The sequence below is a fragment of the Somniosus microcephalus genome, chromosome 3, assembly GCF_052327205.1.
Source record: "Somniosus microcephalus isolate GS21.2 chromosome 3, FLI_Smic_1.0, whole genome shotgun sequence".
In the NCBI taxonomy this organism is placed as follows: domain Eukaryota; kingdom Metazoa; phylum Chordata; class Chondrichthyes; order Squaliformes; family Somniosidae; genus Somniosus; species Somniosus microcephalus.
In genome coordinates this window covers 68,418,486-68,490,574 of record NC_140989.1, presented here as the reverse complement: position 1 = coordinate 68,490,574, position 72,089 = coordinate 68,418,486, and the positions used below count along the sequence as shown (strand labels likewise).

The window sequence follows — 72,089 nt, the reverse complement described above, 5'->3', positions numbered from 1 at the left end:
CATATTCATTACTTAATGCAAAAAAAGAGTTTCTTCTAATCTTTAGTCTTACTTGAGGCTTGTTACTTGTAAACCTGCCCCCTCTAGTTCTATGCTCACAGTCTAAGTCAAATAGTCTACATACATCATCCATGCTTGTCAACATTTTAAAGTGAAGAACTGTCCTTTTTGCGATGTTTAATGATGTTAATCATCTTGGTGCTTAATAAAATACTTTGTAATTATCTAGAGTTGTATGGAATAGCCATATAATCATGAACTTAATGTCAAAATAACCTGTATGACAGAGAACACCTTTCATGCAGCTGGTGTGGGCATTATACAATTTATATATGATTAAACATACATGAGAAATGAAGTGCCAAACTTTTATTTAAAATATGACTGCGTATCCCTAATGTTTGTTCCATGGCGGTTTTCCCCTAGTAACCCTAGAACCTTCTCATTACTTCTGAGGAGGCAATCTCCATAGGTAAACACACCAGAGATGAAGTGAAAATGTACAGAGGCTAGAACAAAGTGACTGAATAGGTTTGAGCTCTGAGTACTGAAAGAGCCTTTCAGCTTTCAAAATACACCCATCTTTTCTGTCAGAAAATATCTGCAAGAGTAATTTCCTTTACAACTTTTAATATCAAAAATATCATAAAAGGGAAGGACACAAACGTACTCAACCATAAAACATTCTTATGGAATAAATAAAAAGATTTAATCTTGTTTTATGTTTTGATGCATAAATATTACTCAAAGGGCCAGAAAGAACACCATGTTGTTCTTTTTCATGCTGGCGCAATAACATAGTAAATGACAAGGTAAGCAAATGTTCCAACATCTACAGACTGCACTCATTAACCCTAGGGCGGTTTTTATTGGCTGTAAACTTTAAAAACATGAGCTGAGTCACCACCAGAAGATTTTCTCTGCTCATTTACAATTCAGATTTAGAATAAATCAGCAGCATGCATCGCTTGTAGGGCTCAACACAAACATGAGGGATAAAGCTATGAATACATTACAAATGGAAAATTAAAATAATTACTTTGTATTAAAGAGTTGTTTATCAGTCTCCATTTTTAAATAAACACATAGCAAATTTCTGTTAGCAAATAAATACTTAGAGTTCAGGAGGGGAGTCTTTCCATTACAGCTTAAGAGTGATCAAATAAAAAAGGTTTGAAATGCAGAATTACACCAACGTTTAAAAATAACTTGCTGCACCATTTGTAAGCTAGCACTGCACTCTTATGGACAACTAGGTATTGCAGCAACATACAATTCGATCTATCGGTGAAGATTTCCTCATCACAAAATGAGTTTAGTAATTTTGATAGAAATATACATTGTCTGCTTTTATTGCTGGGTTCCTTCACTGACAGTTCACTTATTTTTTTGTATTTATCCGTATGCAATTTGTTCACTAATGTCCTTTAGGGACCTGCTGTCCTTACCCAGTTTAGCCTCTATGTGACTCCAGTCCCACACCAACATGGTTAACTCTTAACTGCCCTCTGCTATGGCCAAGCAAGCCATTCAGTTGTATTAAACCTGGGCAACCTTGGATGGACAATAAATGGCAGCCTTGCAAGCAAAGGCCACATCCTGAGAATTAATACGAGGTGCTCGCTACAGGGGAATATTTCCATTTAAATCATATTATTCAGGAATTAATTCAAACTAACAACAAATTTCTCTTTATGGTTTGTATGTGCTGAATAAATAATTCTCACCAGTATGGTGCATTTGTTAATACTTTTTATTTAAAGGTTTAGTAGCACAGCACCAGTTAGAAGGCACATTTTTCATCTTATTTTTGTGCTTTTGAATGTAATATATCTACTCACACATACACTCACAAGTCTTGCATGTGATAGGTGATTTGTCCGTCACACTCAAGGCATCACACTTGAGTAAACGCAAATTTCTGTGTTACACTTGCATCTGATTTGCTCAAATTTCATATTCATGAAATAGCAACAAATCACTGCTTAGATGGCTGAGACTGTGTCAATGGGCAAATAGAAAGTGGAAATGAAAACCACCAACCACAAGGTGGAAAACAACTAACAACAACAACTTGTATTTATATAGCACCTTTAATGTAGTAAAACGTCCCAAGGCGCTTGACAGGAGTATTAAAAGAAAAAAAATTGCCACCGAGCCACATAAGGAGAAATTAGGGCAGGTGACCAAAAGCTTGGTCAAAGAGGTAGATGAAAAGTCCGCGCCTCAATAATACACGGACTTCAGGAGAACAGTTTAACAGGTACTTTACTGAACAGGAGGCAGCATCAGACTGAAAATACAGAAGCCTGCTAGGGCCTTTTATACAGGGGTGGTCACTGCCGGTACTGCAGTCTAAGACCAGTTATTCCCTTAAAGGTACATACACAACAATTCCTCCCCTTTTAGATAAACAGTACATAACATTCATTTAACAACTAAATAATAACTAATTACAATTACAATTTTCTCGGTACTATATACATCAACTGAAATAGTCATTTATAAGTTCAGTCTTTGAGGAGGCTTCCTGATCCTGACTGGATAGCGCCTTTCTCGAGTATCCTGTTCTGGCGGTGGAGACAATTCTGGCTCATTGTCATTGGTTGGTTCGTCAGCTTCCAATACCCCTGCTTCTGAGGTAGACGCACTCTGTACTTCGGGCTCATTACCAGGTGCACCTGCTCGTGGTATGGGTTTGGCTTGTTCCTGTGACTCAAGAATCTGGTCAGCATGGCGTCTCACGATGCTCTCTCCAACGTCCACTGTGTACATTAGTGGTCCCTGCTGTGTGCATATCGTTCCTGGCTGCCATTTTTCTGTTCAGTAGTCGCGGGCCAAGACTGGTTGCCCTATCTTGAAGCTCCTGGTTGGCTTCTCATTTATGTGCTGGAACTGCTTATCCTCAACATCTCGTCTTATGTTTGGCTTGAGCAAATCCAAGCGACATCTTAGTCTCCGGTTGAAAAACAGTACGGCTGGAGTTTGGTTGGTTACTGCATGTGTCGCATTCCGGTAAGCAAACAAGAAGTTATCCACCTTGTGTTGCAGTGGTATGTCGTCATTATACATTGCCTTGATGGCCTTTTTAAAGGTCTGAACAAACCTCTCAGCCAATCCATTTGTGGCTGGATGATATGGGGCAGATGTGTAATGTTTCGCCCCATTATTCTTCAGGAACCTCCAGAAATCCTCAGACACAAACTGTGGGCCATTGTCAGAACAAATCTGTTCTGGCAACCCATTCCTGGCGAAGATGGTCCTTAGGACTGCAATAGTTTTCTCCGTGGTGGTGGAGGATATTTTAATGACCTCTGGCCATTTTGAATGGGCGTCCACAGCGATTAGAAACATTGAGTCCATAAATGGACCAGCAAAATCAATGTGTACCCGTTGCCATGGAGATGAGGGCCACTCCCATGGATGTAGCGGGGCCTGTGGTGGAGTGATTTGGACCTTCTGGCATCCTGTGCATCTCTTGGTCATATCCTCAATTTCTTTATCGATTCCCGGCCACCACACAAATGCCCTGGCTAGGCTCTTCATTTTTACCTCTCCCAGATGACCCTTGTGAAGCTCATTGAGCACTCTATCTCTCAACTTGGGTGGAATTACCACTCGGGATCCACACATCAAGGTTCCCCGGCACACTGACAGCTGTTCTCTCCTTGGCGAGAATGCTGGCAACAGTGAGTCGCCATATGCTGGCCATCCCTGCACCGTCAAATCATAGACCCGAGAGAGTGTCGGGTCATTTCGGGTTTCCTTCTCAATACTTGCGTTTGTAACAGGTAGACATTCGACTATGGTCGCATGGAATATCTCCACAGGGTCCACTGCAGGTGCTTCTTCCGCCGTAGGCAACGGTAGGCGCGACAGCCCATCAGCGTTTCCATGTTGTTTCGTACCTTTGTACTCTATGTCATACTGATGTGCCCCTAGAAAAAGTGACCATCTTTGCAGCCGTTGCGCCGTCATCACTGGAACGCCCTTCTTTGGGTTAAAAATTGAGACCAGGGGTTGATGATCAGTCAGTAGGGTGAATTTCTGCCCGTGCAGATAGTGATTGAACTTCTTCACACCCCACACCAGGCTGAGGGCCTCCCTGTCAATCTGGACGTAGTTACGCGCGGCTGAGGTTAGCGAGCGCGATGCAAAGGCTATTGGCCTCTCTGAACCGTCACGGGATTTGTGTGACAGCACCGCTCCAATGCCGTAAGGTGACGCATCACATGCCAACCGAATCGGTAGTGTTGGGTTGTAGTGGGCCAATACTTCTTTTGAAGTGATTAGGCATTTACATTCCTGAAAGGCACACTTACACTCATCACTCCATTTCCATGTTACACCAGTTTGAAGCAGGGCATTCAGTGGGTGCAGAATTGTAGATAAATTCGGCAAGAACTTATGGTAGTAGTTCACCAACCCGAGGAACGACCTCAGTTGCGACACATTTTCCGGTGCTGGAGCCTTGACTACAGCCTCAATCTTGTCCGGCGACTTATGCAACCCTTCCTCATCAATCATGTGGCCACAATACGAGGTTTGTCTCCTGAAGAACTCGCATTTGGGACGGTTGACTCGTAGCCCATATTCCTGCAATCTCGTGAGCACCTGTTCCAGGTTGGCAAGGTGTTCATTGTCATTTTCGCCTGTAACCAGGATGTCGTCCAAATAACACTGGGTCCCCGGGATCCCTTGCAGGACTTGTTCCATTGCCCTCTGCCAAATAGCCAGGGCCGATGCTACCCCGAATACCAGTTGATTGTACTGGTAAAGGCCTTTGTGAGTGTTTATCGTGAGGTATTTCCAAATGCTTCTTCCACCTCCATTTGTAGATACGCTTGAGCCAGGTCAATCTTTGTAAAACGTTTCCCTCCAGATAGTGAGGCGAAAATATCTTCTATCCGCGGAACTGTACTGTGTGCAGGACTGGGTTCACAGTCACCTTGAAGTCCCCACAGATGCGAACCTTCCTTGGCTCCCCAGGCGTGCTGCTCAATGCTTTCTTCATTACAGGAACGATGGGTGTGGCCCACTCGCTCCAGTCCACCTTAGACAGCACCCCCGAACGCTCCAGACTCTCCAGTTCAGCTTCCACGGTTGGGCGGATCGCGTATGGCACCAGTCTGGCCTTGAAAAATTTTGGGGTTGCGTTATCCTCAATCTTTATGGTTGCCTTTACTCCTTTTAGAGTCCCAAGTCCTTGTTGGAACACCTCTTCCGCGTCAGATAGAATTTGTGACAGACGTCCAGGTGCGACGTCATCATCTTTTTTGTCAGTCACAGTTAGTGCCAGAATGGAATGCCAATCCAATTGTAGTTTTCGGATCCATTCACGTCCCAATAATGGTGGTCCTCCATCTCGTAGTATATACATGTATAGTTTCTGTGTTTCCTTTCCGTTATATTCAACTGGCACCCTTATTTTTCCTCTGGGGTAGACCTTTTGCCCCGTGTATGTCTTCAATACAATGGACGTGTCCTTTAAGGGTATGTGTGAGAATAGCCGCTCATAGTCTCGTCGATTCATGACAGTTAGGGCTGATCCTGTGTCCAATTCCATCTTTACTGGGGACCCTGTTATCATGAGGGTGACCCAAATGGTTCGGTGATCTTCCTTTGCAATCACATTGTGTAACTTTAAACAACTTAGTCTCCTGCTCCCGGAGTCCTTATCACTCTCCTGATCTTCTGAACTACTGTCTGTCAGTTTCTTTACTTTCCTGTACTGTTCCTTAGTAGTTCTTGTCGTGTTGGTTTTCTTTCCCGACCTGCAGACTCTTGCTATATGTCCCATTTTTCCGCATTGCCTGCATATTTTGTCTTTAAACCAGCAGTCCTTCTGCTCATGGGTTGTTCTGCCACAGCGATAGCACTTTTCGGCTCCATACGCCATTTCGTTAGCGCTGTATTCTTGTGGTTTCTGTTGTATTTCTGCAGCTCCCCGTGCTGCTGCTTCGTAGGATACTGCCACACTGAAAGCCTGTTCTAGCTTCAGGTCCTTTTTTGAAAGTAGTCGTTTCTGGGTTCCTTCACTCTGGAGCCCGCAGACAAACTTATCCTGTAAGGTGTCTGCCAGTCCTGCTCCGAACTGGCAGTGCTTCGATAACTTGCATAGTTCCGTAAGATAGTCAGCATTGCTCTCATCTTTGTGCTGGTTTCTTTTATGGAACTTGAATCTTTCTGCTATCAGCAGTGGTGTAGGGCTTAGGTGTTCCTGTAAGATATGAACAATCTCCTCAAAACTTTTCTCCATGGGTTTAGCTGGGGTAATTAAATTCCACAATAGGCCGTACGTACTCGCACCCATCAGATTTAATAATACCGACGCCCTCTTTCCATCGGCCACCTCATTTGCCTTGCAGTACACTTCAATTCTTTCCACATACGTGGTCCAGTCTTCTACCTCATTGTCGAAAGCAGTGATACTGCCACTTTTCGGCATCTTGGGCGATTTAAAATGGTGCCTCCCGCGCTTTTGCTTCTTCCCCAATGGAATAAAATGGTGCCTCCCGCGCTTTTGCTTCTTCCCCAACGGGATAAAATGGCGCCTCCCGCACCTTTGCTTCTTCCCCTTACTGCCACGCTGCTCCTAGTGTTCTGCGGGGTAATGGCGGCGACCCGCAGCTTCGGCGCGTCTCGCTTTCCTTCCCCCCGTTTAGTTTCTCTCCGCTGTCCTGTTCTTGAGCACCAACCGCGCCCTGTGCGCTCCACCCTCTCTCTCTTGTTTTCTTTTCCCGGCGACGCTGCGTGGCCCGTTTTGTAGAGCCGCTCAATCGAGCTTGAGCCCGCCGCAGTCCAGAAGGGTCAGCGCGTTACCTGCTACCAGCACGATTTGCTGGAACCACAGTCTCTCCCGCAATTCTCCGAACACCGATGAATTCTTTGGGCGGTTGCCCTCAGTCGACGCCCGTTGCTCAGACTACGACCTTCCAGGACCCTCCTCTCAGGCGAGATCCCCGTGAGATGTTGCCACACTGCAGGTGAGTTCGAACTTACTCGTCGCTATTATGTCCGTGTATGATTGAGACACGGACAGCAGGAGTTGAACAAAACAAGTCTTTACTGAAAGGAGTCAATCGGGAAACTGAAACTACAGAGGCTTACTAGCGCCTTTTATACAAGGGTGGTCACTGCCGGTACTGCAGTCTGAGACCAGTTATTCTCTTAAAGGTGCATACACAACAATTCCTCCCCTTTTAGATAAACAGTACATAACATTCATTTAACAACTAAATGATAACTAATTACAATCACAATTATGGTTGCTAGATACATTGGTTGAGTTTAAGCAATTATAAGTTCAGCCTTTGAGGAGGCTTCCTGATTCTGTCTGGATAACACCTCTTTGGGGTATCAGGTTCTTCTGGCAAGGTTGAGTCGGGATCAATGTTGTTGTTTGGTTCATCTGCTTCCAATATCACCGATTCTGCGGTAGCTGCAATTGGTACGTCGATTTCATTGCCAGGTGTATCAGATCGTGGTGTGGAGTTGACGTTTTCCAGTGACTCTAGAATCTGGTCAGCATGGTGTCTTAGAATGCTCTCTCCAACGTCCACGGTATACATGAGAGGTCCTTGCCGTGTACAAATCGTTCCTGGCTGCCATTTCTCAGTGCGGTAGTCCCGGGCCAAAACTGGTTGACCTATCTTAAAACTCCTGGTCGGCCTTTCATTCATATTCTGAAACTGCCTGTTCTCCACATCTCTTCGGACGTTTGGCTTAACCAAATCCAAGCGGCATCGTAGTCTTCGATTGAAGAACATCATGGCTGGAGTTTGGTTGGTAACCGCATGTGTCGCATTCCGGTAGGCAAACAAGAAGTTGTCCACCTTGTGTTGTAGGGGTATATCTTCATTACACGTTGCCTTGATAGCCTTCTTGAATGTTTGGACAAACCTCTCGGCCAATCCATTAGCGGCTGGATGATATGGGGCAGATGTGTAATGCTTAACACCATTGTTCTTTAAGAACCTCCGGAACTCTTCAGACACAAACTGTGGTCCATTGTCAGAGCAAATCTGTTCAGGCAGCCCATTCCTGGCGAATATGGTTCGTAAAACTGTGATAGTTTTTTCTGTGGTGGTTGAGGACATTTTTATTACCCCTGGTCACTTTGAATGTGCATCCACCGCAATTAAAAACATCGAGTCCATGAAGGGACCAGCAAAATCAATGTGCACCCTTTGCCATGGAGATGAGGGTCACTCCCATGGATGTAGAGGAGCTTGTGGTGGGGCGTTTTGGACATTCTGGCATCCTGCACAGCTCTTGGTCATCTCTTCGATTTCTCTATCGATTCCCGGCCACCACACAAACGCTCTGGCTAAGTTCTTCATTTTTACCCCAGCCAGATGACCCTCATGAAGCTCATTGAGCACTCTATCCGTCAACTTAAGTGGAATTACTACTCTGGATCCACACATCAAGGTTCCTCTGCACACTGACAGCTGTTCTCTTCTCGGCAAGAATGCTGGCAGCAGTGGTTCGCCATGTGCTGGCCATCCCTTCACCGTTAAATCATAGACCCGTGATAGTGTCGGGTCATTCCGTGTTTCCTTTTCTATGTTTGCATTTGTCACAGGGAGACATTCGACTATGGTCGAGTGGAATAACTCCATTGGATCCACTGCAAGGTCTTCTTCTTCCACCGTCGGCAATGGTAGGCGCGACAATCCATCAGCATTCCCATGCTGTTTAGTTCCTTTGTACTCAATGTCATATTGGTGTGCCCCTAGGAAAAGGGACCACCTCTGCAGCTGTTGCGCTGTCATTATCGGTACGCCCTTCTGAGGGTTGAAAATGGAGACAAGAGGTTGATGATCGGTTATTAGAGTAAATTTTTGACCGTGCAGGTAGTGATTGAACTTCTTCACCCCCCACACTAGGCTGAGGGCCTCTCTGTCAATCTGGGCATAGTTACGCTCGGCAGAAGTTAACGAGCGTGACGCAAAAGCTATCGGCCTCTCTAAACCATCAAGGAATTTATGTGACAGTACCGCCCCAATGCCGTAGGGAGACGCATCACACGCCAGTCTGATCGGCAGTGCTGGGTTGTAGTGAGCCAATACTTCTCTTGAAGTGAATAAGTCCTTACTCTTCTGAAAGGCCCGCTTACAGTCATTGCTCCATTTCCATGCTACTCCTGTTCGTAGTAGGGCGTTCAGTGGGTGCAGAATTGTCGACAAATTCGGCAAAAACTTATGGTAGTAATTCACCAATCCGAGGAATGACCTCAGTTGCAACACATTTTCAGGCGCTGGGGCCTTAACAACCGCTTCAATTTTGTCAGGGGACTTATGTAACCCCTCTTCATCAATCACGTGGCCACAATACGATATCTGTTTCTTAAAAAACTCGCACTTGGGGCGGTTGGCTCGTAGCCCATGTTCCCGTAGTCTAGTGAGCACCTGCTCTAGGTTGGCAAGGTGTTCACTGTCATTTTCACCTGTCACTAGGATGTCGTCCAAGTAACACTGAGTCCCCGGAATCCCTTGCAGGACTTGTTCCATCGCTCTTTGCCATATAGCCGGAGCTGATGCTACTCCGAATACCAGTCAATTATACTGGTAAAGACCTTTGTGAGTGTTTATCGTGAGATATTTCCTAGAGGATTCTTCAACTTCCATCTGCAAATATGCTTGCGCTAGGTCAATTTTTGTAAAACGTTTCCTTCCAGATAGTGAGGCGAAAATATCTTCTGGATACTGTACTGTGTGAAGGACTGGGTTCACAGTGACCTTGAAGTCCCCACAGATGCGAACCTTCCTTGGCTCCTCAGACTTATTGTTTAACGTTTTCTTCATGACAGGAACGATGGGTGTCACCCACTCGCTCCAGTCTACCTTAGATAACACGCCTGCATTCTCCAGATTCTCCAGCTCTGCCTCGACGGCTGGGCGAATTGCATATGGTACCGGTCTTGCTTTGAAAAACTTGGGAATTGCATTCTCTTCTATTTTTATCGAGGCGGTTACGCCTTTAAGAGTGCCCAGTTCTTGTTGAAATACCTCTTTGGCGTTAGCTAAGATTGTTGACAATCGTCCAGGAGTGACGTCTTCATCTTTTTTACCGTCCACCGTCATTGCATGAATGGAGTGCCCATCTAAGCTTATCTTCCTGATACATTCACGGCCCAATAACGGTGGTCCACCATTTGGCAGTATGTAGAGATACAATTTCCGTATTTTCTTGCCGTTGTATTCGACAGGCACCCTTATTTTTCCTCTGGGGTATACTTTTTGCCCCGTATACGTCGTCAAGACGATGGATGTCTCTCTCAAGGGTATGTGGGAGAATAGCCGCTCGTAGTCTCGTCGATTCATGACGGTTAGCGCTGATCCTGTATCCAATTCCATTTTAACTTGGGACCCTGCTATTGTGAGGGTGACCCAAATGGTTCGGTGATCCTCTTTTGCGATTACATTGTGAAGTTTGAGACAGCTTAGTCTCCTGTTCCCGGATTCACTATCGCTCATCTGGTCTTCGGAACTACTCTCCGTCATCTTTTGTACTTTCTTGTACGGTTCCTTAGTAGCCTTTTTGTTGTCACTGGTCTTCTTCCCAGACCTGCAAACTCGTGCAATGTGTCCCATCTTTCCGCATTGCCTGCATATTTTGTCCTTGGACCAGCAGTCCTTCTGGTCATGGTTAGTTCTGCCGCAGCGATAACATTTTGCAAATCCCCGTGTCATTTCGTGGGTGCCGTATTCCTGTGGCTTTTGTTGTATTTCCGCAGCTCCCCTGGCTGCTGCTTCGTACGATACTGCCACGCTGAAAGCCTTATCTAGCGTCAGCTCTTTCTCTGAGAGTAACTTCTTCTGTGTTCCTTCACTCAGGAGTCCACAGACAAATTTGTCCCGTAGAGTATCTGCCAGTCCTGCTCCGAACTGGCAGTGCTTTGATAGCTTGCGTAGTTCCGTAAGGTACTCAGCATTGCTCTCATCTTTATGCTGAGTTCTCCTGTGGAATTTAAATCTTTCTGCTATCAACAGCGGTGCAGGGTTTAGGTGTTCCTGTAGGACAGCAACAATTTCGTTAAAACTCTTCGCCTTCGGTTTGGCTGGAGTAATCAGGTCCCGCAATAGGCCGTACGTTCTAGCGCCCATTAACTTTAGCAATACCGATGCCTTTTTCTCATCGGCTATTTCGTTTGCCTCGCAATATACCTCGACTCTTTCCACATACGTGGTCCAGTCCTCTATTGTATTATCAAAGGCAGTGATACAGCCAGTCTTCGGCATCTTGAAAATCTAAAATGGCGCCTCCCGCGCTTTGCCTTCTTCCCCGATTTAACAAAATGGCGCCTCCCGCGCTTTGCCTTCTTCCCCGCTGATTAAGATGGTGCCTCCCGCGCTTTGCCTTCTTCCCCGCTGTTGCTAACGCTGCTTTCCGCGGTTTCCATTGCAACCTGCAGCTCCTCGCGGTTTCCTGCGCGTTTAATATTTCTTTTTTTTATTATTTTCCCGTCGTGGAACAACCCTGTGGGACTCTTGCCTCCCTCTTCTCGGGTCTGTACGCAGCCCGGCTTCGCGCCCTGTGTGCTCCACCCTCTCTCTCTCCTCTTCCAGGCAACGCTGCTCGGCCCCGTTGCAAGCCACCCGCTCGAGTTCGCGACCGCCGCAGCCCAGGAGGGATCAGTGTACTACCTGCCACCAGCCCGATTAGCTGAAGCACCGTCGACAGGAACCAGGCCCCGCTTTTGACAGCTTCTCCAGCAATCTTCAACTCCGCTAACTCAGGGGTGGATGCCCACGGTCGACGCCCATTTCTACTGCTTCTTTCTTCCTTCTGGCCTCGACCTCTGCTCACGTCGCTTCAGGAATGGATCCCAGGAGGTGGTGCAGACTGTAGGTAAGTTCGTATCTGCTCGTCGCCAGTATTATGTCCGTGTATGATTGAGACACGGACAGCAGGAGTTGAACAAAACAAGTCTTTACTGAAAGGAGTCAATCGGGAAACTCAAACTACAGAGGCTTACTAGCGCCTTTTATACAGGGGTGGTCACTGTCGGTACTGCAGTCTGAGACCAGTTATTCTCTTAAAGGTACATACACAACAGTTGCCACTGTAAAGTCCGCGCCTCAATAATACACGGACTTCGGGAGAACAGTTTAACAGGTACTTTACTGAACAGGAGGCAGCGTCAGACTGAAAATACAGAAGCCTGCTAGAGCCTTTTATACAGGGGTGGTCACTGCCGGTACTGCAGTCTAAGACCAGTTATTCCCTTAAAGGTACATACACAACAGTAGGTTTTAAGGGGTGTCTTAAAGGAGGAAAGAGAGGTAGCGAGGCGGAGAGGTTTAGGCAGGGAATTCCAGAGCTTAAGGCCTAGGCAACAGAAGGCACGGCCACCAATGGTTGAGCGATTATAATCAGGTATGCTCAAGAGGGCAGAATTAGAGGAGCGCAGATATCTCGGGGGGTTGTGGAGCTGAAGGAGATTACAGAGACAGGGAGGGGCGAGGCCATGGAGGGATTTGAAAACAAGGATGAGAATTTTAAAATCGAGGCGCTGCTTAACTGGGAACCCATGAAAATGATCAGTCAGCAAACAGCTACCAATAAAATTAGCAGAAGGGGAACCAATTAAATCACTGCAGATGCTTCTGGAAATTCTCTCAGTCACCATCATGCCTCCTTAGTAAGCTGAAGACTTAGTATTGGGATTTCTAATATAATAAGGATGTAAAAAAATCACAATAATATGATTAAAATGACCTACATTAGTGTGTGGTGTGTTTAAAATAGCTCTAAACAGCAGAGCTGCTACTCTGTCAGCTGAATGAAGGGGCTAGCCTGGCTGGCAGACTACAACTCCCAGAATAAAAGGCAAATGCTATGTTGGCCTTCGTAGCGAGAGGGTTTGAGTACAGGAACAAAGATGTCTTGCTGCAGTTGTACAGGGCCTTGGTGAGACCACATCTTGAGTATTGTGTGCAGTTTTGGTCGCCTTATCTGAGGAAGGATGTTCTTGCCATAGAAGGAGTTCAGCGAAGATTCACCAGGCTGATACCTGGGATGGCAGGGATGACGTATGAGGAGAGATTGGGTCAACTGGGCTTGTACTCGCTGGAGTTTAGAAGAATGAGAGGGGATCTCATTGAAACTTATAAAATTCTGACAGGACTGGACAGACTAGATGCAGGAAGGATGTTCCCGATGGTCGGGGAGTCCAGAACCAGGGGTCACAGTCTAAGGATAAGGGGTAGGCCATTTAGGACAGAGATGAGGAGGAATTTCTTCACCCAGAGAGTGGTGAACCTGTGGAATTCTCTACCGCAGAAGGCAGTAGAAGCCAATTCATTAAATATATTCAAGAAGGAGTTGGATATATTTCTTAAGGCTAAAGGGATCCAGTGGTATGGGGAGAAAGCAGGGACCGGGTACTGAACTTGGATGATCAGCCATGATTGCATTGAATGGCGGAGCAGGCTCAAGGGGCCGAATGGCCTACTCTTGCTCGTATCTTTTATGTTTCTATGTTTCTATACCTGAGAGCCAACTCTTATTCCTTGCTCGTTGTGTTCAATTATTGGGGGCTGTTCCTTCAGTCACTATGCCCCACCCTTTGGAACTCCTTTCTTCAGCATCTCCATCATATCACATCCCTCCCTACCTTCAAAAGTGTCTTACGGATACTTCAACCATGCTTTGGTTCCTACCTAACCCCTCTCTACCTTTTTCGCCCTCCTTCTCACTGTCTACCATTCTGCAAACAACAACAAAAGCAATTAGCATTTATATAGTGAGTCTCACTTTGGAAAGACATCCCAGGATAAGTTATAAATCACAGAATGAAATGGACACCAAGAGGAAAGAAAACAAATAGGTAGAATTTAGTTAAGGACCAGTTGAAAGCAAAATTCTTTAATAGGCTTTTGTAACTCAGGAGGGTAGAGGTAAGATTGTGGGAGGGAGCTCCAGATCACGGTGGCTGAAAGATTGAGTGGCAATGCAAGAGTGAAGAGGATGGGCAACGAGACGTGAACCTGTGTCAAGTACACATCATTTCCTATAATTCCTCTTGAAATCAAGAATTATGATTGTAGTTGTAATATGTGAATGGGTCTCACAAATGTATGGTAAAGAGGTTCTTCTGTGTAACTGGGCTGTTAATAGTGATAGTGAAGAAGCAAACATGCATGAAGTGGATCAGCGAAAGTGTTTTCATGACAATTAACAAGAGTAGCTTGGTTATAAGAGGCCAATATTTTCAACTTGGCTGTTGTGTTCCCAATCTCAGACACTATTGCTTGGTGGAGGTGCTGAGTGGCATGGAGTGGCTTCCCCAAAGATGTGAATACTTTTGTGTTTCCACGAGTGACTGATTCAGAACTCAGCACTGATTGGGGGCCTGGGAAAAGGTTGCTAACCTGGCCACCTGCTCAGCCAGAATGAATGTATAACCCACAAGAACTGGTTGGGGGGCGTGGGGTGGGGGGGGGGGGGAGCAGGGTGGGGGCAGTGGTGACAATTAGAGGTGAATAGGGATAGTTTCATCTCAATTTTTAAAAAAAGTAATAAAATCTAGAAGAGCTAAGTCTGCTTGTTCCCTTTGGCGATATGAAATTTTGGGTGGGACAGAATAAATTGTTGGGCACATCTCATAATCCACAGGTGTGGCACAGATGGCAGGCCAAACAAAGGAAGAGCAAAATATGTCAGAAAGGGATTCCTGGAGCATAGTGTGCAACCACTTGGAACATTTTACTGTAACAAACCTTGCTACAATAAATCATCTATCAATATTCTTAGAAGAGACAATCTTGTAAATTCACATAAATAAAACCATGCCTTGAATGCTATTCATTCTAAAATACAGTTATTATTCTACTGGGAGCACAGCCTCCCGTTTTATTGATATCAAACTGCTGCTAAGAGCCCTGTGGTCTGTTTGGAATTACAGCTGAGTTACCAGCATGGATGGTCTTCATATAGTATTTGGAAGAACTTCAATTAAGTTGCTCAAAGGTGTTTCATAACCTACAGGGAGTCACTGGATAAACTGCAGATACTGCTCGGGAAGAAATGTACCATCTTTTTTTTTCTTTTTGATTAAAGTAGCTTTGCTCCCAGTTTCTGATATCCCCAAGTCGCTCGCGCACTTCCACGCGGGGCTCCAGCAGTTGATGAACACGCCATTAGTAGAAGAAGTGATTTAACGCAACATCCCGCCTACAAATCTAGCTTGCAAAGTTCCACACTTAGCCCATGTTGTGTGATTTGCTGCCTGAGTGCCACAGTTTTGCTTAGTCCACAAGGCAGTAAAAGATGTTGATTTCTGCAGAACAGTATATCACTTGTTGCAACAAATCACTTTGGGTTTTCCGAGACAGAGCTTGGATTTGAAATTGAAGTCTCATTTCTCAACAAAAAAAATCAAAAAGAGAGATCAATTTACCCCAAAATGAGGAACAGATACTGAAGAAAGCAGAGGGTTTAATTCCCCCACAATCTCATGTATTAAATGTCGTTGGTTTGCTATCCTGACTAAAGTAAGCATTCATCTTCTGTCATTCCTAAAGTTTTGGCTCTGCCTGCGATGAACACACTTGAAGCAAACAACATGAAAGCCTTTTTGGTGTCTTTCATCTGATTTATTTATAATATAGGGTTTTCTCTGCGTTCTTATGCATTCTCTTGTTCTTTCCTTCTCCATCACTTACTCTATGCAACATCCCTTTTGTTAGTACAAAGGACCCCGATTGCCATTTTCGGAGTGAACTGGGTGGAGCATGCGCCGTACACCATCCGCGCAGTAACAGCAGTCCAACTGAAGAGGATCCCAGAAGGAAAGTTTTAATTTACTTAATTTAATTTATTGTGGCTGGGAGGAGCTGGAGTGCTTCCCTAAATGTCACACTGTTGCACTGGGCTGCCGGGCAACCTATCCCAGGGCACTCGATTTCCACCCACAGCTTGCCAAAGCTATGTTAATAAGGCCTATCCCTCAAAATGGCTTCCTGTCCGTACAGCCAGCTGCCCGAAATCTATATGGAGGGAAAATCGATTCCTATTTCTTTAAAGGCAAACGTGGCAGCCATTTTGTGCACATCAAGGTCCCACACACAGCAGTGAGATGAATGATCAGATTAATCTGTTGGTTTTGAGGATTAATGTTGGCTAGGACACAGGAGAACTCTCAGGTTATTTTTAAAAAGTAACCTGTGATCTTTTACATCGATCTGATCAGGTAGACTCAGTTTAGACTCAGTTTAACAGCACCTCCAACAATGTAGCATTCCCTCAGTGAGGCCTGAACCCACCACCTTCTGACTCAGATGAGAATGCTACCAACTGAACCCAGCTGAATTCAAGCATTTAAAAGCTGAAAGAAACCTAAGAAGCCATAAAGTTATCTAAAAATAATGGGAGTAATTTTGGTGATGGTGTAAAATGGGTGTGGAGCACCCTGAGAGAGGCCTAAGGAGGTTTAAACAGAGCAACAGCAGCAGAATCGGTGAGACATAAAAAAACACTGAGGGAATTTGAGAAAGTGACGTCACAGTAAACAGGGAGGAGAAGCTTTGAGAGCGTCCTGGAATAAAAGAGTAGGTAGATTAAGAAATACTTTAAAATAATCAGATAAATGAATTAATTACTCATTTCAAATCACATTAAATCCATTTACTAATAGTTAAATAAGTAAATATATGAATAAATAATCATAGTAATTAATTACATCTAAGGGGAAAAAATAAAGTAAGTAGGGAATACTAACACTAAAGGGATTTGAAATTGTATTCAATAAGAATCTGGTAACATAAATATTAAATGAATAATAAATAGATGTTAAAGGGATACCAAGATAAAACATATATATATAACATAAGAGGCATATATGTATAATATAAGTAGACTCTAAATAGAATGGAGCGGAGACCCGTTGCTTGCTATTCTTGTGCCATGTGGGCACTCCAGGTAACTTCAGAAGTGCGGCAAGTGGAGCATGTTTCAGTGAGGGAGTATGCAAAAGGACAAGGAACATTCAAGCGTAAAAATACTTAACTGGAGGAGGGCTAATTTCAATGAGTTAAAAAGGATCTGACCCAGGTGGATTGGAATCAAAAATTGGTAGGCAAAACAGTAACTGAAGCATTCAAAGAGGAGATAGTTCGGGTACAGACTAGACACATTCCCACGAGAGGGAAAGGAAGGGCTTCCAAAGCTAGAGCTCCCTGGAAGATATAGAGATTAAAATTCAACAGGTAAAGGAGGCTTTTGACAACTGTAAGGTTCATAATACAATAGAGAACCAAGCTGAATACAGAAAGTAGAGAGGAGATCTAAAAAAGGGAATAAGAGGGGCAAAGAGAGAGTAGGAGAATAGATTTGCAGCTAACATAAAAAGGAACCCAAAAGCCTTTTATAAACATATAAATAGTAAAAGGGTAGTCCAAGGATGGGTGGGGACAATTAGGGACCAAAAAGGAGGTCTTCTTGTGGAGGCAGAGGACATGGCTGAAGTACTAAATGAGTACTTTGTGATGTAAAAAAGGAGTCTCACACATCAAGGAACTTTAAAGTAAGCTTTAAGCAACTTATAATTATACTATATACAAGAGCAGTCTTCACCATGCCTCTAGAAGAAGCCCTTTTACCATACTGAGCAGTTCAGTATTTATACTAGTCCAAACACAGGAAGTGACGTATGCACAGGAAGTGATGTATGCACAGAGTTCACAGTTCACAGGAAGTGATGTGCACATAACTTCATCCGGAAGTTATTTATTATTATTACACTTTGCATCTGTCTTTGCTAAAGAAAAGGATGTTGCCAATGTAGCAGTAAAGCAGGAGGTAGTAGCAATATTGGATAGGATAAAAAATAAAGTGGATGTACTTTTAGGGATGGGCAATAAATGCTGGCTTGCCAGCGATGCCCACATCCCATAAAAGATTTTTTTTAAACTTAACAGGTTGGCAGTGCTCAAAGTCACCTTGTCCGAATGGGATGCCTCCTAGGTTACTGAGGGAAGTAAGGATGGAAATTGTGGAGGCTCTAGAGGCCACAATTTTCCAATCCTCCTTAGATATGGAGGTGGTGCCAGAGGACTGGAGGATTGCAAATGTTACACCATTGTTTAAAAAAGGGGAGGGGTAAACACAGCAATTACAGGCCAGTCAGCCTAACATTGGTGGTGGGAAAACTTTTAGACAATAATCTGGGGCAAAATTAATTGACACTTGGAAAATTATGGGCTAATAAATGAAAGTCAGCACAGATATGTTAAAGGCAAATCGTGTTTGACTAACTTGATTGAGTTCTTTGATGAAGTAAAAGAGAGGGTTGAGATGGTAGTGTGGCATATGTTGTGTATATGGACTTTAATAAGGTGTTTGACAAAGTGCCACATATTAGCAATATCAAAGGATTAAAGGAACAGTGGCAAAGGGACAGAAAGCAGAGAGTAGTGGTGAATGGTTATTTTTCAGACTGGAGGGAAATATAAAACGGTGCCCTCTGGAGATCGGTATTAGGACCACTGCTCTTTTTGATATATATTAATGACTTGGTCTTGGGTATACAGGGCTTCTTGCCTCAAATGAAATCTATAGCAACGGGATGGAAACCATTATAGCCTCTCATCCTGGTCATCAGATTCGGAAGAAGAGCAGCCGCGGCAGCTCCACAACCAACCACAACAGCAGCACCTGCACCAGGAGCACCAACCTCCTCCTCACCCACCTGATGCTGCACAGGGCAGAGGGCCTCAGCGCAGGGCTGCACCTCGCCACAGGAGATACCCCCAACACAAGGTTTACAGGCAGAGGATCAGCTTCCTCAGCATGACTGAGCAGCAGTGCCAAAGGAGGCTGAGACTTTCGAGAGAGGTAGTCGCTGACATCTGCACAATGCTGCACCAATACCTGGAGCCCCAAGGAGAGTATGGACACTCCTTACCAGTGGCTGCCAAAGTCACCGCCGCACTCAACTTCTTTCCTTCGGGCTCCTTCCAGGGATCAGCTGCAGACATCAGCGGCATCTCCCGGTCGGCCACACACACCTGCATCACGCAGGTCACTGATGCCCTCTTTGCAAAGGCTCGCAATTACATCTACTTCTCCATGGATGGGCCAAGTGTGACGGCGCGTGCGGTTGGCTTTGCCAATATGGCAGGCTTGCCAATGGTGCAGGGTGCCATAGACTGTACAGATGTTGCCATTAGGGCCCCCTATTACAACCCAGCTGTATTTGTCAACCGCAAGGGACTCCCCTCCCTGAACGTCCAGCTGGTGTGTAACCTCAGAGACATGGACCATGTACAGCAGGCACGTCAAAGCACTGGAGAGGTACCACCAACGCTGCCTCCACAAGATCCTGCAAATCCATTGGCAGGATAGGCGCACCAACGTTAGTGTTCTCGCTCAGGCCAACATCCCCAGCATCGAAGCTTTGATCACGCTCGGTCAGCTCCGATGGACGGGTCACATTGTCCGCATGCCCGATACGAGACTCCCAAAACAAGCGCTCTACTCGGAGCTCCGACACGGCAAGACAGCCCCAGGCGGGCAGAGGAAACACTTCAAGGACACCCTCAAAGCCTCCTTGAAAAAGTGCAACATCCCCACCGACACCTGGGAATCCCTGGCCCAAGACAGTACAAAGTGGAGAGGCATCCAGGAAGGTGCCGAATACCTCGAGTCTCTTCACCGGGAGCAAGCGGAAGCCAAGCGCAAACAGCAGAAGGAGTGCACGTCAACCCAAGCACCCCACCCACCCGCCCCTTCAACCACCATCTGCCCCACCTGTGACAGTGACTGTAGGTCCCACATTGGACTCATCAGTCACCTGAGAACTCATTTTTAATGTGGAACCAAGTCATCTTCGGTTCTGAGGGACTGCCTAAGAGAAGAGAGAAGGGTGTGTAACCACAGGAAGATCATCATGCATGTTTGTGCAAAGTACCCTGGCAGTTGCCATGACTCCTTCATCCTGCGCCAGTCTATTGTGCCTCTGCTCTTACAGCCAACAAACCAACTTTCCATATGGCTTCTTGGTGACAAGGGCTAACCCCTGAAAAAGCGGCCTATGACACCGAGGAGGAGGCCAACAAACGAGGCTGAGGAGCGGTACAATGTGACTCACATATACACCAGAAGCATTATTGAGCAAACCATTGGCTTGCTCACAATGCGCTTCCAATGCCTGGACAGATCTGGTGGAGCCTTGCAGTATGCACCAGCCAAGACCAGAATCATCATGGTCTGCTGTGCCCTGCACAACAGCACCCAGCAGCGCGGCTTAGTGCTGCCGGATGAACAAGTGGCTCAGCACACAGCCTCCTCGGACGACGAGGAGAACGAGGAGGAAAATGAGGAGGAGGGCAGGGAGCAACGCCTTGCGGGGCCGGATGTGGCCAATCCAGCAGCAGGCGACCACATTGCTGGCCGTCATGCAACGGATGCACTCATCCATGCCACGGATGCACTCATCCATGCCAGATTCGCGTAAGCTTATGCTTCAACCACAGGTGGCTGGCACATGGAGATGAATATAAGTCTGACATTCTCAAAACCCCAGACATCATCTGTCCAATAAACGGTGGTTTGCGCTCAGTGTCACCACCAACATTCTACATGGAAATCACCCTGAGCCCTCACTCTTGAACTTCCATTTCCCAGAACACAGAAGCCACACTTTAGGTGATCTCAGCAGATCATTAAAACTTTTTTGACACGGAACCCATGTGCGTCTGCATACAGACCTCGAGCTCACCTCCTCAGCAATTTGCAGCCAAGCTGCCTTGGTTTGCTGAGGAGGCCTCCTCCTTCCGTTTCCAGGGAAGAGGAGCTCCTGACGTCCTCTAACTCCCTCCACAAGAGCATGGAGGGAGCCCTCATTGAACCTGGGTGCAGCCTTAGTTTTTGGGGCTGCCATTCCTGCAGCAGCCAGCACCTTTAAGAGAAAAAACCTAATGCTTTTGCAAAGGGGACATGGCCCCTTTAAATTTTTATTCAAACAATGCGTCATCAGAGGCGAGAAACTGACATGCTCCAAGCAATTGCCTGGAGGGACCCGCACGTCGGCCGTAACGAGGCCAATCAAGGTAAAATCGTACGATAGCAAAATACTGCAGATGTTGGAAATCCGAAATAACAACAGAAAATGCTGGAAAAACTCAGCAGGTCAGGCAACATCCGTGGAGAGAAATTTGAGTTGACGTTTCGGGTTTGACCCTTCTTCAAAACTGGAGAGAAAAGGAACTAGATCGAAGGCAGGGCTGCGATCGGACAAAAGAATAAAAGAACCAAAAGAAGTAAAAGAGATTAGAAGCTAGACGAGATGGTAATAGGCTGGGATTAGGTGTAAAGTGTAATGGCAGGGCAAAAGATAGCTGCCAGGTGTGAGAGAGAAACAAAAGGAAAGGGGGGGGGGGGAGGAAAGGAGTGGAAAAATATAAGTAAAAATGAAATAGGGGCCGAGGTTATGATCTGAAATTGTTGAACTCGATATTGAGACCGGAAGGCTGCAGAGTGCCTAATCGGAAGATGAGGTGCTGTTCCTCGAGTTTACGTTGAGCTTCCGTGGAACAGTACAAGAGGCCAAGGACGGTGAGGTCCGAGTGGGAATGGAGCGGTGAATTGAAATGACAGGCGACCGGAAGCTCGGGGTCACCCTTACGGACTGAACGGAGGTGTTCTGCAAAGCGGTCACCCAATCTGCGTTTGGTCTCCCCAATGTAGAGGAGACCGCATCGTGAGCAGCGAATACAGTATACTAGATTGCGAGAAGTACAAGTAAATCGCTGTTTCACCTGGAAGGGGTGTTTGGGGCCCTGGACAGTGGGGAGGGGGGAGTTTTAGGGGCAGGTGTTACACCTCCTCCGCTTGCACGGGAAGGTGCCAGGCGAAGGGGAAGGGCTGTTTGGGGTGATAGAGGAGTGGACTAGGGTGTCTCGGAGAGAGCGGTCCCTGCGGAATGCTGAAAGGGGAGGGGAGGGGAAGATACGTTTGGTGGTGGGATCACTTTGGAGGTAGCGGAAATGCCGGAGGATGATCCGTTGAATGTGGAGGCTGGTGGGGTGAAAGGTGAGGACAAGGGGAACCCTATCGTGGTTCCGGGAGGGAGGGGCAGGGGTGAGGGCAGAGGTGCGGGAGATAGAACTGACACGGTCGAGGGCAGTGTCCACCACGGTAGAGGGGAATCCTCGGTTGCGGAAAAAGGAAGACATGTCTGAAGCACTGGTGTGGAAGGTGGCATCGTCGGAGCAGATACGGCGGAGGCGGAGAAACTGGGAGAATGGAATAGAGTCCTTACAGGAAGCGGGGTGGGAGGAAGTGTAGTCCAGGTAGCTGTGGTAGTCAGTGGGCTTGTAGTAAATATTGGTCGATAACCTATCCCCAGAGATGGAGACGGAGAAGTCGAGGAAGGGAAGGGAAGAGTCAGAGATGGACCATGTGAAGGTGAGGGAAGGGTGGAAATTGGAGGCAAAGTGAATAAAATCGTAACTGCTGGGCGGCAGCATCCGGGAGCGGGTCCGAAAGCTGCTGAGCAGCGAGCCCGCCGGCAACCCACTTCCTTTAATAAAATCGCGGCCAAAGTGTGGCCAATCCAATATCGCCCATTTTACACAATCACAAAAAGTTAAAATTATTGTTTGAATAAAGTTTCACTGCTGATGTGCATATATTTTGTTACTGAGATTATATTAATCAAATACAATTCGAGTACTATAAGGTTTTTTTAAATAAACTCCTTCAAACTACATCTATAGCCTCGACATTAACTTAACCTGCCCAGGGAGACACGGATGTGATTGGGTCGGACACCTGATTTACACCCTGCTCAGCATAAAATCGGGCAGGGTGTGAATCAGGCATCCAACCCAAAGGCACCCATTCACACTGGACGCGTTAGGTTAAAATCAGGACTCTTGCTACTCTTAAGTGCCTTGTGAGCCTAGAAATGGCTATTTGCCATATTATTGTATGAATACTCAAGAAATTTTCATGACATTCCTCTGTTCATTGTTTTAACGGAGGTGTTAACACAGATATAATCTTACGCATGCACTGAACATCCGTACAGTAATATCACAAACAGTTATTTCGAGGCTGCGGAGTCTACATGACAGTTTTTACAAAGCTTTACTGAGTACTTCTGAAGGCTAATTGGGAGTTGTTTGGAAAGTTTTGGAAAACTCTGTGAAGGCTTATACCACACAATAGTTTGTTATCTGAAAGTGCCAGTGTAAGCGTTTGATGAACTTGGCAATGATATGCAGCTCCATAGATGTTAGATGATCCATGAAGGATGAGATCTCTGTGAAATCACTCAGCATGTACAAATAGTGATCTCTGACATGCTGCCAACATCTGGACAAGATGAAGCGTAATTACATTAAAAATGTGAGAACAAAACAAATTTCAACTGAAAGTTCAATTATGTCCCAGCTCTTCTGAAGCAGCAACATCCAGCTTCACTGGTTGTATTCCTAGAAACAATGAGAAATGTTGCAAAACCTACAGGCAATGAATGCAGTTCCTGTTTTCATTCAGAGCTAAAAGGGTAATCTTTTTTGCTAAAAGTAGCGAAGACAAGGATTTCAGTTCCTAAGTGTTGTAGTGCAATGAAAGTTTCGTAACATCAGTGTTCAGCTTCAAATTTCCAACCAGGAATTTTAACTTGGTTGACACTGCACACATAACTATCGCTTCCACTATATGTAACTGGTGGATGACCTCATTTGCAGCTGTGTGGCTATGTCCATCATCACCATATTTGTTTTTAATGTTTCAAATATGTGTTGGCTACAGTAAAGTGTAATGCTTTCAAAACAAGCATCTGTTTTGATGAAAAATATTGCTGCTTCAAAAGACTTACTGGTTTTATTTAAAATGGGCTTGTTTTAAAACATACCTTGGCATAACATTACAGTGTGCAAAGACAGGAAAATAACATTTTTTAACAGATAGTTAACTTTTATAGTTCTAGTTTATTTTAATCGTCATAATCACGCAACTTAAATTTAGTGCAATAAAGTATTGCAATCATCACGAAACACGGCAGCAAATAGATACAAAATGTATAGTGTCCAGTGAAGCAAGGATCAGAGTACAGAAATTCTGTTCCATGGTAGGACTTAGGTTGTCAATGTGTCATGTCTCCAAGCTCATTTTATCTGAGGAGGTTGCACCCCTTGACGAGGGAGAGAGTGCAGGAGATAGAAAATGATAGAGAAAGGTCAACTCAATAGTCTCGACTGGCTGGCCAGATTTGCATTGACTACAATTAGTAAAGTGCCTCATTGGAGGTGGTAGTGTAAAAGATGGGAGGACAACTATTAATATATTGTGCACATAACTCCATTAATTGTATACTTATAAGCAAATTTTTAATTGACCAAATTTCACCAACAGTAATTTCATTGGACACGTGTTCTATTGTGTATATAATAAAAGGCAATTTCATTTAAATGCATTGTCATCCTATACTTACTTTTGCAACTGCTATTCTATCATTTATTCCCCCCAAACAGACTTAATTTAACTCTTTTCCTCTGATGCTGATGCAAAGCAATTCCCAGTGGCTCAGAGGGTGGCTGATCCATGCAGGCCAGCAAGGTCCCAGGTCCAATCACAGCTCTGTGCTGAGTTAGCTGATCATAGCAGCAGGAGACTACCATTGGCCTCAGTGCCGCGGGATGAGGAAGGGAGAAATGACCTAAGGTCCTGCTCCTGATTACCATCCAGTGACACCTGCTAGAAATTTATGTGCGGACCCTGGTTGAGGACAGGGTCGGACTGGACCGTGATTGGAATAGCCTGTCAGCGCTTACCGAGAAGCCCCCCACATGAAGAATGGCACTTGGGTGAGGTGCCAGAAGATGGGAGGTGCTCATGGAAGGACTCAACATTTTCAGAAGAGCAGAGGAGGGCAAAAAAACTGAATGAGAAAATCAGTGAAAAAAAGGGACTTAAAATTAGGTGCCACTGAAGTATGGGTGGGAGAGGGTTAATACCTCACTAAACACTATCAAAGCACAGGCAGTGCAAGTATCACACTGTACTCATTAAACACTACAGGGCACTCCTATTAGTAGCAGTATCCTTCGAGATAAGGTGTGTACGATTGCATACTTTATTTATATCCCTCTTAAATCTGGATTTGTATTTACTTCTGTTTTAAAATCTCTTTAAGCTATCCCATTTAGCAATCAAGGCTAGTTTAGAAAAGCGCACAAGTAAAAACAGATGTTGGGAACATACAAGATAAATAACATTGAAAGCAACACCAAAATATAACATCATCTGGGGGGGTACATTTCAAGCTGATTAAAAGATAACACTGGAAGGATCTTAAAAGGCTGTGTCGAAGGCATTTTGCTTCAAAGGAAATAGAATCCCAAAACTGGGCAGCTTGGAATGGAAAAATACTTGGTAGAGCCTGTGAGAGAAATACAAGTTGCAATTTGCAAGGATCTCTTCTCCAAGTGTCATACCTGATAGAAGGAGACAATTCAAACAGTTTCTTTGTGAGCTGTTTAAACATTTAGAAATCTAAGGGCCAGCGTGGAAAGCTCTCCACCCTCTCAGCAGCATTAATCATAGAATAGAATCATACAGCCCAGAAGGAAGCCATTTGGCCCATCGTACCTGTGCCGGCTCTTTGGTAGAGCTATCCAATCAGTTCCACACTCCTGCTCTTTCCCCATAGCCCTGCAGAATCAGATTGGTTAGTCTCAACCCAGTTGACAGTGAGGTACTACACTGGCCTCAATTTGTCACAGAATTGTCCCCATGTCTCTGTATGGCTGTCACATGTTTTATTTACTGATGTGTGCAATTTTTATGTTTCTTTATTTTTATTGTCGCACTTTTTTTTCCCCTAAAGCTCAATACAGCATTTCGGTGCTCAGCTGTGAGATTCTGGAAACTCTCTGGACAAAGGAATTTTTTAAAAGACATAAAATAAAATCATAGAGGGAGCGATGTCTGCCACTTACCGAGAACTGCCTAGCCTCACGCTGAAGAAAGATTTGTTTCCACCAACCCCCCGCCACCACCACCAACCTTTTATAGGGCCCTTTCTCGGTTTCCCTGGGAACCCATTGGTTAAATCACATTTTTTATGTTGATTCTTATGTTCCAGCTCAGTCAAGTTCAGTACACAAGCAATTTTGGCCTAAATTGCCATCAGCAACATTGGCATAACAATGGCTGTAAATTTTGGCGTTACTTGCTGATTACGCCACTACAGGAAATTCCAGGCCTATCAGCACCACCTGAACATAATTCTGGTAGATTTATTGTAAAGCCTTATTAGTTGTATTAATATTTGATAACACCTACATACTGAAAGAGTGGAATAAATGCATTGGCACTCCTTTGTCATATTTGTAAAATCTGACACAAAGGGATAGACCAATTAGTTAGAAATGGCTGTGCCTGTTTCACTGATGTATTATTAAAATATAAGTTGGGAATGAGGTGCAAAATCACAGCCAGATATTTATAAGCATGTGCTCAGGTTAAGAGTGTGTTAATCGCAGCATTCTTAAAAGCTAAAGAGTTCACCAATTTAACAAAAAAAAACAATGCAGTGGAAATTATCTCAAAATGTTGTAATAACTTGGCTTATGCTAGCCAGATGGTGATCATCATTGCTGAGAGCTCTGGATGTAGAATCAGCTGAGGATATGATTAATAAAAGATGGCAGTATCAGCAGCAAACATTGTTTGGAAAAGCCTACAAGAAGAATAAAGTTAGTTAAATATTATAAAATATACGAAAGTGGAGCATAGGTAAATCCTTGGAGTAGCTAGTCTCAGTGTTACAGGGTCTATTTCATTACCCTTGAATGTGGCTATCTGAGGTTGTTCTGTTCAGCATGAGGAGCCTCACTGCGATGCTCTGCTGCTGAAATTATGGTTCTTCGAAATGGTCTGAAACGACTCTACAAACAACGTTTCAAATGCTTTTCTGTTTTATAATCTTGAAATAGAATGGGGGAAATTTAACCCCCAAAAATGAATGGGTCCATTCCATGGACGGATGGAAGGTTAAAGTATAAAAATGTGACTCCCAATCCCAACCCGCCTCCAACTCGCCCACTGCCGGGTTTAACGGAGGCGGGATGGGGGCAGGTAGCCAACACGCTCCCAGAAGGCAGGTTGGCACTTTAAAGATTATAATGAGGCTGAAAGCTTCGGATTTAACCTGGTTTAACGGTGGACGGCCGGAGATTCCGGGCCTCAGGATTCTCGGCAGCTGCAGCGAAGTGAGCTCAACCTCAGGGAGCAATCCGTGTGGGCCAGGAGGAGGAGGAGTGCTTATTCCCGGCCCCCCCAAGCTACCCCACCATCCGCCCCATACAAACACCATCCCCATGCTCCCCCCCAGCCCGGAATCAGAACTCCCCCCGGGGTCGGGGATCAGACCTCCCCTGCCCCCGGGTCAGTGATCAGCCTCCCCCTGGAATCGGAACTCCCTCCAACCCCCGGGGTCGGGGATCAGACCTCCCCTGCCCCCGGGTCAGTGATCAGCCTCCCCCAGAATCGGACCCCTGGGTTGGTGATAAGACCCCCCCTGGGGTCGGGGATTGGATCACCAGCCCCCAGGGGTCGGGGTTCGCACCCACCTGGTCCTGCGGCCTCCTGTCCAACGTTCCCCGCCCGACTGGATACCATCCTGTTAATCAGGTTGACTTCTGGGCGGGGAACCTGCCGGTGATGTCACAAGCACGCAAACCTCCACAACGTGTGAGGAAACATGGATTTCTACCGCCCCTCCCCCCTGCCCTGTGCCTGTGAGTAATATGCAAAGGTAAAAAAAGAACAACTGTGAATGCTGGAGATTTGACATTTTAAAAAATAGGAAATGCTGAAAATACACAGTAGTTGGATAAGCATCTGAAACAGAAAAGGTAGATAGATCTGGGATGAGTTTCGTTTACTTGAATATATAACCCCTGAATTTCAGAAAAGGTTGTCCCGATCTCCTGTGGTAAACAGCCCCCCAGACAATTCAGGGCAGTAAAGTCTGTGAATGCTAATAATTTAAACATTTGGAAATGGTTAAATCTAAAACTAAATTATTTGCAATTTAACCGTATAATGGCTTAGACAGTAACAGATTTATCCAGAAGCTGTTTTTTTTCTTTCTCAGGAGGCTGGATGATACCATGGGTTAAACGTTGTTTATTCACTTCTGGTTTCTTAGTTTAAATCCAGCCCACATGAATGGTGTCAGGGATAGCTCTTTACTGGTTGTAAAGGTCCTTTGTGAAGTGTATAAAGCTCTCAGCGGTTCATTATTAGTTGCCACTGATTGGCAAGCTCACTGAAAGTGATTATCACTTTCTATTGAAACAAGAGCAATGTCAAAAATAACAACAGAAAACGCTGGAAAAACTCAGCAGGCCAGGCAACATCCGTGGAGAGAGAAACAGAGTTAACGTTTCAGGTCGAATCCCTTCTTCAGAATTGAGAAAAAAAGCAGGAAATGAAACAGATTAAAAGGCCAGTTTGGGGGCTGGGAAATGGGGGAGGGGATGAAAGCGCAAAGGGGAAGGCCTGGGAGGTGAAGAGACATTAACAGAAATTCAAGACGAGACGAGGTGGTAATAGGACAGGTAAAGAGACAAAAGATGGCTCTAGATGAAGTGTGAAATGCACTGGCAGAATGAGAGACAGCTGCCATGTGGGAGAGAAAAAAAGGAAAAGGCACAAACCAAAGGTGTGGATAAAAAATATATAAAAATATAATAGGGGCCGAGGTTATGATCTGAAATTGTTGAACTCGATATTGAGTCCAGAAGGCTGTAAAGTGCCTAATTGGAAGATGAGGTGCTGTTCCTCGAGCTTACGCTGCCGTGGAACAATGCAAGAGGCCGCGGATGGTGAGGTCTGAGTGGGAATGGAGCGGTGAACTGAAATGACAGGTGACCGGAAGCTCGGGGTCACCCTTACGGACTGAACAGAGGTGTTCCGCAAAGCGGTCACCCAATCTACGTTTGGTCTCCCCAATGTAGAGGAGACCGCATCGTGAGCAGTGAATGCAGTATACTAAATTGCAAGAAGTACAAGTAAATCGCTGTTTCACCTGGAAGGGGTGTTTGGGGCCCTGGACACACTGGTGCAGAGAGGGTGCTTGTCTGAGTTTGGCTACATTGTTCTAGCAATGTGGAGGGAGATTTGCTCTGCTTTTAAGCCTTACTTGCCTCCATTGTTCTTGGTACTAACATTGAGTGTAAAAATGAAAAACAATTCTTTACCCTAACATTGGCAAGCACAGTATTCTCTAAATCGCAAAACAAATCCCTTCAAAATATAGAGAGTGTCCTTGGTTCTGCGCCTAGGCTCACTGGATCACCTGGGTCCAGCGAATATTGAAAATCCAAGCCATGATGATGATAACAACAACTTGCATTTATATAGAGCCTCTAACATAGAAAAGTGTCCCAAGGTGCTTCAGAGAGGCATAATCAGACAAAGAAGGAGATTATTTAGTGCCCTTAGATTTGTGAATACACCTTTAAGGTAAATATAGAGCTACTGTCTGAAATGTGGAAAATATATATTAATGGCAGTTTGCAGACATAACATTTCCAGACCTTGTGAGGCCATTAAACCTCATCCTGCATTGGAGAGGGGTCAGAGGGTTAGGGAGATGCCATTCACTATCTGGGCCAATTCTGGCTGCTATACTGTGAGATTTTTTGCCAATCACCACCACTATTCAATCCGCTGCCCTCCGTGCCTAATGTCAGTTAGAATAATATTCACACCACTCTCTGAGAAGTTCAGGAACTCATGTCTGGTTCTTTTTTAATCCATGGTTTCAAATTGTTGTATGCTGGTACCACTTTAAGAGCAATCCAGCTTTAAATGCATCGCTCCCTCACACCCCAACACAACCCCCCACCCCCTCCCTCCCACACCACCACACGCACACACATTTTCCAGGCCACCTGATGTAACTGGCCAATTGCTGGTGGGACGTGTGCCTTTGGCCGTCCCAGCAATATTTAAATTTGATGGGGTGCTCCTACCAGCTCCACTGCTGTACCAAAGACTGTTATCGGCCCCCACTCGGCCTTTTCCCAATCGCTTCCTCCTTCCTATCGATCGCTTCCCCCCTTCTCCCTGCACCTTCCCTAAGTGCCTGCCCTCCTCTCACGGTCTCCACCCTCCCTCCTGATCGCCACCCCACCTCTCCCCACTCCATCCCGATCACCTCCCCTTCTCTCCCGGTCTCCTCCCTCCCTCCTGATCGCCTCACCCCCTCTCCCCGCTCCCTCCTGATCGCCTCACCCCCTCTCCCCGCTCCCTCCTGATCGCCTCACCCCCTCTCCCCGCTCCCTCCTGATCGGCCCACCTCCTCTCCTCGCTCCCTCCAGCTCATCTCCCCCCTCTCCCCACTCCCACCCGATCACCTCACCCCCTCTCCCCACTCCCTCCTGATCACCTCCCCCCTCTCCCCGCTCCCTCCTAATCACCTCCCCTTCTCTCTCCGCTCACTCCTGATCACCTCCCCCCCTCTCTCCGCTCCCTCCTGATCACCTCCCCCCCTCTCCCCGCTCCCTCCTGATCACCTCCCCCCCTCTCCCCACTCCCACCCGATCTCCTCCCCCCCTCTCCCCGCTCCCTCCTGATCACCTCCTCCCCGCTCCCTCCTGATCACCTCCCCCCCTCTCCCCACTCCCACCCGATCACCTCCCCCCCTCTCCCCGCTCCCTCCTGATCACCTCACCCCCTCTCCCCGCTCACTCCTGATCACCTCCCCCCTCTCCCCGCTCCCCCCTGCTCACCTCCCCCCCTCTCCCCGCTCCCTCCTGATCACCTCCCCCCCTCCCCGCTCCCTCCTAATCACCTCCCCCCTCTCCCCGCTCCCCCCTGATCACCTCCCCCCTCTCCCCGCTCCCTCCTAATCACCTCCCCTTCTCTCTCCGCTCACTCCTGATCACCTCCCCCCCTCTCCCCACTCCCTCCTGATCACCTGCCCCCCTCTCCCCACTCCCACCCGATCACCTCCCCCCCTCTCCCCGCTCCCTCCTGATCACCTCCCCCCCTCTCCCCGCTCCCTCCTGATCACCTCCCCCCCTCTCCCCACTCCCACCCGATCACCTCCCCCCCTCTCCCCGTTCCCTCCTGATCACCTCACCCCCTCTCCCCGCTCACTCCTGATCACCTCCCCCCTCTCCCCGCTCCCCCCTGATCACCTCCCCCCCTCTCCCCGCTCCCTCCTGATCACCTCCCCCCCTCCCCGCTCCGTCCTAATCACCTCCCCCCTCTCCCCGCTCCCCCCTGATCACCTCCCCCCCTCTCCCCGCTCCCTCCTGATCACCTCCCCCCCTCTCCCTGCTCCCTCCTGATCACCTCCCCCCCTCTCACCGCTCCCTCCTGATCACCTCCCCCCCTCTCCCTGCTCCCTCCCGATCACCTCCCCCCCTCTCCCCGCTCCCTCCTGATCACCTCCCCCCCTCTCCCCGCTCCCTCCCGATCACCTCCCCGCTCTCCCTGCTCCCTCCTGATCACCTCCCCCCCTCTCCCCGCTCCCTCCTGATCACCTCCCCCCCTCTCCCTGCTCCCTCCTGATCACCTCCCCCCCTCTCCCCGCTCCCTCCTGATCACCTCACCCCCTCTTCCCGCTCCCTCCTGATCACCTCACCCCCTCTCCCTGCTCCCTCCCGATCACCTCCCCCCTCTCCCCGCTCCCTCCTGATCACCTCCCCCCCTCTCCCCGCTCCCTCCTGATCACCTCCCCCCCTCTCCCCGCTCCCTCCCGATCACCTCACCCCCTCTCCCCGCTCCCTCCTGATCACCTCCCCCCCTCTCCCCGCTCCCTCCTGATCACCTCCCCCCCTCTCCCCGCTCCCTCCTAATCACCTCCCCCCCTCCCCGCTCCCTCCTAATCACCTCCCCCCCTCTCCCCGCTCCCTCCCGATCACCTCCCCCCCTCTCCCCGCTCCCTCCTGATCACCTCCCCCCCTCTCCCTGCTCCCTCCCGATCACCTCCCCCCACTCCTCGCTCCCTCCTGATCACCTCCCCCCCTCCCCGCTCCCTCCTGATCAGCTCCCCCCCTCTCCCCGCTCCCTCCTGATCACCTCACCCCCTCTCCCCGCTCCCTCCCGATCACCTCACCCCCTCTCCCCGCTCCCTCCTGATCACCTCCCCCCTCTCCCCGCTCCCTCCTGATCACCTCCCCCCCTCTCCCCGCTCCCTCCTGATCACCTCCCCCCCTCTCCCCGCTCCCTCCTGATCACCTCCCCCCCTCTCCCCGCTCCCTCCTGATCACCTCCCCCCCTCTCCCCGCTCCCTCCTGATCACCTCACCCCCTCTCACCGCTCCCTCCTGATCACCTCCCCCCCCTCCCCGCTCCCTCCTGATCACCTCCCCCCCTCTCCCCGCTCCCTCCTGATCACCTCCCCCCCTCTCCCCGCTCCCTCCTGATCACCTCCCCCCCTCTCCCCGCTCCCTCCTGATCACCTCACCCCCTCTCACCGCTCCCTCCTGATCACCTCCCCCCCCTCCCCGCTCCCTCCTGATCACCTCCCCCCCCCTCCCCGCTCCCTCCTGATCACCTCACCCCCTCTCCCCGCTCCCTCCTGATCACCTCCCCCCCTCTCCCCGCTCCCTCCTGATCACCTCCCCCCTCTCCCTGCTCCCTCCTGATCACCTCCCCCCCCCTCCCCGCTCCCTCCTGATCACCTCCCCCCCCTCTCCCCGCTCCCTCCTGATCACCTCACCCCCCTCTCACCGCTCCCTCATGATCACCTCCCCCCCCTCCCCGCTCCCTCCTGATCACCTCACCCCCTCTCACCGCTCCCTCCCGATCACCTCCCCCCCTCTCCCCGCTCCCTCCTGATCACCTCCCCCCCTCTCCCCGCTCCCTCCTGATCACCTCACCCCTCTCACCGCTCCCTCATGATCACCTCCCCCCCTCTCCCCGCTCCCTCCCGATCACCTCCCCCCCTCTCCCCGCTCCCTCCTGATCACCTCCCCCCCTCTCCCCGCTCCCTCCTGATCACCTCCCCCCCTCTCACCGCTCCCTCCTGACCACCTCCCCCCTCTCCCCGCTCCCTCATGATCACCTCCCCCCCCTCCCCGCTCCCTCCTGATCACCTCACCCCCTCTCCCCGCTCCCTCCTAATCACCTCAATCCCTCTCCCCGCTCCCTCCTGATCACCTCCCCCCCCCCCGCTCCCTCCTGATCACCTCCCCCCCTCTCCCCGCTCCCTCCTGATCACCTCCCCCCCTCTCCCCGCTCCCTCATGATCACCTCTCCCCGCTCCCTCCTGATCACCTCCCCCCCTCTCCCCGCTCCCTCCTGATCACCTCCCCCCCTCTCCCCGCTCCCTCCTGATCGCCTCACCTCCTCTCCCTGCTCCTTCCTGATCACCTCAATCCCTCTCACCGCTCCCTCCCGATCACCTCCCCCAATGTCCCGTTCTTTCCCCCACCCCCTCCCTACCGATCGGTTCTCCCTCTCTCCTGGTCGTTCCCATCCTTCCCAGTTGTTTCCCCTTCAGATCCCAGTTCACACCGGCATTAACCAATTTCATAGAATTTGCAGAACAGAAATAGGCCATTCGGCTGGACTGACCTATGCCAGTGTTTGCTCTACTTCATCTCTCCCTGTCAGAATAACCTTCTATTCCTTTCTTCCTCATGTACGTCTTTATCTAGCTTCTCCTTAAATGCATTAATGCTATTCGCCTCAACCACTCCATGTGGTAACAAGCTCCACATTCTCGGATCATGACTTTGTACTATTTTATCCAGATTATATGGGATCTTGAGGTTAACTCTATAAGACAACAATTTCTCACCTGTGGTATCAGGTAGAGGTAAGAGGCTGGTGCTCATGTAAAATACATATAGTAGTTTCATTTTCTGTGTTTCTTCATCAATTATTAGCTCGCCGCCATTAGCACAGAAATCAGTGGTAAATCTGCGACACCTATGGTATGTTTGTTCTAAGTGTATAGGCCTCTGAATCCAGTCAATTGATCATAATGATTTGCCAACATAAGTAACTGCGCTTACATTGAACACCTGATTAATAAAGTAGTATCATAGAAAATGGCTTTGAATATTTTGTTTTTAATGCACAACTCTTGCATTCATTGTATATTTCAGCTGCTTCCTCTTAAGTGAACAAAGATTTTCCCAGACTGTACATGTCCCTATATTTACAACCAACGCATCACACAGAGGAAAGACAGATTAGGCCGAGTCAGACCTACTTAATCCTAGGTGAGTTAAAAAAAACAAGCAAATGCTGGAAATCTAACAGAAAATGCTGGAAATACACATTGGGTCTGCCACCATCTGAAAAAAAATAGACAGATTAATGTTTCAAGTAGAGATATTTTATCACAACTCAATTCTATCTTTTCTATTTCAGGTGATGACAGACTGGCTGTATATTTCCAACACTTTCTGTTTTTAATTTTAGAAAGTGTTGTTCACGGGCTTGCTTCTGTTACTGACTGTCTACAATGCTGACTGTGTGTATCTGGTCCAGTCACTGCGCAATTTGTTGTTATTTGAGGTTATTGGTCTTCGTTGCTTTGACGGTCTTGCTATTTACTGCCGCACGTTGAGCCCTTGCATTATTTGTGGTCACTTTGGCTGGCTGCCCTTCACTTCCTTCCTTGTAGTTGGATCTTTCCATTTCTTGAAGTGTCCAGCTCGGACACCAATATTTTCAAACAGAAAGTAGCATTATTTTACAAATATTACTGGCTGCCTATTGCTCTAGAATCAGCCCGATTGGCCTTCTAATTTGCGGAGATGAGCTTCAAATGGAATTCATAATCCAAAGCGATTTAAGTTGGACCATTTTGGCTCTATTTGAAAAGGTCTGCAATTGATCCAAAGTGAACCTCATCAGGTTTGAATTTGGAATTACTTCAAACATCAAAAATGATGGGGACACAGAAAGAGACATATCGCCTCCTGCTCATATGTGTCACGAGTTTCTGTATCCTGTGATGGTTGTAGCACTTGGTACAAAATTGGCTGGCATTTAATGCCTGGTGGTTAGTGTGCGGAGGTGAATCAAGTATAATAGTTAGTAACCTGGTGGTGGATAGAGTTAGTGGGCACCTAATGGCTGGTAGTCTAGTGGTGACTCGGGATCTGTTCTCTGCCAGTGCAGGGGCACTATGGGTAGTTGTCAGCGCCCCTGGTGTTCTAAAGGGGAATTTTAACTCCCTCCACCCAGCGGAAATGGGGCAGAATGGGAGTTAATATCGAGTGGCCCTATTTGCTGCTCCGTTCCCACCTCACAGCAGGTTTACCTCCACTGTCTTGACCGGCGACTGAGGCGGGAGCCTCATTAATATATGCTAATCTGGGTCCGATGGCGTCCATAGAACCCCGATGGCATTTTAACAGACCTGTCAGGGAAGAAGCGATGACCCTAAAAGAGGCTCCCGGGGAGATGCCGGTGGTGGTGGGGGGGGGGGGGAGGCGGGCGGGGGTTGCAATTCACACGTCCCAGTGGCTTCCCGCCTGGGGAGTTAAAATTCCTCCTCTAGTCTCCACTTTTTAACTGGCCAACAGAACTACAGCTCTCACTACTAGACTTTTTATACTGGCCAACTGATATAATTTCCTTTGTGACCTTTGTCTTTTCCTGCCCTTCCTCAAAGACTCTGGATACTGGACACTTTCTGGGTGTCATCCCAATGTCAGTGCTAAAATCTGAATCAATTCTTTGATCGGCGGGAGGCGGTTTAGATGTAGGGATGGCAAAGGGAAATTAAACTGTCACTGCATCTGAGCTGAGTTTACAGTCCAGACTCCAGAGAACGGAACTTTTATTCCGATTGACTATTTACAGCCGGGTAGCGGAGGAGAGAGGTCGCCTTAGAGCTTGCATTAGAGGTCAAGTGAATTGTTTTCCTTTCTGAAGAGAAAGGTTCACTGTTTCCAACCGCCTTGGGCAAATGCAGAAGGCAGTGCAATCTGGCAAGAACTCACAGGGCCTTTTTCCTTAACTCGTTTTTCTTTTAAACATTAGGCTTAGGATCAAAAGAATAAATGAACTTGGCATTTTCATTTAATAATGTTCCTGGGATCTCAAAAGATTTGCATGCCATGTCTGGATTCATATTTTGAAACCAGAGGATTTTTACTCAAAAGGCCTGATTTTAACCCCCATGCTTGTTGAGAACAGGGCACGTGATCGGTGGGGGGGAGGGGGGGTTAAATCGCGACAACGTGCAACTACTTGGATCTATGCCGACCACGCGCCACGTGACATTTTAACAGACACATTTTAGCCGGCCAGCGAGGTTGTCGCTCCAGGCAGGAGAGGGCATAATTGAGGTTCAAAAGTCGGGGTCTGGTGATGTCACTCAGGCCTTGATTCTATTTTAACTTGGCACCTGGTACCAACCTTGCCAATGAAGCCTTGCACCAAGAAGTAGCAGATCATAAGAGGGCCAAGAAGGTGAGTCTAAATATTTTTATTTTCCTTGTGGGCCAGGAGGAGCAGGAGTGCTCCTCTGGGACCCACAAGGAAAGGCTCAATAATAACTCGAGGTGGGGAGGGAACAGGGGAGAGGTTTAACAGCTGGGAAACCTGAAAGTACCAGTTTCCCAGAGGGGCTGCCGAATTTAGCCAGATTAAGAGGCTGGCTAGCTGTCAGGTGGGAAAGCCTGTGGCACCAGGCCGCAGCCGGGGAGGGAAGAGATCGTGGGGGGGACATCTGGAAGGGTCGTAGAAGAGATCGGAGGGGCCGTGAGTAGACCAGGAGTCCAATCGCAGGAGGGTTCCGATTGCTGGGCGATTCAATCGTACGGTGGGAGGGGGGGGGTCCAATCACAGGGTCCGATCGCGGGGGTCCGATCACAGGACGGAAGCAGGTAAGCTTGGTGGCCCGGGAGGGAAGCACTCCTGCTCCTCCTGGCCCACCAGTGGTGCTGGAAAGGCACTTAACTGATGGATCCGGCCCTTCTTGCCTCCCTTCAGCTGCCGGGGTTTCCGAGGCCCGGGTAACCCGGCCTATATGCGTTAGAAGTAATACTCTGGTTAAATTGAAGGCACGCAGCCTCATTAAAATATTTTAGTGACAGACCCGCCTTCTGAGAGCAGGTTAGTCACCCGCACCCAAAACCTGCCTCTGTTAAAACTGGAAATGGGCGGGTTGGAAGTGGATTGGTGTCAGGTTGGCCAGTTTCTTTAATTTTTAAACCCTCCCTTCCACTCCCACCCATCCTGGGGGGTTAAAATCGAGCCCATATGGTCTCCCCTACCCCAGGCTGCCCCCATCCCCGCGATTGCCTTTAAACCCACTTCCCTCCAGACTTACTTTGCCAGGGACCATTCCTGCGGGTCCCCGGCAGCAGCCTCATGTCGCCTTCGCCCGCTCTTGCCCGCCGGTGCCACATCGTCGACGCCGGGCTTGGGCAGGAGTCAGGGCTAACTTATTTAAATGAGGCCCGAGAGTTAAAATGGCCTGCCCCTCACTCGGCAACTGGGGCAAGCCTAATGTTGGCTCTGCCGGCCCCACGCTCCACCCTTGCCCCCAGTTAAAATCGGGGCTATACTGTATATATTTAACAAAGTACATAACTATAAATCAATCCATTGGACTCAGCACAGCTTTCTTGCAATTGCAACTGAAACTTTGTGGATAGAATTTGTGCTTATCTCACAGCTGCCAAGCTAAGCACAATTTTGGATGCTGATTGCTTTGGCCTAAGTCTGTAACTCAGTTTGAGCAGCACTGCTCTTCAAGAAGCTCCTCTTTTAGCCCAGAACATGTATACCTGCAAATGTGCCAGTGCGAGTTTGGAAGGAGCCATGCTGACTTTGACAGCTACTGACAGTGCTGTGTGAATGTTATATCTTGCGCAGAGGTCTTTGTTAAGGAGATGGCACAGTTTCGTCTATCCTCTCTGCTGAACCTCAAAACTGCTTCGGCCCATTTCTACTGTCAGTGCCAGGTAGCTGTGCCTGGTATCGAAAAGGCAGAGCGGCAAGACTTGACAGTGTGTCAGGTGAACCACCCGAAGTCATGGGCAGCCCTTTCCTGCTCTCGCTGTTCCTCCTGTGGCAATGCTGCTGGCGCACCGAAATGCATTCTTAAAAGTAGCCAGAAACCTACCAAAGTGGAGAGAAAATGTCACTTTTAAATGGACAATTCTCTCCCTGCAGCCTATTTTTTAAGAGCAGTTCAATCTATGGGAAATGTACTTGTTGCACCGGCAATATGGGGTGACTACCCTTTAAATATCTCATCTAGCCTCTTAGTTAGTGGATTATACAGCTGAGCACACATTAGCATTCACATTTGCTTTTCACCCTGTAGCAATGTTGTTCAGGTTGGGAGCACATCCAACATTGTTTTCCATTACTATTTATTTGCCGCTGGCATGATGCCTTACACTGAAAGCAATTTCCCCACTTATGTCTAGTTACCACCAAAATAACATTAACTATGCAGATAGAATTATCCCATTCCATAGAGTATAATGGGTACAACAAAACAAAACTATATCTGGCACTATGCCATTCATAAATTGCCATGATTCTGAAAGGAATAAATACAATAATATTTCACTTATCCGGTTCCCAACGCATACAAGGCAATTATGATTAAATTGTCTGTTTTTATACACATTAAAAAAGTGAGCATGGAGCAAAAATCCTCTTCATCAGTATTCTCTATACTCATGTATGAAAATGATAACTAGCCCTTTATTAGAACTCTATTTCTATACATATTCTTCTGGAATTTTCTTAAGTTCCACCATTACTTGTATCTAGTCAGAAAACTGAACCGTACCACAATTATATTGCCATTTTAGCTCATTCTCATTCTACAATGCTGACATCTATTTTTCTTGACTAAAAGGAAATTGGATACATAACTGAAGGGGAAAATTTAACAGTGCTCTGGGGAAAGAGCAGGGGAGTGGGACTAATTGGATAGCTCTACCACAGAGGCGGCACAGCCACGATGGGCCGAATGGCCTCCTTCTGGGCTGTATCTTTTTCTGATTCTACGATTCTATTCTCAATAATAATCAATATTGCAAGAGTGATCAAAAAGAGGTATTTCTATTTCTCAGCCATTCTCAGGCCAAATCTCCAGAGAAAGTTGGTCATCCCACTGAGCAACTCTGTTGACTGTGGCTGCAGTCATCATTCTACATACTTTACAAAAATTTGCGGACTTTAGAAAATGTAAAAGTAGCTCCAGAAGGGAGCCTTGGCTGTACATTTAAGGAAGCAAACAACAAAAGAGAATGGCACGGTGTCTGTGGAAACATAAACGAGCATCAGAAGCGACACCAACAACAGCAGCGTGCTTGATCAGTGGGAAGAGATACTGATGATACTGATGAAGAGGATTTTTGCTCCATGCTCACTTTTTTTAATTGTGGTATGGTTCAGTTTTCTGACTAGATATTATATAAGAGATACAAATGGGTTAAGTAATAAAAAACTAATGCCACTGCTGCCCTACACAGGATTTGTTCTCAAAGTTAATAGATGCCAATTAGGATTTTTTTTTTTAACTCAGATGTTTTACATTATAATAAGAATAGAAGGATTCCAGGTGAAGATTCTAAAGAGAGTGTTGACAAATGCCAACATTTTTTGTATCATGCTGGATTGAAGTGATTGTAACCTTCCAGGGAGCATCCATGGAATGTCCTTGATGTGGTAAAAAAAAAGTTTGAGAGTGCCAGAATCTTCTCTTTGATTCTGCAGGATCAGCTGGCAGCAGAGCACACGTCAACCACTTACACAGAACACAAAGGCAAAACCTAAAAACTGCAGATGAGAAAAAACATTACTTTTTAATGTGTAAAAGCCTGAAGTCAACTTTCCAGTGTTGCCTGCTACCGAGCTCGAAGCAAAATTGATATCTTATCAACACCGAATTATTTTTGATGGCATTCATTTCTTCTAGAATCGTTGACTGTGTTTCATTAGACACTGTGTGAACTAGATGCACACTATCTCAAATAATCATTGCTCCCATATTACAATGTTTGAGCCAGCCAATTCTATGAATAAGCAATTCTGAAAGGCTGTTGAAGTTCCATGATGTCTGTGGCACCAGAATCTTTTACAACACTTTTCTTCTTTGTAAGTTGTAACTTGAAGGTAAAGAGAAATGTCAGGATGACTATAAATGACATCACCCTTCCCCCTAATAATAATCCTAGTATCATGTCTTGCAAGACACCTCGTTAATTGGCAATTCCTTCAGAATGAGAAGTTTTGTTTCTTTAACTCTTTTCTCCCCCTTCACATTTGCAGTATGGTTGCGATTTCAGTTTTAATACTCTGCATCACAACATAATATAGGCAAAATGAAGAACTGTGGACATTATCATGCAGTTGATTCCTGCATTCTGAACAGAACAAAGAGTCAAATGTTATTATGGAAGAGCCGTCACTCATTGAAGCTGCACAGCTCTTTGTTACACAGTCTCACTGATGATAGTGAATTGTAGGAGTATGAAAGACTCATTATTCACTACCTTTGCAGTCGCATGTGAGTTCTGAAGGTCTTATGAGAGAGAAAAAAAGTAGTGAATTGTTATTTATCCCACACGTTTGGATTGTTTTAGCAACTGGCAACATGGAAACAACAAAAAGGTGATTTGAGAGGAGCGGTGTTTAAAAATCCCAAATACATTGGCCCAGATTTTACAGGGCCTACGACGGTGTATGCACGCTGCCGTAAGTGCCCCGCAGGTTCCGGGTTTCCGCATGCGATGCGCATGTGCAAAAAGCCAGAACTTGCGATCTGTCAAGTTTCTCCTTGACAGATCGTACCCATCCGCTGGAAATTCACTTTCGCTGGCGCAGGGTTGGGCTATTTAACTGCTGCCCAGCGAATACCCTTACGCCTGGTAAAAGCGGGCGTAAGGCCTTTTACCAGCGTAAGGGTTTAAATAAATGTTAAAATACATTTTTTTAAATGATTTCAACATTCACTAACATTTAAAACTAGTTTAGGTCAATTTTGTCCCAGATAAAAATGGTTACATTTATTTTTCAAAAAATTAAGTTTTTATTTTTAAAGTTTAACTAAATGGCATTTTAATTAATTTTGAACCTGTGATCATTTATTTTTATTTCAGTGGTGTGAAATTGTGTTTTTTCGGTGATTCTATTATGTTTATGGGGATTCCGTACGTAAATGGAATCCCCATAAGCATCATAGGAATCCCCCTTTGTCATTGGTTGGCCTGGCCCACGTGATCCCAGGGACACTTGCGAACCGCATGCGCCCCTGGGATGTGTGGGCCTTTACGCAGGCGTACGCCTGCAGGCCCAGGACCACAGGAGTCCGAAGCTCCAGAGACACCAGGTAAGTACAGGGTTTTCTTGCGGTTCGGAGGCGTACGCGGGCGGCAAACCTCTGACTGCAATTTCCAGGCCAATTTGTTACATTCTATTTTTCGCACAGTATTTGCTAAACTGGTAGAAATGGTCATTAAGACGCTATTAGGGCAGAAAAGGGAGACATTATTGTTTTAATCATTCTCCTTTTATTGAAATTTCCTGTTTTAAAGACAGCAACAGCATGGCAAATTAAACAGCAATTCCAGTTGCGCACTTTTTAAAACAGATAAAGACAAATTCACCAACCAAATTTTCTTCAGAGGAGAGATTTCTTATAAGGCTGCATTTAGCAACACTAGTAGTAGCAATCACATGAAGGCAAAGAGGGCATCATGGATTCACTCAAAGGGAACATGCCTGCTACTCACTTGCTTGTAAAATTTTAAACATTGATGTCACACCTGGAAGATCATGCTGCGTTACCAATAGTAAAACATAGGGTTGATGCTATAATTAAAATCTCAAAGTAGATGCAGATATAATCCTGGCTAGAATTAGTGATCTCAAAATAGATTAAGCTGCTGGCCTTGACGGCATTCATCCTAGGATGCTCAACCTGTACTTCCCACTTGCTCGTATATTTAATAACTCGCTGGGGTCTGGGATTGTTCACATGGACTAGACCACGTGAGGCCCATTAGTTTGACATTGCCTATAACCAATGAGGATATTCACTTTGGTAGGAAGATTAGAGAAGCAGAATATTTATTAAATGGTGAGAAACTATTAAATGTTGGTGTTCAGAGAGATTTAGGTGTCCTCGTACAGGAAACACAGAGAGTTAGCATTCAGGTACAGCAAGCAATTAGGAAGGCAAATGGCACATTGACCTTTATTGCAAGAGGGGGTTGGAGTACAAGAGTATAGAAGTCTTGCTACAATTGTACAGGGCTCTGGTGAGACCACACCTGGAGTACTGTGCACAGTTTTGGTCACCTTATCTGAGGAAGGATATACTTGCCTTAGAGGCGGTGCAACAAAGCTTCACTAGATTAATCCCTGGGAAGAGAGGGTTGTCCTATGAAGAGAGATTGAGTAGATTTGGCCCAAACTCTCTGGAGTTTAGAAGAATGAGAGATGATCTCATTGAAACATAAAAGATTCTGAGGGGGATTGACAGGGTAGATCCTGCGAGGTTTTTTCCCCTGGCTGGAGAGTCTAGAACTAGGGTGCATAGTCTCAGGATAATGGTTGGGCCATTTAGGACTGAGATGAGGAGGAATTTCTTCACTCAGAGGTTTATGAATCTTTGGAATTCTCTGCCCCAAAGGGCTGTGGGCGCTGAGTCGTTGAGTATATACAAGGCTGAGATAGATAGATTTTTGGACTCTAGGGGAATCAAGGAATATGAGGATCGGGTGGGAAAGTGGAGTTGAGGTCGAAGATCAGCTATGATCTCATTGAATGGCGGGGCAGGCTCGAGGGGCCGAATGGCCTGTTCCTGGGAATATTTATGTTCCTATAAAAGAGAAGCTAGGACCATTCATGGATGAAGGGGGTAATTCAATTGGAGGATTAAGGTATGGCGGAAATATTAATTAAATATTTTGCATTGGTTTTACAAATGGTGAAAGTGAGAATGTAGGTATACTAAAGGAGGATATAGAACAATAGTTACAGATGACTGTAGAAAAGGAATTTGTTTTATAAAAAAGAAGAACCCAAGGTGAATAAGTCGGCAGGCCTTGATAGCATGCAACCTAGACTGTTGAACAATGTTAATCCTCCTTAAATATGCCAGTTTTGCTGTTCAAAAAGGGAGCGATGGATAAACTGGTTATAGGCCAGTTAGATGAGCATTAATTTGTGGTCAAACCTTCATGATGCTTTGCCTTTTTTTCAGACCACCATTCAGCTAATCTGTAATATCTCAAATATCCTCTCTGGGTTAGGGCAGTTACAAACAATAATCACCATATAGGAAGGACAACAGGAGGCTTCCCTCCAAAAAATATACAAACACACCAAATTGACAAAAATGTGCAGGGTAGTATTTCCACAGGGGTTTCTTGATTTGCCACCATAACCTCGGGGAAGATCAGTGGACACCCCAGAGAAATAGCGTAAATGGCCATCTGAACCTCTGCTCCAGCAGTCCAATCGTGTGCTCTATAAGGATCCTGGTTGTGCGCTAACTTCCATTGTATCTGTGTCAAGAACCTTGTCCTACATATTCCATACCTAGTCCCATTGACCTACAACCAATGGTATTAGTATAGCTAGAAATTCATGGTAGCATGTATTGGCACTAGGCCAGGAACGGGAGTCGAAAGATATTTGTCTTGTCACAGCTGGGGTGTGAACATAACTTTCTCCAATTAAGCCATTTTTTAGATCATCTTTTGTGAGGTAAACCATGATGACCAATTCACCTAGCACCACATGACTGAAATATGACACCATGGGTGTCGATCAAACAACTCATTCCAGGATCAAGCAGAATATGTTTTTAAAAATTACTTCTAATAAACACTGTGAAACACAATGCAGTTTTCCATTTTCTCAGTACTTCCACGTATCAATAGTGGTCAGTTCTGTTCAGAGCCAGCATGGAATCTGTTTCAGTATCTATCAGAAAACAAGAATCAATACAGAACACAGTCAGGCACTAAAAGCTTCCAAGTCCCATTCATACACTAATACTTTAATAGCAGTAAAACTACTAAATGTTTGGTAATAATCCCTTGATTAATAAACTTCAAATAAGAATTTCAGGTTTGCCAAAAATACTGATTACCTACTGGCCTTCCTATTAATTTTGTATTCAGATGAATTCATCTGGCAACCCAAAACTGGGCATCCATGAGGCGCTGTGGGCCATCAGCAGCAGCAGAATTGTATTCAACCACAATCTGTAACCTCATGGCCCGGCATATCCCTCACTCTACCATTACCATCAAGCCGGGAGATCAACCCTGGTTTAACGAAGAATGCAGGAGAGCATGCCGGGAACAGCACCAGGCATACCGAAAAATGAGGTGTCAATCTGGTGAGGCTACAACACAGGACTACTTGCATGCCAAACAACAGAAGCAACATGCGATAGACAGAGCTAAGCGATCTCACAACCATCGGATCAAATCAAAGCTCTGCAGTCCTGCCACATCCAGTCGTGAGTGGTGGTGGACAATTAAACAGTTAACAGGAGGAGGAGGCTCCAAAAATATCCCCATCCTCAATGATGGTGGAGCCCAACACGTGAGTGCAAAAGACAAGGCTGAAGCGTTTGCAACTATCTTCAGCCAGAAGTGCCGAGTGGATGATCCATCTCGGCCTCCTCCTGAGGTCCCCAGCATCACAGATTCCAGTCTTCAGCCTATTCAATTCACTCCACGTGATGTCAAGAAACGGCTGAAGACACTGGATACTGCAAAGGCTATGGGCCCTGACAACATTCCAGCAATAGTACTGAAGACTTGTGCTCCAGAACTAGCTGCGCCGCTAGCCAAGCTGTTCCAGTACAGCTACAACACTGGCATCTACCCGGCAATGTGGAAAATTGCCCAAGTATGTCCTGTCTACAAAAAGCAGGACAAAGCCGATCCGGCCAATTACCGTCCCATCAGTCTACTCTCAATCATCAGCAAAGTGATGGAAGGTGTCGTCGACAGTGCTATCAAGCGGCACTTACTCAGCAATAACCTGCTAACTGACGCCCAGTTTGGGTTCCGCCAGGGCCACTCAGCTCCTGACCTCATTACAGCCTTGGTCCAAACATGGACAAAAGAACCGAACTCAAGAGGTGAGGTGAGAGTGACTGCCCTTGACATCAAGGCAGCATTTGATTGAGTGTGGCATCAAGGAGCCCTAGCAAAACTGAAGTCAATGGGAATCAAGGGGAAAACTCTCCATTGGTTGGAATCATACCTAGCACAAAGGAAGTTGGCTGTGGTTGTTGGAGGTCATTCATCTCAATCACATGACATCACTGCAGGAGTTCCTCAGGGCAGTGTCCTAGGCCCAACCATCTTCAGCTGTTTCATCAATGACCTTCCCTCCATCATAAGGTCAGAAGTGGGGATGTTCGCTGATGATTGCACACTGTTCAGCACCATTCGAGACTCGTCAGATACTGACGCAGTCCGTGTCCATATGCAGCAAGACCTGGACAACATTCAGACTTGGGCTGACAAGTGGCAAGTAACATTCGCACCACACAAGTGCCAGGCAATGACCATCTCCAACAAGCGAGACTCTAACCATCTCCCCTTGACATTCAATGGCATTACCATCGCTGAATCCCCCACTATCAACATCCTGGGGGTTACCATTGATCAGAAACTGAACTGGACCAGCCATATAAATACTGTGGCTACAAGAGCAGGCCAGAGACTGGGAATTCTACGGTGAGTGTCTCACCTCCTGACTCCCCAAAGCCTTTCCACCATCTACAAGGCACAAGTCAGGAGTGTGATGGAATACTCTCCACTTGCCTGGATGAGTGCAGCTCCAACAACACTCAAGAAGCTCGACACCATTCAGGATAAAGCAGCCCGCTTGATTAGCACTCCATCCACCACCTTCAACATTCACTCCCTCCACCACCGGCGCACTATGGCTGCAGTGTGTACCATCTACAAGATGCACTGCAGCAACTCGCCAAAGCTCCTTCAACAGCACCTTCCAAACCCGCGACCTCTACCACTTAGAAGGACAAGGGCAGCAGACGCATGGGAACATCACCACCTACAAGTTCCCCTCCAAGCCACACACCTTCCTGACTTGGACCTGTATCGCCGTTCCTTCACTGTCGCTCGGCCAAAATCCTGGAACTCCCTTCCTAACAGCATTGTGGGTGTACCTACACCATATGGACTGCAGCGGTTCAAGAAGGCGGCTCACCACCATCTTCTCAAGGGCAATTAGGGATGGGCACTAAATGCAGGCCTAGCCAGCGACGCTCACATCCCATCAATGAATAAAAAAATTTTTTTTTTTAACTCACTTGTTGGGTGCGGTAGTAAATTATCCCAGGATAACTCGCCAGTTAGGTGAATGCAGTTATGTTCCTTCAATATCTGAGGTGTTAAACTATTGGAAACCTGGGTCACCAGTAGAGCGGGATTAGAACTGGAAGTGAGTGATCAAAATGTTTGTGCTGATTTGACAGGTCCTAAGAAATGTGAGTTGTGGGATTCTCAGACTCTCATTGGCACAAATCCATACCACAAGACATAGATTGTCGCTGTACGTAAGTAGCCATACTTAAAACAAATGGTTTGAAAAGCTATTTGATGCAGCTTGATTATGAAGGTGAAGGTGGTTTTATTCTGGTTGGAGCTCCAAGACAGTCCTTGTGTGGACCTTATGATTTATGTTCCAAACAGTTTTATATACAGGACTTAAAGATGGCAATAAAAAGTGTAGTTAATACAAACCTTTTCTGCTGATAAAATGCACTGTAAAGAACATTGAGGCAATCCGAGCCATTGCTTAAAAATTCCATTATCTTTGGAGCTTTTATGTTCTGGAAAACAAAAGGGATCAAAATATAAGGTCTTTTTAATGGGCAGACACCAAGAGGTCACATGAGACTGGAAAAGGGCCATTTTAAAAAATGTTTTACTTTTATGTGTATACAAAAGTGAATCAGTTTTCCCACCTCCAAGTTTATTATATAAACTAACCTTTAATCTTTAATCCACATCTGGTTGGTGGAATGTGTTTGCTGTATGTAGTTGCTGATCTATTGTCCGCTTACTGGAACAACTTATTTCCATTTGAAAACCTTCCTATGATTAAAAAAAGACTCTTTTTTCCAGCAGTGGATGTAGGAAAAAGGGTTTCCATTGTGTTAACTCATCATTATCTGTTCCCTTTCTTAACAGTGTGCAGCGTAACAGTGGCAAATAGCTGAGACATACTAGTCCCCATAGAATCTACAAGTATTAGTAATCCAGGATTTATAAAACATAGTAGGAGCAAACTGTGTGGGAAAGTGATATAAAGGCTTCGCCTCTTAAGCAATCCATCAAAGCTGAATTTTCACAGTGTTAGCTGTTCATTTGTGCTGTATGCATACATTTATGGAATGCTGTTAAACAAAAACAAATCTAGTTAGAAAACCACTGATTTGTATTTGGAATAACAGAGCACTTTATAAGAGTTTACTAGCATTTAGAATGATTCAGTTCTGGTATTAAAGAGGTGCCAATTATTCCTGCAAATTGGCCAGTTCAACAGATTAAGAATGATAAAAACTGAAATTGTGGCTGCCAATATATTTAAGGAATACATAAGCATTGTGAATGAAAGGATAGTTTTCATTTAACAGAGAAGGTTCCCACAGAAAGGACAGGTAAGCAGTTTCACAAATTAGACTTATAACAGGATGCATTTATGGAATAAACTTTATAAATACAAAAGATTGATTATAGCTCTAGTATAAAATGCTTTGTCCTTTAAGATACAAAAATTGGTGGGGGGGGGAGAAAGGAGTCTTATTTTAGTCAACAGTTTTGTCTGCATCAACTACAATGTTAACATTATGTGACAGAGCTCTGGGGAGTTTTGGTAGAACTGAATCCTTTAATTAGGGCTGTGGAAAAATGCTCACATCTGCGCTGAGCCAGTGTTAATTTGCCCTCTTCACACGAAAATGAGAGGAAACTGAGATTTGAAACTGACATTTCCTCAGAACATCGCCCTGTTCTGCTAATATAGTGGTGATAATTTGCTGATAACAATACTTTGAAGTTCCTGGAATACAGCCAGGGAACACTGGAATTATTCAACTGAGAATATCTGTTTTATATTACAAACATATATTGAAACCATACATGCAAGCTTAAAACCATTTTCTCTCTTCAAAGCATTTACAGTAGTATTGATTGATCCCAAGCCCTTTGTCCTGGCTCCACAATGTAAAGAGCAAGATGAATCTTAAGGCAGTATACTTCAATTTGTAGTTCAGTGTTATGTTTTTAATTCAAAATATATCTGAATTTTAACCATGTGAGTGAAACAAAATATACTTTCTGATGAAGGGTTCCATCTGAAACATCAACCTATCTTCCTCTTTCAGAAGCTGATTGACTAGCTGTGCATTTGCAGAACTTTTTGCTTTTATTTTATATTTTTGAACTGTGTGCTTCAGTATTGTATATATGTATTTATTGAGCAAATATATTTGCTAAAATTGGTTTAGGTGTAGGCCAATTGATTTCAACATTCCCTGTGATTAATCCTTGGTTACACAATTGATTATTTGACTTCTTAGTTCAAAAGTAATGTTTGATAAACTGTTCAGCAGGTAAAAGCGTTCAGACTGGCATTCTGTAGAGATACAGAACATACTCCATGATGCCAGAGGCATTAAGCCAAGGCCCAGCCTGCCTGTTCGGAAGTGCATGCATGTTAAGATCTGAACTAGGTATTCAAAGAAGAGCTTTCCCACTACATTTTCCAACATTTCTTCCTCAACCACCAAAAACAGGTTTACTAGTCATTCATTCCATTGATGTTTGTGGGATTTTATTATGAGGAAAATGGCTGCTAAGTTTGCCAACTTAAAAATAGTTAATGCATTTTAAAATAGTTCATTGCACATGAAACACTTTGAGACATTTCTGAGCAACGTAATAAAGTGCTGAATAAATGTAAGTCTTTCTTTAACTACTCAATGGAACCATGTTGGAGCTGGATGCATGTTGGGATGAAGCATAAGGACTCTGTTGTGTACACCACAAGCAGAGTGAAGTTCTCTTAACACTCAGGTAAAATTACATTTCTGTAAAGATCAACTAGTTTGTTATTGTTAATTCAACTTCATCCCACTGAAATGAATATATTTTTTAGGACGGATGTACTGCACTTCTGTGTCTATCATACAAGCATAAAATTACATGTCTAGTTAAAACTCCACAGCAGGCAGGGAAACCCAGGTTTCCCGTCCGAAACTCCCTCCCCCCCACAACCCTGCCAATGCAACCCGCCTCTGTCACTATCGTGGCCAGCGTTTCTACTGTCTGCTCAACCTTACTGATATCCCCTCTTTCTAATGCTGTAATAGTGTCCCTTGTTGTTGAGTCTGTGTTTACAAGCAGTTATTATGAATAACACGACACAGACAACAGAGAGTAACTAAACAGGTCTTTAGTGATTGAGGGTCAGAGCGGGAACTGAGATACATATTACTCCACAGGGTTTATATACCGGTGTGGTCACTACCGGTACTACAATGTACAGGAGCTGTTAAAAAGTAGTCCTTCACCTTAAGGTATCCTCTTAAGGTAGTACAGGTTACATACACTACAATTCCTCCCCTTTTAGCTTAACAGTGGACACCCCATTAATACAGTACATGAATATATATACATATATACAATTTACACACAATGAATATTCAAAGGTTCAGTCTCTGAGGAGGCTTCCGGATCCGTGCCGGATAATGCCTTTCAGGGATCTCTTGTTCCCGTTGCTGGGGTGACTCATTCAATTGATCTTCTATGGATTCAACATCATCTAATACAACCGAGTCCGAGGTAGGTGCTACAGGCTCAATAAATTCTTCAACTGGTGTCTCTGCCGGAGACATGGGGTTGACCCTTGTTCTTGATCCCACAAGTTGGTCAGCATGACGTCGTATTACGTTCTCCCCAGTGTCTACCGTGTACATCAAAGGCCCCTGCCGTGCACAAATTGTTCCAGGTTGCCATTTATCATTTCTATAGTCCCTGGCCAACACTGGTTGTCCTATTTCAAAACTCCGAGTGGCCTTTTCATTTATGTGTTGGAATTGCTTGTGTTCAACTTCCCGTCTCACATTGGGTTTTAACAAATCCAACCGGGACCGCAACCTTCTGTTATAGAACATGATGGCAGAGCTTTGATTTGTCACTGCATGCGTGGCGTTTCGATATGCCATTAGGAAATTGTCCACCTTGTGTTGTAGTGGAATATGATCTTCACACATGGCCTTTATTGCCTTTTTTAATGTTTGTACAAATCTCTCGGCCAACCCATTTGTAGCCGGATGGTATGGGGCAGATGTATAGTGTTTCACCCCATTCTTTTTCATGAATTTCTGGAATTCTTCTGACACGAACTGTGGTCCGTTGTCTGAACAAATTTGCTCGGGCAATCCATTCCTCACAAATATAGTTCTCAAGACTGCAATCGTCTTCTCAGTGGTAGTGGTCGACATCTTGATCACTTCTGGCCATTTAGAGTGTGCGTCTACTGCTATCAAAAACATGGAATCCATGAATGGACCTGCAAAGTCAATATGCATGTGTTGCCATGGAGCTGAAGGCCATTCCCACGGATGCAGCGGTGCAATTGGAGGTGCATTCTGAACTTTTTGACACCCTGAGCAGCTTTTTGTCAGGTCCTCTATTTGTTTGTCTATACCTGGCCACCACACATAAGCCCTAGCAAGGCTTTTCATCTTGACTCCCCCCAGATGACCTTCATGCAATTCTTTTAAGACTCTCTCCCGTAATTTAGGAGGAATAACCACCCTTGTTCAATACATCAGTGTTCCTTGACATACAGACAGCTGTTCTCGTCTGGCTGAGAATGCTGGTAACAGTGGTTCACCATGTGCTGGCCATCCCTTCACCGTCAAATCATAGACCCGAGACAGTGTCGGGTCATTTCGGGTCTCTCTCTCAATACCCGCATTGGTGACTGGCAAGCATTCGATGATGGTCGAGTGGAATATCTCGACAGGATCAACTGCCGGTGCCTCTTCCGCTGTAGGTAGTGGCAGGCGCGACAGCCCATCAGCATTACCATGTTGCTTTGTACCTTTGAACTCAATATCGTATTGATGTGCCCCTAGGAAAAGGGACCATCTCTGAAGCCTCTGCGTCGTCATTACCGGAACACCCTTCTTAGGATTGAATATGGAAACCAATGGTTGATGATCTGTCAGCAGTGTAAACTGTTGTCCGTGCAGGTAGTGGTTAAATTTCTTCACTCCCCACACGAGGCTGAGGGCCTCCCTATCTATCTGAGCATAGTTGCGCTCAGCGGAGGTCAATGATCTGGATGCAAAAGCGATTGACCTTTCCGAGCCATCTGGAAACCTATGTGAGAGCACCGCCCCGATACCATAGGGAGATGCATCACAAGCCAACCGAATAGGTAGCGTTGGGTTAAAGTAAGCCAACACTTCCTTAGACGTGATCAACGACTTGCTCTTCTGAAAAGCCCGCTTACAGTCATCGCTCCACTTCCATGGTATTCCCGTTTGCAAGAGGGTGTTTAGTGGGTGTAACACAGTAGATAAATTTGGTAAAAACTTGTTGTAGTAGTTAACCAGCCCGAGGAACAACCTCAACTGTGACACATTTTCCGGTGCTGGAGCCTTGACTACTGCCTCAATCTTGTCAGGGGACTTATGTAACCCCTCCTTGTCAATAACGTGGCCGCAGTACGAAATTTGCTTCTGAAAAAACTCGCATTTCTGGCGATTAGCTCTTAGCCCATATTCTTTCAATCTGATGAGCACCTGTTCCAAATTCGTGAGGTGATCACTATCGTTATCTCCTGTAACCAGGATGTCATCCAAGTAACACTGTGTCCCTGGAATTCCCTGCAAGACCTGTTCCATGGCCCGTTGCCAAATAGCCGGAGCTGATGCCACTCCAAAAACCAGCCTATTATACTGATATAAGCCCTTATGCGTGTTGATCGTGAGATACTGTCTCGACACTTCATCAACTCCCATCTGCAGGTACGCCTGCGCCAGGTCTATCTTGGTGAAGTGCTTGCCGCCAGATAGCGAAGCGAAGATATCTTCAATCCACGGAAGCGGATATTGCACTGTGTGAAGAACTGGATTAACAGTGACTTTGAAATCACCACAGATGCGAACCTTCCTAGGTTCACCAGGCGTGTTGCTCAACGATCGCTTCATGACAGGAACAATGGGTGTAGCCCACTCGCTCCAGTCCACTTTGGACAGTACTCCTGAACGTTCTAACCCTTCCAGCTCTGCTTCCACAGCAGGTCGTATCGCATAAGGCACCGGTCTGGCTTTGAAAAATTTGGGGCTTGCATTTTCTTCAACCTTGATGGTTGCAGTAATTCCTTTCAGTGTCCCAAGTCCCTGTTGGAACACCTCCTTAGCATCGCCTAAGATTTTGGACAGTCGTCCAGGTTTGACGTCATCCTCCTTACTGGCATCCACAGTCAGTGCTCGTATGGAATGCCAATCCAGTTGTATTTTCCGGATCCATTCACGTCCTAGTAGTGGCGGACCTCCATCAGGTAACACATATAAGTTCATTTCCTGACTTTCTTTACCATTGTAGACCACGTTTACTTTTATTTTTCCTTTGGGGTATACTTTTTGCCCCGTGTATGTTTTCAATACAATCTTCGTATCCCTCAGGGGAATGTGCGAGAATAACCTTTTGTAGTCTCGCTTATTTATGACCGTTAAGGCCGATCCTGTGTCCAATTCCATCTTCACTTGGACTCCTGCTATCTTGAGCATGACCCAGACAGTTTGGTGGTCTGCTGTGTTGCCCACGTTATGTATCTTCAGACAACCCAGTTCCTTGCTGCTGGAGTCTGAATCAGTCTTCTGTTCATCCGAACTGTTCTCTGTCACTTTATGTACTTTTTTGTACTTCTCCTGCGGTGACTTTTTGCTGTTGGTCTTCTTTCCTGACCGGCAGACTCTCGCTATGTGACCAAGTTTGCCACATTGCCTGCATTCTTTGTCTTTGAACCAGCACTGGTTCTGGTCATGCGTTGTCTTACCGCAACGATAGCACTTTACTGCACCCAATGCCATTTCATTGGTGCTGAATTCAGATGGCTTTTGCTGTATTTCCACAGCTCCCCGTGCTGCTGCTTCGTACGATATGGCCACGCTGAAAGCCTTGTCCAGTGTCAACTCTTTCTCTGAGAGTAGCCTTTTCTGGGTTCCTTCGCTCAGGAGACCGCAGACGAATTTGTCCCGTAGGGAATCTGCCAGTCCTGCTCCGAACTGACAGTGCTTTGATAGCTTGCGTAATTCCGTAAGGTAATCAGCGTTACTCTCATCTTTATGCTGATTCCTCTTGTAGAATTTGAATCGTTCTGCTATCAGCAGCGGTATAGGGTTTAGGTGCTCCTGCAGGATAGCAACAATATCCGTGAAACTTTTTTCTACCGGTTTATCTGGGGTTATCAGGTTCCTCAATAACCCGTACGTCTTCGCACCCATCAAGTTTAATAGGGTTAGTGCTTTCTTATCATCCGGCACTTCATTCGCTCTACAATAAACTTCGATGCGTTCCACATAAGTGGACCAATCTTCCACATCGTTGTCGAATGCAGTAATGTTGCCTGTTTTCGGCATCCTAGCTGAGTTTCTTCTTTCCCTTCGGATATTATTTTTAAAAAATTTTAAATTTAAGATGGCGGCTCCCGCGCTCGCCTTCTTCTCCGCTAGCTCAAGATGGCGTCTATTCCCGCGCTGCTGCTGCCCACGCCTCACAGCAGTCCTTCTTGCACTTGTTTTTCCCTGTATGTGCGCTTCCTTGAGCTGCTGTTGTTGTTGTTGTTGTTGCCATGCCGCTTCCTGCGGTTCTCGTGGCAATGGAGCGCCTTTCTGGCTGCTGCACGTCTCTGCCCTGCGATTGCAGTCCGGCCCCTGACACCGGCTGCGGTCTTGTTCTCCGCCCTCTATGCTTTCCTCCCCTTGTCCCTCCGACAAGCTCGGCCGTCTTCCCCCGCGCCGCTCGATCGGGCTTACCCGCCGCTGCCTTAGAAGGGTTGCGCACTACCTGTAGCCAGCCCTTATGCTGGACTTCGTGGCCAGGAAACCAAGCCCGGTTCTCGATGGCCTCCCTTGCGATGCACCGCGCTGCAGGATGCTGAGGGCGGATGCCCTTGGTCGGCACCCGTGTTCCAGGACGCAGCCTCCTTCCAATGTCCCCCAGATTCAGTACTGGGGGAGGTGATGAAAAACTGCTGCTAGGTTCGATCAGACTCGTCGCCACTGTTGAGTCTGTGTTTACAAGTGCAGTTATTATGAATAACACGACACAGACAACAGAGAGTAACTAAACAGGTCTTTAGTGATTGAGGGTCAGAGCGGGAACTGAGATACATATTACTCCACCGGTGTGGTCACTACCAGTACTACAATGTACAGGAGCTGTTAAAAAGTAGTCCTTCACCTTAAGGTATCCTCTTAAGGTAGTACAGGTTACATACACTACACTTGTCAATATTGCTACTCCTACTCCTTTTCCAATTTCCCTGTCCTTTCTAAAGACCATATAACCTGAAATACTCATCTCCCAGTCATGCCTAGTTTGTAGCCAGGTCTCAGTGATGATCACTACGTCATACCCTTTTAGCAGAATTTGCACTTCTAATTCATTTGTTTTATTTCTTAAGCTATGTGCATTAGCGTATAGAACTTTTAATTGAGCAATCGACCCTTTTTTTAATTTGTTTATGGGATGTGGGCGTCGCCGGCAAGGCTAGCATTTATTGCCCATCCCTAATTGCCCTGGAGAAGGTGGTGGTGAGCTGCCTTCTTGAACCACCTGTCCTACCCTTATACCTTGATGTTGGTTTACAACACATAGTTTAACTTATCACACTCCTTGTTTTTATCTTTGCTCAGTTATTTTGTTGTTATTTCCTAGATTGTTTCTGAACCTGAAGTATTTATATTACCTTTAACACTATTGATGACCTGGACTTCACTCTCATCCCTTCTTTTGATCTTTAGGCTATTTTTATTTTTATTTCTGTCTGAACCCTGCCCTACCCCCACCCCCTTTATTGGTTTATAATCCTTTCTACAGCCCTATTTATCCTTTCAGCTAGGACCTTGGTCCCAGCCCGGTTCAGGTGAAGCCCGTCCCAGTGGTACAGCTCCTTCCTGTCCCATGAAATTGAATCCGTTTCCCACACCAATCCTTTAGCCACATGATAACTTTCCTCACCCACACCCTCCCCGTAAATATCAGGGCTAAACAAGGTTTTATTGGATGTCATGGATAAAGTAAAATCACACACTCACTATTTTGTTTAATGTTATAAAAAATGCCTTTTCACAAATAGCACCATGGGTGCTCTATCTGTCACTATGCTTTTTAAAAAGTCATTCATAAATCCAGGATGCCTTTAATAATCTACTATGGCAACATTATAAAACATGCCAAAATAAAACTGATGACCAGCTTCTCCATCATTTTCTCTTATCCAAGTGACATATAACAAACACATTTAATGTAACTATTGTTATGTTATGTTTTTCTAGGATGTAGCAGAACTACAATGCAGCACCATCAAATGCTCAGTGCTGTAATGGAAGGTGGTAGAGTTGGTATTCGGGAAGGAAGATTTCAAATGGAGCAAGGAGGCTATCTTTGTCCAAAGCTATTTTGCGACATGCAGCAATGCTGCCTGCTGCTATGCATTCCGGGATGCTCGGACATTGTTGCGCTTCACAGGAGAAAAATGATCGTCCTATCTGACAAAACCTTCACTGCTTACTGTTAACTTTTTATCACAGAACAGAAATGGAGATGTCATATAAGTAGATGTTTCATAGAAAAATGTTAAGAATTAATATTATTCCACTCATGAAGTGGCTTGCATAATTTGTGATTTAGTCTCCTTCACTCATGTGATAAAGATTACCAACAACTTCCAAAGCAGTATCCTGTATTAGAAATTATTTCTCTTACCACGGGAGTGCTGAGTTCCTGATTGAAGACAAAAGTATTCTGTTTCTGCAATATTTCTGACCTGTTGGACAAATTCTTTGTTTCAAGTTTCTTCAGAAAATATTTAAAACATTTTCTTCCCTTTCCTCCCTCTCCTGAAAGCCATGGTGTGTTGGCATATGGTTCCATAGCCATCTGTACCTCACCCAAGTGGCTAGTCGTCATGTGTAAGTTTGACCAGCAGGCTATTTGATTATGGAGCCCAATTCTGTCCTCATCCAGCATCGCAAGCTACTGTGCTACAAAATGCTCCAGTAGTCATGTGATGTGGTTGCTACAGAGCGAAATACTTTCCAGCAGAGGATCAGTGAATAACAATCAGGAGCATGAACCCTGGTAGATTTGTTTCTCTTCTCATCCTAGCCCAGAGGGCACTGAGATCTAACTGGTGAGGTCAGCTAACTCAGCACAGACAATGGATCAAACCTGGGGCCTTCTGCATTGTATGCTGATGCCTTTATCTACTAGGCCACCACAGAGGAGCTCATATCTTCAGATATTTACCTTTGGTACAATGCCATGGAGTAGTCCAGTGCAGTTATATGATGTGGTTGGTACACAGCCAACTTTTAATCAGTTGTGTAAAACTCCTGGTTGAGAATTAGAATAAGAATTATTCTTATATTTCAACAGCCAACAGCCTAATGAGTAAAGGCACCACCTGGTCCAGTACTAAGCCACGGAGACCAGAAGATCCAAGATTTGATCTCTGCTCTATATTGAGTTAACTGATCTAATCTGGGTCAGAATTTCAGGTGCCAAAAGTGGACTCAATGCTCCTGGGCTAGGAAAGGGAAAAATCAGCCAGGGTTTCGCTGCCTGATTGCTATGTGTGTTCACATTTAGCTGTAATGCCTACATTATCAACACTTACTGTTAGGCTCATACATGAAGAGTCTTGGCCATCAGAGAGCTGAGTGTTTTGGGGGAACACCAAATAAATAGTTTGAGCAACATAATAGCACTGAGCAACAACAACTTGCATTGATATAATACTTTTAATATAGAAAAACGTCCCTAGGTGCTTCACAAACATCTAAGGAAAAAAATATGGATGCTGAGCCAAAGAAGGCGATATTAGGAGGAGTGAGCTTAGTTAAAGAAGTGGGTTTATGGAGGGTCTTAAAGGAGGAGAGGGAGGTGGTGAGATTTAGGGATGGAATTACAGAGCGTGAGGCCTAAGCACTTGAAAGTACGTCCGCCAATGGTGGGGTGATGAGACGGGGTGCACACAGAGGCCAGAGTCAGAGGAATGTAATGTTCAGGGAAGATTATAGTGATGGAGGAGGTTACAAAGATAGGGAGGGGCAAGGTCATGGAGGGATTTAAACACAAGTATATGAGCTAGGTTTGATTTCTGCTCCACTGATTTCCCAATCTCAGTGTGGCAAGCAGGGAGTTTCCATGCAGAGGCTCAAGCGTCTCCCAGTAGTGTGGGGAGGAATCGTCGGAGGAGAGAATCATATGTTGGTAGTCCAAGCCACTGGCAATAGGAAATGTTATTTAGCAATCTGGAATGAAGCAACGAACCCTTCATTTTGGATTCAGAGGCATCCGGCAAGACAAAGAAGGGCATAAAATTACAGAAAAAGCAGAGAAACTTACACTGAAATACTCCAATGAAAAGAAAGTCAAATGATAAGAAACAGTTCCACTTTAACTGCTGTTATTGCTTCATTTACAAAGCGGAACAATTGTATAAATAGGTCTTATTGTTGGAATTGGGGAAACAAACAAAAAGATACCACAGGGTATTTTATGAACCCTGCTGTATCCGGTGATAAATAGTTCTGGCAACCTCTGTGCCAAAAATGCTAATGAAGCTATGACTGAAGGTTTTGCATTAATGCATCTCCATGTTGGCCGATATACTTTTCCGACTACTTTGACCCACGGGACTGATTAAATGGCACCAACGTTGATTAGTGGGAAACGAAAGCTAATGGTAGCTCAGATGCAAATTACTGTCTATGCATTATATTAAAACACTGTTCACTTATTATTACTTTTTAACCAGTAATTAGGATGGGCAGCTGGCAATGCTGCAGCACAGGGCGTATTGCCACTTTTCAAATAACGATGATACTGAAAATCATAAGTCATTTGTACTGTGTTTCCCTGACAATGAACCTTAAACAACAAACCTCAAATGCTTATCCCTATTATACTGTTCTGAAATTTCCAATGGAATATTTTGTGCTTGCCAAGTTCAGGGCCTGCTTGTGCTGTTGCTTCTTGTCTAATGTGCCTTAGACTTAGAGGGCCAGAATCACCTGGCTTTGTAAATCCATAAAGGTGGAGGCCTAGAAATTACTGGGATCGCATGCCACCGGCGTAAGTCCGCCTACCCTTGCCCAAGGCCCCATTTCAAATGGGTCACTTGAATAGTGGGGCAGGCTACCGGCCCCTGCAAGGATGCATCAGCAGAACCCACCCCACTTTGTCACTACGCCTGAGGATCCCCCGAGGCCTAAACGGTCCAAAGATAAAGGCCTAGAAATTCGGTGGGCTGCGCCACCAGTTAGCGCCTAAAGAGGGCACTCAGTGGCTTTAGCGCCACTGGCCGCGCCTCCCGCGATATTTAGCTGGGGCGCTAATGGTGGTGTTAGCCTGTTGCGCTGCACCGCCACCGATGACGTCATCGGTGTGCGCAACGCCCCGCTACCGCCCCGATCGCGATATTTGGCAGCGACCGCCTCTGTAGCGCCGTTCGCAAATGGCGCCCGGTTCACGGGGCCTACCTGTGGCGGCAGTGGCACAAATTAAGGTGGAGGTGCATGGCGGCCGTTTTTTTCGGCGGCCGCCTGCCAGCACCTCCGTTCCCGGCCTCCTGATCGACCCCCGCGGCATTGCCGGCTGTTTTCCAAGAGCCCGGCACTTCTCCTTGGTGCCGGGCTCTTTTGCTGGCACTCGCGATCTCCAATCGCGCTGGTGCAGGCCCCTCCCCCTTAAGAATGGGAGGAAGGCCTGCAGTACCGCAGCGCGCCGTGCCTCAGCGTGTGGTGCTGCGGCACGTTGCGCTGCGATATTCAGTTTCAGCGCCCTAAGAGGGACGCGGAGCACCTCGAGCCTCGCCCCGTGTCCCTCTTGGGGCACTCAAGCTGAATTTCCGGCGGTCGCTACTGCTCCAAATGCTGCGCTAAATCCGGCGCCCAGGCGAGCTTGGCGCCTCGTTTGCGGCTCCACCCAATTTCTCCCCCAAAGGATTTTTGTCTACAGTCTTTGACTCCCATTGGAGCCACTCCAACTCGAGCTGGTAATTATTCCTTATTCTAGTAGAGGTTCGGGGCCTTCAGAAGGTCTCAAAAGGACTTATGATAGTTCGCAATGAGTTCCGCTGAGGCCTTTCAAGGACATAAACAGAGAAATTTCCTGAGGAAGAAATTCCCCCAACATGCCGCTTGACATGGGGTTGGGTGCTGGTGGTGGTGGTGGTGGGTGGGGGGGCAGGTGGCAGATCTGCCCAGGGCCCTCCCCACTGGAATTTAACATGGTGGAATCCTGGCAGAGCTGGGTTCCAGCCATATTCTGTCGCTCCCCAGGAAAAGATGAGACTTACGCCCTCTTCACCCCCAGGAATTTTGGGGCTGGTGATTCAAGTGGCCAGAAGGGTAAGGAGGTGATTATGGGAGTAGCTTAGAATAACCTGATCTGCTATGCATCTGCCTGATACAATTGAGGGCTGAACTAAAATAGAACTACACCATTCAGATTGAGAGTTCAAAATTTGGGATGCCCTCACTATGAAACATTTAAATGCTGAGCAAGCATGGAAAGAGCCTTCCCTGATTTATCAAGAAATTCAGCGTTTGTTGTCACTGGAAATATCCATTTTCTGCAGCAGCTCCTGGAGCCAACAGGCCAGAGCGACAGCAAGCAGCAGCATCCATTTTGTAATGTCCACAGCATAAAGAATAATAATTACAACAGTCTCAACAAAGATTAAACACAGCCAATTGTGGGCTGAACTGCTGATGATTCTGCTAATCAGATTTACACCTCTTCTAGACCCATCTTTTGTTTCTTGTTCCATTACCATCTCCTTTTACTTTGTACAATCATACCTTTTGTAATTTAATCTCTCTTGCCTTCCATCCTATGACAGACCTTCCCTTTTTTTCTTTCTTGCCCTCCCTCCTTTCCCTGCTCCCACACTTGCTTAAAATCTGTTACATCTCTAACTTTTTCCAGTTCTGACAAAAGTTCATCGACCTGAAACGTTAACTCTGTTTCCCTCTCCATAGATACTGCCTGACCTGCTGAGTATTCCCAGCATTTTCTGTTTTTATTTCAGATTTCCAGCTTACGCAGTATTTTGCTTTTGGGTTTAACACAGCCAAGACTTGTAGTGTGTTTACAAGTATTCTATCATAAGAACACAACTGAGAAAAGGCAATTCAACTCATCCACTTTGTTCTTTCATTTCAAGTCTTGTTTCCGGGAGCTAAATGACCACTGATAATCTTTGTCCCACCCCAAGCCATACTATCTCACCTTTGCTATATCATGAGTTGTTCCAATTCCTTTTGAATGCTACAGATAAGTCATTATTTATTACATTGTGTGGCTTTTTATTCGTTAGGCATTGTGGCTCAAAGGAAAACGGCATCTCGCCATTTGACTCCCCATTCAAACGATGTGAAGTTCCTGTACTTACCTCATAGATGTGGACTAAACTTGCCAAAAAAATTTAGGACTTGTCCATTCCAGTCTAAGTACCCATTTAATGGCGTGAGAAGTCTTAACTGCTGCCAAGCATCTATTCTGGCACTGAAAATTAAGTTTTACAAGTATGGAGTCTCATTCTTTCAGTTTTTAATTATTGTTGGAGTTGATTTTTTTACTTAATTTTTTTAAACTTTTTCTTTCTGTCTCTTTTATCTCTCTTTCTTAATACAATCTTTCTTACCCTCTATTTGGCTTTCTGTACCTGATTTGACATTGAATTCACTATTCTAACTGACACTTCCTGGTTCAGACTCTGTGTGGCTCATTAATTATTCTTTCTGATTGGTTAAGGAGATACACAGTTGCTTACCCTGTTCGCACAGGTCCCAGAGGGTGCTGCATTTTTTGGAAGGTTGGCTGACAGCAACTTGCTGTGCAAAAGCCAATAAAAAGTCTATGGGCAAATACAAGTCTAATGTTCGCCGTTCAAATTAAAATCTGGGCCAATGTGTTCATAGTAAATTATACTGCGTGCTATTTTCACAGTGGCATTTAGTCTTTAAATGGGGCAATTTAATTCTAAAGCATTAAATGTTCATCCGGTAATATCACAGGGCATAATTTCTAGGTTTATATCTTATAATAATAAGGGTGAGCAATGTGTGTCAGTAGCACACCCTCGGACTGGTATTATCTGTATCTATTTATATATGGTAAATTTGGCAAGGCCCTGTGCCACTGGCAGGAATTCACATGCAGCCAGCACATATGGAAACTTGGGGAGACGCTGCCTGCGATTTACTATCTGTTGAAATCAAGGTCAGAAATCACCATGCACTAGCTTGATGCAAGGCCCGACCATTGGCGTGGGGCTTTCAAAATCTACCTTACACTCTCAACATGTAAAAACTGGTCTTTGGAAAAAGTTCCCTCCTGTGACAGCACTTTCAATATTTTGTCAGCTATTGCACCGAGATCTTTTTGCTAACTTGCCTTATTTAATGATATATACTTCATTTTGTATTTTTAGTTCTACTTTGTACTACTTTCTGTAATGGACTGGATTATTTTTGTACAAATTGCAATTGCATGTCTGCAAACCACGGCCAGAATTTTCCGTACCTGGGCTGGTCGGGTGCAGGCGGTGGGCGTGGCGGGTCGCGACCCCGTTGCTGCTTCCAGCCCGCTCCAGAAAATGACTTTCCAATAATAGGGCCTATTAAGCCCACCCTGCGCGTTACCCAGCCCAATTAAATGGTGCGGGTCTGATGATGTCATCCATGATGCGTTTTCAACCGGTATATTCTTAAAGGAGCCATGGCCACATTGCATTTGAAGGTTCATCTAGGAGTGTGCAGGCAGCACACTGGAGGTTTTCATTGCTCCAATCAGCTGGAGAGATGGCTGCATAGAGGCAGAGGGCTGCACCCAGGTACTCCAATGACTCCCTCCATATGCTTGTGGAGGGAGTCAGAGCACACATGGAGGTCCTCTTCCCTTCGAATGGGCGGAAGTGACCACTCCAGGAGACAAAAAGAGCCTGGCTCCATATTGCAAAGGAGGTCAACAGCAGGGATGTGTTCAGGAGGACCTGGGTGCAGTGCCGCAAACATTTCAATGATCTCATTAGATCAGGAAAGGTGAGTACAAAGCCACACTCAACTTCATCCTGCTGTGCCTCTCATCACATCCCCATCACTCTGCCTTCCCTACCCTGCTCCTGCACATCCTTACTCACACAACATACCTTGCACGTCCACCCATCCCTCTCTATCTACATTATCACATCCCCATCTGACTAGACACATCTCACACTCACCCTCATCCTAATGTAATCATACCAACTAACAACACGCAATGAGCCCACTTGGCATTGCCACCCCAATCCATCATAGTCACCCTCCATTCCTTACACTCATTCCATCACTCTCACTCAACCTTCTCTTCTTTCCCTCCTTGCAGGAGAAGAGAGTGCACAATAAGAAGGAGAGGGAGAGGGACCAGAGGTGGCCCTTCATCATTGGCCACCTTACCAACAGCAGAGCAGGCTGCATTGGAAGTCTCAGGAGTGGCCGAGCTACTGATGGTGGGAGATGGAGAGAGGGGGACATCTCAGCAACCTGGTGACAGAATTACATATCATACAGCTACATGGCATGCATCAGTCACTCATATGGGGACTGATGTCATCAGCCACTGAATGGTCATTATGTGCATAATGGTATGTGTACCCATTCTTCATATGGCATATCTAACTCATCTCTTTACTCTCCCACAGGTCCATCAAGAGCCCCCCCCCCACCCCCCACACTGTCCAGAAGGAAGAGCAAGATGACTCCTCAGAGGAGCCTCCAGCCTCTGAGGGCACACCGTCACCAGACATGAGCACACCCAGCACCAGCGCAGAGACGCACACCTCGGTGGGTCCAACGCGAGATAGAATAGTGTTGTCACCGGGTCTGTCACAACTCACAAGTGAGCAAGAGCAGATGGTGGAGACAGGGACAGCAGTGGAGACTCCTCGCTGGAGGGCGCGGGATGCTCCCTGCTCTGTTTAGTTGCATGTAGACACTGAGCTTCGGGGGCCATCCAGAAAGAGGGCATTCCTGGAGGTGCAGCAAGAAGTGCAGGAGGCTTTGACAGGTTTTGCGAGTGCGATGTCTGCAAATGTCCAGAGAATGGAGGAGTCCATCTCCAACATGAGCACCACCGTGTTGCAGGCAATGGCGACTGTAGGCTCTTCCATGGAAAGGATGGCCACCTGCATGGAGCAACTAATGCGCCACTCACAGGAGCACATGCTATCTATGGAGAATAGATGGCTATCAATGGAGAATAGATGGCAGAGGCTCATAGACCTCCTGTCTCGGAGGGATGTCAGCATAGACGTGGGTCCTCATGGCCCCAGTGATGTGCAGCAAGGTGCTCTCCAGCTCCTTGCTAGCAGGGAAGTGCGGACAGCCCATGAGAGGGATGATGGTGAGAGGGGAGAGGGAAGTGGGGGCTCCTCTCAAAGAGCTTACACTTCTCCCCCATTGTTCACCCCCTCAGTCAGAGCCCCAGGTGCCTCCTCGGACAGCGATGGCCGAGTCTGCCCCTGCACAGTCGCAGGAGGAGCAGACTTTGGCGGGGCTATCACAGGCTCCAAAACCCAGAGGACATCTGCCAAGAGTGTCTAAGCAGTCACAGCAGGGAAGTGAGCAGGCTGCCTCTACCTCTGCTGGAGCCACAGGGGTAGCACCTCATAGAAGCATGCAGAAGAGAAAGATGACACACAAGTAGATTCAGAAGGGCAGCCACTTGGGTGTTTTAGTCAATGTTAATGGCAAGATTCCATTAATGTATTGTCAACCATTAACATCATTATTTTCAGCACTTTGCCGTCTTGGACACATTTGTGTGCACCTTTGGAAGAGGCTTAGTGAGTTGCAGTGACTGGTGAGACATAACGGAATCTCCAGCAATGGTAATCAGTGTAAAAGGAATGGTTTGGTCATTCTAGGGATCCTTTATGGTGTTGCTGTGGGGTGGTGCCAACCTGGCACAGCATATACCAGCCATATAGGTGTACAGTGTAAAGATAAGTAAATCTGGACAAGATGAGGCCATCCCTGGCCTCTTGGGCAGCAATGCTCGGGTGCTGATGCCCTCTGTCCTGTGCAGCATCAGGTGATTGCGGAGAAGGCTGGTGGTCTTGTTTTTGGTGCTGCTGGTGTGCCTGGTGCTGCTGGTGTTGGGGCTCATCATAGTCCAATTCTGAGGACCAAGGTGAGACAGTATAAACGGCACCCATGCTGATGGAATAGATGGCAGGTTGACAGTGACAGAGATAGAGTTGACAGAAGCAATCTGTCAATGGTGAGAGAGGTTCTTCCAATGAGGTGAGACTGGATGGAGACTTTGCTGTAAACACTTGCAGCCTGTTGAAAGTTAAATCTGTGCTGAGGATGCAGTCAGCAACAGCTTCTGCCTGAGGAAAGTGATCAGCTGTGAGGTGGGAGCTTTTATAATACATTTGATCCTGTCAAGTAATCAGCTGGAGCAATGGCCACTCAACTCCAGCCTCAGGTTGACAGATGCAGTTCCCGAGCTGTGTGAATCCCGTGGTCATGCACAGAAATTTGAAATGGGGGAGAAAGATTCTTAAGTGTCTAACAACAAGCTTATAATGATTTCAATTAGGTTGCCCACCTCTGCTGGTCGAGTTGCTGCCACACCGGAAAACGTGCCCGAGGGAAAGGCACGCGGGGGGTTGGATAACAGCGGGTTCCCGACCCGCTCTGACTTTTTTCAAATTTCCCACCTGACCCACCTCCAATCGCACCCACACGGACCCCAGAAAATTCCAGCCCATATGTTTGTGGGTGATTTTATAAATATTCTTATGTTCTTTTATAGGAATAATACAAAAGCTTAAAGTCGGGAGTGATACAGTGGACTAAGTAACTTAAAAAGTTTCAAAATATAACAATTAAAAAAAAGTCAAATGCTAGTTGGAGTAAATTTTAAAATCTTTAGGAGCCAAAAAACTTTCAAAATGGCCCAAAGATATTTCAAATTTAACCTCTTAAAATACTGTAGGTATGCCTTAGTGTTAAAGGACTTGTTGCAGCAGACAATAATTCAATTCCTGCAATTGTGAATGCAACATAAATGGAGCTGTTAACAATGGCAATATAGGGTTTGGGAGTTCCATACTAGGGAAAGTGGCTAGGCTAAGGAACCATTTTGTAGGCTAAAGTAGGAGATTTTGATTGGCAGATGTGACCTAAGTCTCCCTCTCTTCCTCTTTCACTCTCTTAGTTCTGCAGGTTACTCTCTGATTCGTTTCTCAGTTCAGGGTGTAGTGCTCTTTTTCTCTTTCTCTGTGCTTCTCACTACCCCTACTGGTAGCAGCTAAAGATAAGATTGTGCAACCACTGTAACTGACAAAATGTACCTTTTCAGTCGACTTTTCTCCGTTAAGCCTTTGTGGCAGTTATTTGCTAACCTGCTGCTTGAACTCAATTGCGTCAACTACGTCCAGTACTTCATCTAACCCTGGCTGCATCCTATGAGGGAGGAAATCGGGCTCCATGACTAGATCACTAGTACGCATCCATTACTTTGTCGAATTTGTTGGCAATTCAATTACTCATAATCTATCTCTGTGAATGTCTTTGAATTTTTTTCCTTTCTTCTGCCACCCTGATTTCCCACATATTGCATTAGCTGCTCATACCTTCATAAAGATCAACTCATAAATATGATGAACATCAGAACCGATCACTGGACACTGAACTGGTCACTGCAATTCATTTAGAACACTACCAATGATCACTATCCTTTGTTTCTTATCATTTAGCTAATTTGATATTCAATTTACAATATCTTCTATTTCAAGCCTCTTTTCAGTACCTTCTGAAAGTCATTGGCCTGTTGAGGCTGCCGTGGAACACGAATGGAGGCCGAACCGATCTGAGGAACACATGGCTTTTTATTACATTCTCTTGAGAGATGGCTGCCCCAGCTCTTCTCTCTGCTAAACCCGAATACAGAATGGGGCGACGCCCGCGCTTTTGTGTACACACTGAGGGCGACGCCCGCTCCTTTGTCATGCCTTAAAGGCAGTATGCTTCTTAAAGGCAAGGTGCCCGATTTATTGTCCACGGACGGAAAAGTGGATTGCGCCCATTTAGGTGGCGATCCGCCACACAGCTTCCCCCAGAATCCGCTTAGGAGGTGTGGACGAGACGGTGCGGTGGTCTGATGGGCCGGCCAGAGCGGCTCTTGTAGGATGCCGGTGGACGTGGAATGGCCGGGCGTGGAGCAGCCGGGTGTACTGGCTTGAGGGCAGGTCGGCCGCGTGGCGGTGGACGAGCTACTGGGACCTGTTCACTGGGCTCCGAGTGTGCTGTCTTGAGTCGGTCAACCAACACTTTTTCAGTCCTGTCGCCCACTTGTAGGGTGAAAAATTTGTCCCCAGCCTGTAGCACTTTGTAGGGCCCGTTGTACGGGGGTTGAAGGGGTCCACGGTGGGCGTCGTGCTGGACGAAAATGAACCGTGCCTGGTGCAGGCTTAGCGGGACGTGTGAGGTGGATTCGCCGTGCCGGGCAATGGGCACCGGGGTGAACTGTAGCGCCGGTGAGGCGAAGTCGTGGCGTTGCTGGTCGGCTGACCAGGGTGTTGTGGCGGTGGGCAGGAACTTGCCAGGTACGTGCAGCGGCTGGCCATACACGAGCTCTGCTGCCGATGCGTGGAGGTCTTCTTTAACCGCGGAGCGCAGGCCGAGGAGGACCCACGGGAGTCAGTCGGTCCAGGCGCCGTCCTGGAGGCTGGCTCGAAGAGATGCCTTCAAGGATCTGTGGAACCGCTCACACAGTCCGTTGGCTTGGGGGTGGTACGCTGTGGTGCGGTGAATGGTCACCCCGAGATTGCATGCGATGGCGGTCCAGAGTTCAGAGGTAAATTGCGGACCTCTGTCCGACGTCATGTCGGAGGGGACACCGAACCGTGCGACCCAGGTGCTGACGAAGGCTCTGGCGATGTCGGCGGTGGTGGTAGAGGTCAGTGGAATTGCCTCGGGCCAGCGCGTGGTGCGGTCGACGATCGTCAGCAAGTGCGTGTGGCCTTGCGACAGCGGCAGGGGCCCGACGATGTCCACGTGGATGTGGTCGAATCTACGTGAAGGGACGGTGAACTCCTCGAGGGGTGCTTTCGTGTGTTGCTGCACCTTGGCCCGTTGGTAGGCTAGGCAGGAGTTGGCCCAAGTACGCACATCCTTGCGAAGGCCGCGCCAGACAAAGCGGTTGGCTACCAATTTGATGGATGCGCGGGCGCCGGGGTGGGAGAGGTTGTGGAGAATCTCGAATACCCGGCGGCGCCAGGACGCTGGGACGACGGGCCGAGGTTGAGATAGGGATATGTCGCACTTGACCGTGACTGCGGTCGGGCCGCAGGCGACGTCGGCCAGGCGTAGCCCTGGTAGGTTGGTAGGTGCGGAGAGCAGATCAGGGTCCGTGAGCTGGTCTGCTGCGAGTTGAGCGTAGTCGACTGCCAGGTGTGCGGCGTGGATGGTGGGGCGGGAGAGGCAGTCGGCTACCACGTTGTCTTGGCCGGAGACGTGTTGGATGTTCGTGGTGAACTCGGACACTGCCGCGAGCTGGCGCTGCTGCCTGACGGACCAGGGGTCGGTTGTCTTTGCCATTGCGAATGTCAGGGGTTTGTGGTCGACAAACGCAGTGAAGGGGTGGCCCTCCAGCAAAAACCGAAAATGGCGGACTGCCAGGTACAGCGCGAGGAGCTCGCAGTCGAAGGTGCTGTACTTGACCTCCGGGGGGCGTAGTTGGCGGCTGAAGAAGGCAAGTGGTTGCCAGGTGCCGTTGACCCACTGCTCGTACACGGCGCCGACCGCGTGGTCGGAGGCGTCCGTGGTGAGCGCTACTCTGGCATTGGGCCGTGGGTGCGCGAGCAGGGTGGCGTCGGCGAGCGCGGTCTTGGTGGAGTTGAAGGCGGCTGATACGTCTGCCGTCCATTCGACCGCCATCTTGCTGCTCCTGCCCCGGAGGGCTTCATACAGGGGCCTCATGAGGGACGCCGCTTTGGGGATGAAGCGGTTGTAGAAATTCACCATCCCGAGGAACTCCTGGAGTCCTTTGATGGTGGTGGGGCGGGGAAATTGCTGGACGGCCTGCACCTTGGTGGGCAGGGGAATGGCCCCAGCACGGGTGATGTGGTGGCCGAGGAAGTCGATCTTGTCCAGGCCGAACTGGCACTTGGCTGGGCTGAGGATGAGCCCGTGGTTGCTGAGGTGCCCGAACAGGATGCGAAGGTGTTCGAGGTGTTCCTGCTTGGAGGAACTGGCTACCAGGATGTCGTCCAGGTAGACGAACAGGAACTTCAGGTCCCGAAAGACCGAGTCCATGAGCCGTTGGAATGCATGGGCTGCGTTTTTGAGGCCGAAGGGCATCCGCAGGAACTCAAAAAGCCCGAAGGAGGTGATTACGACCGTCTTGGGGACGTCTGCGGGGTGGACGGGGACTTGGTGGTAGCCGCGCACCAGGTCGACTTTGGAAAAGACTGAGCGGCCGGCCAGTCTAGCCGAGAAGTCCTGAATGTGCGGCACGGGGTACCGATCAGGGGTGGTGGCGTCATTGAGGCGGCGGTAATCCCCGCAGGGGCGCCAACCCCCACCTGGTTTGGGGGCGATGTGGAGTGGGGAGGCCCAGGGACTGTTGGAGCGGCGGATGATGCCGATCTGTTCCAAAGTGGCAAACTCGGTCCGCGCGATCTCCAGTTTAGCCGGGTCCAGCCTGCGGGCGTGGGCATACACTGGGGGGCCTGTGGTGGGGATGAAGTGTTCCACCCCGTGTTTGGCGACCTCCGCGGAGAAGGTCGGGTTGGTGAGGGCCGGGAATTCGGCCAGGAGTGCCGAGTAGTCATCCGTGGCCCGGGCGTGGCACTGTGACACCATGTCGGCGGGTTGACGGGGGACAAGGCGCCCAGGATGGGGGACATGGTGTTTATGTCCACGAGGTGGTGTCGAGGGATGTCTACCAGTAGGCCGTGGGCGCACAGGAAATCTGCGCCGATGAGAGGGGAGAGTACCTTGGCAGTGATGAACTCCCATCGGTAGCGGTGACCAGCGAGGTCGAGGGTGACTGTGCGGGTGCCGTACGTCCGGATGTCCGAGCCGTTAGCGGCAGCCAGCGCCTGTCCTCGTTCGCCCTTTTGGATGTTGAGGGCGGAGGCCGGGATGATGCTGTGCTGAGCTCCAGTGTCGCACAGGAACCGGCGGCCGGTTTTGTCATCCGTGACGTACAGCAGGGAGCCCGCGTGGCCCACGGCCATCGCGGGGGCTGGTACGGGGGCGGACTTGAAGGAGCAGGGAGGTGTGCACCGTTGTGCCCTGGCACCGAACCGTGCGTGGTAGTAACAGTAGCCCGGGTTTGTGGGGCGCGAAGGCCCCGTGGGCCCCGTGGCTGGGCCTTGTGGCTGCGTGGTGGCCGGTGAGGGGCGCGCCCAGGCTGTGGCTGCCAGGTCCGGAGCGACGTCGCGGCTGGAGTGAGCGGACAGCAGCTTGTCGGCCTCATCGGCCAGGGCTTCTAGGTCTGTGAGGCCAGACGCCGCGATCGCTGGGCGGATGCTGGGAGGTAGCTGGTGGATGAACAGCATGCGGAAGAGGGACCCGGGTGAGCTCTCGTCGGTGAGTGAGAGCATGTGGGAGAGGAGGTCTGACGGTGAGGCATCACCCAGGCCTGGAAGGTCGAGGAGGCGGCAGTTTCGCTGGTATGTCGAGGTCGTAAATTTTTTAAGGTGTGCATACTTGCCCTCCTCTGGTGAGTTCTGCAGCACTATCCAGACCTTCGTGACTGTGGTGCTACCGAGTGATGCGACGAGGTAGCCATACTTCGTCCCATCTGTGGTGATGTGCCGCAGCCGGAATCGGGACTCAGCTTGGAGGAACCAGGCTTCGGGCTGGTTTTCCCAAAACTCCGGCAGTTTCACGGAAACTGCGTTCGTGTCCGCCATTGCAGTGCTCGGAATACGTTCTGAGCGTCGGGGTCACCAATGTTGAGGCTGCCGCGGAACACGATGGGAGGCCGAACCGATCTGAGGAACACATGGCTTTTTATTACATTCTCTTGAGAGATGGCTGCCCCAGCTCTTCTCTCTGCTAAACCCGAATACAGAATGGGGCAACGCCCGCGCTTTAGTGTGCACACTGAGGGCGACGCCCGCTCCTTTGTCATGCCTTAAAGGCAGCATGCTTCTTAAAGGCAAGGTGCCCAATTTATTGTCCACGGATGGAAAAGTGGATTGCGCCCGTTTAGGTGGCGATCTGCCACAGGCCCGTATTTTCCAATCGGAGGCTTCCTGCGTGCGTAAGATTTTTAATGGTTTTCAGCGGGCGGAGGTTCCCCAGAAAGCGGAACTCTCCACCCGCGGAGGCCCTTCTCCAGGGCAGGCGTGCAAGATCGGAAATGCCGGTTTTCAGCGCATGTGCTTCCCTTGCCTGAAACCGGCATTTGCGAGGTCCCTACGGGTGTCGTACACACCCGTAGGGATCTGAAAATACGGGCCAATGTCATTCTAATACTCAATGAACTTAGCGCAATGCTTCTCTAATGGAACCATAAATACTGATGCTTATGCTATGGAAGGGATATCACACTGTCCCCATCACTCATGCTCTTAGCTCCATTAGCTGCTAAACATTTAGATTTTTGCCAGATTCCCCAAAGAGAAGCTTTGTAAATGAAAATTTGATCAACTACCAGGAAGGAAGTCTATGCAGAAAGATCCATCAAGTTACCAGCTGCTAAAAAGCAAAGACAAGGGGGGCAATATTCGGTTGCTTTGTGCCAAGGGGGCGCTAACAGGGTGCAAAGCAACTAGCGCCCCAGCGCGGTTCCGCTAACGCCTCCTGCGAAATTCAGCTGGAGGTTAGCGGCAGCGGTAGCCGGTAGTGCCCCATGGCACTGCACCTCCGGCAATGACGTCATCGCCATGTGCAGTGCCCCGCTCCCGCCACAAACTTGGGTCCCATCACCTGACGTACCGCCAGACACTATAGGGTCAGGGGGGCGTACTTGCGGCCGGGGCGGCAATATTTAAAGGGGAGGTGCCGGACGGCAATTTTTTTTGTGGGCCGCCTGCCAGCACCTGCAACCTCTGCCCTCCTCCCGTGGGGTGCTGTCCGCAACCCGTCAGCCCGGCATTCCTCCTGAGTGCCGGGCTCTTTTGCCAGCACCCCGCTCCCCGGTGGTCCAGCAGGGCCCCGGTGCATGCTGCGCTAGGCCCCTCCCCTTTAATAAGGGGAGGGAGGCCTGCAGTACCGCGGCGTTACGTGCCGGCACGAGTGGCGCTGTTACACGTAGCACCGCGATATTGAACTGAGCGCCCCAAGAGGGAGAGGGAGCGCTTCCAGTAGCGCCCCGCCTCCTGCTTGGGGCACTACCATTCAAATTCAGGCATGAGGACGCTAACTACTAAAAGTAGTGCCCTGGGGAAGTTAGCGCCCCAAAGGGGGCGCGAGCCAATTTTTCCCCCCCAAGGAATTTCCTTAGTGTTGCTCCCATTTCTCCGCTGTGACTTCATTCATAATGTGACGGAAGCCCCAAGAAAACTCCCGAGCAAAGCCATATGAAAATAGGAGGGCCAGTTCTCCCAGTGGCTTAGTGGGCTAATGTATGACCCAGTGTGCTACTGAACATATCGATCAGGAACATCCCAGGTGAAATCCCTCAGACCCTACTAAGCCTAGCCAGGGTGTAATGGGTGTAACACAATTGCTTTCAATATCCCAGGCAATGGAGGGGGGGAAAAAACAGCTAGCGTTCTGACTACTATCAGTGACAACTGCTGAAGGAGCATGCATAAAGAGTCTAGTTGACAAAATCAGGCTGGGCT

The 72,089-nt window shown here is 47.2% G+C and overlaps 2 long non-coding RNA genes across 2 annotated transcripts; one reads left to right on the top strand and one right to left on the bottom strand.

Moving 5' to 3' along the window:
* Window positions 1-23,827: 23,827 nt before the first annotated feature.
* Window positions 23,828-27,695, bottom strand: LOC147121129 (uncharacterized). Its single transcript, XR_015076961.1, has 2 exons — window positions 27,594-27,695; window positions 23,828-26,701 (listed from the first exon to the last, which is right to left on the bottom strand). It is a non-coding gene; the product is annotated as an uncharacterized LOC147121129 (long non-coding RNA).
* LOC147121128 (uncharacterized) lies at window positions 27,691-55,957 on the top strand. The gene is made up of 3 exons (XR_015076960.1): window positions 27,691-27,778; window positions 34,097-34,213; window positions 55,561-55,957. It is a non-coding gene; the product is annotated as an uncharacterized LOC147121128 (long non-coding RNA).
* The last annotated feature ends 16,132 nt before the right edge of the window (window positions 55,958-72,089 follow it).